Source organism: Chiloscyllium punctatum, chromosome 51, assembly GCF_047496795.1.
Source record: "Chiloscyllium punctatum isolate Juve2018m chromosome 51, sChiPun1.3, whole genome shotgun sequence".
NCBI lineage: Eukaryota > Metazoa > Chordata > Chondrichthyes > Orectolobiformes > Hemiscylliidae > Chiloscyllium > Chiloscyllium punctatum.
The window spans coordinates 21265704-21337792 of record NC_092789.1 but is presented as its reverse complement, the minus strand read 5'-3'; positions in this window follow the sequence as shown (position 1 = coordinate 21337792).

Here is a 72089-nt window from a genome sequence, read left to right as displayed (position 1 = left end):
CATAAGTCCCTTTGGATAACAGAATGTACTCTAGGATATTACAGGAAGCCATGCAAGAGTTTGCCACTGGCCATGATCTTTGCGTCATTACCGTTTACTGGTTTAGTGCGACATCTTTGGAGTGTGGCAAATGTTATTCCCGTGTTCAGAAAAGGATATTCAGATGTTTCTGAGAATTACAGACTAGCCAAACTTACGTCGGGTATGGACAACATTTTCTGGAATTTTCTGAGAGACAGGGTTTATCATTACTTGAAAATCGTAGTTTTATTATATACAGTCAATATAACTTTGTGAACGGCAGGTCATACCTCACAAACCTTATTGAATTCTTTGAGGATTTGACAACACATGTTCATAAAGTCGAGCAGTAGCTGTGGTGGATATGGAATTTCACAAGGCGTTTCATAAAGTTATCCAGTTTTAGGTTTATTCAGAAAATAAGGAGGATAGGGATAAAGAGAAGCTGGATGCCCAGATATAGAATTGGATGGCACATAGAACATGGAGAATAATACTAAATGGAAAGTTTACAGGCGGGATTTCGGTGACGAGTTGGGTTCCACGGGGAAAGTTCTAGGACCTCTGCTCTTCTTGATTTTTATCAATGACTTTAGTGAGGAATAGAAGGTGGGTTCATAAGTTTACCAATGGTGTGAAGTTTGGTGGTGTTGTGGATAGTATGGAGGGCCGTTGTAGATTCCAACGGTATTGCAAGGATGGAGACATTGGCTGATAAGTAGGAGGTGAAGTTCAACCTGCAAAAGTGTGAAGTGATTCACTGTGGAAGGTCAAATGTTAAGGCAATGTACAGAATTCCTTGCAATGCAGAGTTACAGAGGGAACCATGTCCATAGATCCACCAAAGTTGCCATCCAAGTTGATAGTTTCGTTAAGGAGGTGTACGATGTGTTCACGTTCATGAACATGGAGATTGACTTTAACAGCTGCGCGGTTATTCTGCAGCTCTATAGACCCCTGGTAAGACCACTCTTGGGACATTGCATTCAGTTTGATCACCTCATTAAAAGAAAGACTGATGGAAAATGCGGAGAGATCTTCCCAGGATATTGCCTGGACTGGAGGGCATATCTTATGAAGGAAGGTTGAGGCAAATAATGACTTTTCTCATTTGAGCGATGGCGTATGAGAAGTGACTTGATTTTCTTGCACAATATGTTGAGAATCATAGATAGAATCGATAAACAGACTTTTGTCCATAGCATTAATCTTTATCACGAGGGGGGAATATTTAAGCTCATTGGAGGAATGGTCAGAGAAGATGAGAGAGCTGGTTTGTTGACACAGGCAGTGCTGGGTGTGTGGAATATAATGTCAGTAGTCGTAATAAAATCAGATATGTTTTTAACCAACTAGTCCATCGGCACCGTTCGATAAGTGGTTAACGCTTCTGCTATGCAGCACCACTGACCCGGGTTCGATACCATCCTCACTGGAATGTCTATGTGGAGTTTGCACGTTTTCCCCTTTTCTGCGTGCTTGCGCTCCTGGTGCTCTGGTTTCCTTTCAGAGCCACAATTATGTGCAGGTTAGGTGAATTGGCCATGTTAAATTGCCATTAGTGGTCAGGGATGTGTAGGCCAGGTATATTAGGTCGGGGAAAAGTAGATTCAGAGGTGTGGGGCCATGGGTTTGAGTGAGATATTCTTTAGAGGACCAATGTGGACCTGTTGGCCAAATGGTTTGTTTCCACACAGTGGGGATTTTAATTCTATTAGTGCAATGAAAGGTATGTCAGTTTGCCTGAGCTTAGAGTAGGATAAAACACTGGCACAACACCGAAGGCCAAATGCCTTTACTGATTTGTACTGTCCTTTGTTCTTTATTTAGCCTTGAAATCTCACAGAATCTGGAAGGTTATTGGGAGATGTAATCGAAGGTTTGGATTACTAACAGGGCAAGATAAGATATATAAGAACAAACAATGTGCACAAGTTGACGTTGAAGTCAAATATGTGCTGGTATAAAATCACAGAATTCGCGCCCTCGGGTCATTGTGGGTAAACTGCAACGTATGGATTACTGCGAATCAAGAAGGCAGTTCACCACCACATCCTCACAGAGACAACTCGGGTTGGGCATTCAGTGTTAGCCCCCAACCAGAGATGTCCACATTATAGTCTGAGAACGAGGGTCAGGCAATGCAGGAAAGATGACAGAACACACTTCTACACTAAAACAGTTCTAGAGGTTTGGAACTCACACCCTCAAATGGTTAGCGATGCTAATTAAATGTTACATTTAAATGTGAGATTGATCTTTTTTTGAGACAGAGGAGCAAGGGATATGGTCCCAAGCCTTGCATATGGAGTTTTCTTACAAATTAGACATGATCTTCTTGAGGAGCTGACCAGACACAATGTGCCAAATCGCCGATTCCTGGACCAACATACTTGTGAAAAATTGACTTCAATCCTCGACAGTTCACGAATTACTCAGGCCCTTAACTCAGCTCGATTTATGATGCAAGCGTTAAGGAGATATTTCCAATTTTTCATTCCAGGTACTGTCAGTCTGGGTTAGTGATCTACACCTTATTAGAACGTAAAGTGCAGCCAGTCGCCATTGTATCAATAATTGATACCACCAGTGTAAGCTGTGAACCCATAAAGCGAGGATGATTGTTTTTTTCTCTCATTACAACAACGATGATGTGGGCGACACTGTTATTCCTACTTGGAACCCTGGTACTTATGGAAGCCACCACAATTGGTAAGTTTTACTTTTTGTCTTAGGTGCAGAGGTTTTTAATCTCCGCTTTGGCAAACATGGGAAGCATGGCTTGGAAAAGTAACTGATGTGTTCTTTCGATGTGTGCTGCCATCTGTGTGTCTCATGTGTGTCCATTCCGTCAGCACATACTGTTTTTGTCATCTTGGAAGAGAAATAAATAAATTCAGTTGAAAAAACTGAGTGGAATTCCCATTGGGTGCAGAAATTATACGCCTGATTTTTTTCTTATTATACGTATTGATGACCAAGTAGCTATTCCCTGCCATCTCAGTCGTCACATCCACATGCAGCACCTCAAAGGTAGCCAGCTGTAGTATTGCAATGGAAATGTCCCAGCTGCAAGCCGGAAGGCCTGGTTTCAGTCGGTACATACCCCAGATGCGTGTAACCACATCGCTGAACAATGTGATTCAAAAATAGCTCCCCCAGGTTTGTTCAAAAATACATTCATAGCTGTTCCATGAGATTGATATGTAAAGGTCAGGACGTTTTGCTAAGAGTGAACGAGACACTCGTTAAAGTACTGGTGGAATACTATAAGTAACGGTGGGCATCTTATCTGAGGAAAGATCATTAGATCAGAAAACCACAGGAGCAGAGATTGGGCCATATCGCCCAGCGAGTGTGCTCTGCCATTCAAACACGGCTGGTTGAGTTTTCAACCCCATTTTCACACTTTCTCCCTGTAAACTTTGATCACCTTCGCAACCAAGAATCAACTATGTCAGTCTTATATGTACTCATTGACCTGGCTCCATGAAATTCTGTGGCAATGAATCCCATATATCCAACACTCCTTATCTCTAAATGTTCCTGTTTATCTCCATGCTAAGAGTTCTTCCCTTAACTCAAAGGCTGACTACTCGATTCCTCGTTTTTATTTCTGCAAATGGAAGCACCTTCCAAATTCCACTTTGTCCTGTACTTTCAGTATTCTGAAAGTTTCAGAGATAAGTGATGGTTCTGAACTCTATCGAGTTCAGTCCCAGAGTATGCAAATCTTCCTTAAATGTTCAGTCTTTCATTCCTCGAATGACTCTTGTGAACACCTACCACACCGCTGCAGAGGTATGGAGTCCAAACCTGTGCACAATACTCCAACTGTGGAATGACTAGAATTACAGTGCCTCAGATGTACATCCGTGCGTCTTTGTTCTCGTCTTTCGAGATGCTTGACAACATTCTATTTGCGTTTCTGATTACCGACTCAACTTGTACGTTTACCTTAAGAGGATCAGAGACCAGGACTCTAAGTCCCTTTGAACTTCAGATTTCTGAATTTTCTCCCCATTTTGAAAATAGTCCATACATCTAACCGCTCTCCTAATCTCTAAACCTGTTTGAAACCCCCATGTCTCCTCAATTTTACCAGCCCCTCGACTTATCATTGTCTCATCTGCAAACTTAGCCAAAATGCTCTTAGTTGTTTCAGCTAGATCGTTAATATATGAAGTGAAAAGCTGTAGTCCCAACACTGACCTTTGTGGAAAGGCACTGGGCACGGGTTTCTTTTCTGTTTTTATCCCACATTCTGCGTTCTGCCAGACAGTCAATTTTCGATACATGCTCGTACCTGGCATTTGACAACATCCGGCCATTTCCTACTATGTTGCTTCCTTCTGAATCTCATCAAAAACCTTCTGGAAGTGGAGATACACAACATGGATTGGCTCTCCTTGGTCTAACCTTCTCTATGCCCCCTCAAAAAATTTAAAAACCCCTTGATAAAACAATACTGAGTTTGCCCTGTTTTGCGATGCATTTTTAAGTATTCAGAATTCCCACCCTTCACGAAAGATTTCAAAATCTGACCATTGACTGAAGTGAGGCTTTTCATTCTGTAATTTCCTGTCTTTCTCCCTATTCCATTCTGAAACAGGGGTTTAACATTAGTAAGCTTCCAGTATTCGAGGAGTCTCCCTGAATTTGGTGACACCACAAAGATCACTATTGAAGGCTCCACTATCTCTTCACTTATCTGCTTCAGAATTGTGGCACGTAGCCCATCTATATCAGGTAATTTCCACACTTACAGGTTTTCCATTTTTTTCAGCACCTTTTCCTTGTTGCTGGCCACCGTATAATTTCTGCTGTACACCACCCGCCCCCCAACGATGTTAGTAGCCCTTTTCTCAGCAAAGACTGATAAAAATTACTCATTCAGCTCCTTAGTCATTTCTTTGTTTCCAGTCGGAGTAGAATTTGAGGAATCCAGAGAACATCACGGAACTGACATCAGCTATGGAGAGATTGAGTAGGACAGGATAATATTAGTGGGAGTGGGGAAGAATGAGATCTCAGCTTGCTGAAACATGAAAGACTCTTAGAAAAAACTATTCAGTGGAGAACAGGAGATATTGTTTACCGTTGTGCAAGAATTGTGGACCAGAGTGCATCAGCTCTGAATAAAGTGTAGCCCATTTATGTCGGCATCGAAGAAGATTCTCTACTTTTGAAGGGCATTAAAACGGTGAAATTCTTCAGCATAGAGTGCATTTTCATTCAGTACGTTTATGGGTGAGTTTGACAGATTTTCAGTCAGGATGGGAATCGAGCAATTATCCGGGAGGTGTAGGAAAGGGAAGTGGAGATAATCAGCTCAGTCATGATACCAGATGCACAAACCGTTTTACATTCGAACATACTTATGCAGACCTTCTTGCAGATACACACTCTCTTTCAGACACACATGTGCAGATCCACAGACACACACACACACACACTTCCCCTCTCTCCCACCCACACATACATGCACACACACACACTCTCTCTCTCGACCTCTCTCCCTCACATGCACACAGAAACACACAAAAGTCGATGGTGTGACTTCTTTTTAACTACAACCTTTAATTCTCTCGGGAATACAACTTGAAAGAAGTTCTGGGATTTACATATTAAGGAATCTGAATCTCCACCCATTCTAAAAGACGAAAGATTGAACAGCAACCTCGGTTTGTTTAATATATTGCATGTTTGTATGACATACTGATATTTTGCTCTAAATGCTTCTGTGTCCTATAATCCTACTCCACGAGATATGCAACAAAAGAGCAGCGCTCTCCGGTTGCACTATAAACCTGTTGGACTATAAACTGATTTCGTGCGATTTTATAAAAGTAAATGTCCACCCCAGTCAAACATCCGCACTGACATATCATCAAATCGAAGAGCAAGTTTGACTGGCTAAACGCCCGTCTTTTGCACATCCAATTTCTTGTCCAGTGTCTGCAAATGGATGGAGGTTAAAAACGTCGTAGATTCTGAGTTTGTCCAAGTGGGAATTCAGTTCTCGAGGCTTTATTAGTGAGCTAGCATTATTGATCATGACTCAAGACGTCTGTTCTCTGAGGTCGTGTACCTACTCACAGACACTAATCTCATTTCATCCCGGTCTTGAAGCATCCTTCCTGACCGAGACCTGTTGAGTTCTGTGTCCCATAATCATCATAAAATTGAACAGTTCAAGTGGGACATTCTTATGATCGTGTATGTAAAGGTTGATAAGTCTCCGGGACCTGATGGCCTGCATCCCAGGGTACTGAAGGAGGTGGCTCGGGAAATCGTGGATGCGCTGGTGATTATTTTCCAGCGTTCAATAGAATCGGGGTCGGTTCCTGAGGTTTGGAGGGCGGCTCATGTTGTGCCACTTTTTAAGAAGGGTGGGCGGGAGAAAGCAGGAAATTATAGACCAGTTATTCTGACCTCAGTGGTGGGAAAGATGCTGGAGTCTATTATAAAGGATGAAATTACGGCACATCTGGATAATAGTAACAGGACAGGACAGAGTCAGCATGGATTTATGAAGGGGAAATCATGCTTGACTAATCTTCTTGATTTTTTTGAGGATGTAACTCGGAAGATGGACGAGGGAGATCCAGTGGATGTAGTGTACCTGGACTTTCAGAAAGCTTTTGATAAAGTCCCACACAAGAGGTTAGTGAGTAAAATTATGGCGCACGGGATTGGGGGCAAAGTACTAGATTGGATAGAGAATTGGTTGGCTCATAGGAAACAAGGGGTAGTGATTAACGGCTCCATTTCGGAATGGCAGGCAGTGACCAGTGGGGTACCGCAGGGATCCGTGCTGGGACCGCAGCTTTTTACAATATATGTAAATGATATAGAAGATGGTATCAGCAATAACATTAGCAAATTTGCTGATGACACAAAGCTAGGTGGTAGGGTGAAATGTGATGAGGATGTTAGGGGATTACAGGGTGACCTGGACAAGTTAGGTGAGTGGGCAGATGCATGGCAGATGCAGTTTAATGTGGATAAATGTCTGGTTATCCACTTTGGTGGCAAGAACAGGAAGGCAGATTACTACCTCAATGGTATCAAATTAGGTAAAGGGGCTGTTCAGAGAGATCTGGGTGTTCTTGTCCACCAGTCAATGAAGGCAAGCATGCAGGTACAGCAGGTCGTGAAGAATGCTAATAGCATGCTGGCCTTCATAACAAGAGGGATTGAGTATAGAAGCAAAGAGGTGCTTCTGCAGCTGTACAGGGCCCTGGTGAGACCACACCTGGAGTACTGTGTACAGTTCTGGTCTCCAAATTTGAGGAAAGACATTCTGGCTATTGAGGGAGTGCAGCGTGGGTTCACGAGGTCAATTCCTGGAATGTCAGGATTGCCTTACAAGGAAAGACTGAAGCGACTGGGCTTGTATACCCTTGAGTTTAGAAGACTGAGAGGGGATCTGATTGAAACGTATAGGATTATGAAAGGACTGGACACTCTGGCAGGAGGGAACATATTTCCGTTGATGGGGGAATGCCGAACCAGAGGACACAACTTAAAAATACGGGGTAGACCATTTAGGAAAGAGATGAGGAGAAACTACTTCACCCAGAGAGTGGTGGCTGTGTGGAATGCTCTGCCCCAGAGGGCAGTGGAGGCCCAGTCTCTGGATTCATTTAAGAAAGAATTGGATAGAGCTCTGAAAGATAGTGGAGTCAAGGGGTACGGAGATAAGGCTGGAACAGGATACTGATTAGGAATGATCAGCCATGATCATATTGAATGGCAGTGCAGGCTCGAAGGGCAGAATGGCCTACTCCTGCATCTATTGTCTATTGTCTATTGTCTATGTCCTGATACTGGAAAGTGCTGTCCATCGAGCTCCATTCGCCAGTATTATTTTGATTCCCCATCTAAATTCATTCCATTGAACTACACATCCAGCTCTCTTTTGAAACCTGCCGTGGAATCAGCCTCTGCCACTTTCCAAGGTAACGCATTCCAAATCCCAGCACCTCTCTGGATAAATAAGTTACAGAGTTATTGACTTTGGGATCGTTCCATTCCTACGCTCGCCAAAATTGTCGATGCATTTTCACTCCCTGGAGGCAAGCTGCTTGAGTCCCTCACAATTCCTCACCCCAATGCCTCACAGTGAGAACGCATTTCTCAGTTGTCAGTAGACTGTACCAATAGGAGGCTGGACATGGAGAACTGCATACAGTTCTGGTCTGCACGAACAATTATTGGAACACAGTTCAGGTAATATGTACCCTTACAAATCCAATAATGTCTGGTTAGAACAACAAGGGTAAAATCTGCATTGTTCTGGCATTGTGTATCTGAGTCAGGTGCCAGGTGTATGTCCTATCGCATCTGACTGTTAACATCAACGAATCTTAATTTTTCTTTTTATTCTCTCTCCTAGCGCCAATATTTTCATGTATTTTAGAAGGGAGTTACTGCAGCACCGTACCATGTGAGAAGGGTATTTCAACGAGGGTTAAAGGAGTGTGCCCCATCTTACAAGTGTGTTGCGTACGTTTGTGAAATCGAAGAAGGAAAGAACAACATGCAACACTGGAAAACATCTGCTTTTCTGATTGGAGAGTTCTGTCATCTCATCAATTCAGGCTTCATGTTATTGTTTAAACTGAACGATTCCTGGCCCACTGCTTTCTAAACTACGTGAATAAAATTGGGTGATATTGCAAACATTGATTGTCCATGTCTCACTTCACTTTCATATCAATGTCTTAACACAATGTCAGGAAGGAAAGGAGTGCTCAGAAAATGGGTATTATGCATTGATGATCTTTACACTGTCGTAGGTTGGCTGACATGTGGGTCTTTAGTGTGGCCACAACTGGAGGATCGTTTGCAGTTCAGGTCGCCACACCATAGGAAGGAAGTAAACGCTTTGGAGAAGCAGGGAAAGAGGTTTACAAAGATGTTGCTTGGATCAGAGACGACTGGTTACCAACAGCGTTTTGACAAAATGTGGATTGTTCGTGCTCGGGCTTTGGAGATGAGAGGCGATTTGAAGGAAGTATATAAAAAGATGAGGGGCTTGGATAGGTTACCTAGCCAGACTCTTTTGCCCAGTTTGGAAATTCATTGGGCAACGGTTTAAGTTAGGGTCCATATTAAAATGGTAAACATGAGACAGTTTTTGTTAACAGAGAGATTTGTAAATGTCTGGAAAGGATTGCCAAAAAAGGTGGTGGACGAGGATAGAATAGCAAAATTGTCAGGCAATTAGATAGATGGAAGAAAAGGCAATGTGTACAGCGTTATGGACCATGTGAAGGCAGATAGGATTAGTTTGGAATAATACACTTGTCTTCACAGACATATTGCAGAAGGGTGTGTTCCTATGCTATACGCTTCTCTCTTCAATTAAGCATTTTAGCTTCGGTGAGAGGCTGGATTTAAACGGATTGTTTTCGTTGGATCAGAGACAATATTGGGCAGGCCTGTTTCATGAGAAGACGTTTATGAGGAGTAAGAAAGAGTCAACAGAAAACAACTGCTCTCCTCAGTCCAATAAGGGGACACAATTGGGAATTGAAAAGCATAAGATCTGGAACGGCGTTGAAGGTAATCTCCTAGCCGTTCTGAATCTCTGATAGAACCGAAACCAACAACAGCCCGCAGACAATGAAATTGGCTCGTTTTCCACTATCCTTTTTCGGAAAGGGAAGCGTGATGTTCCATTCAGTGGGCTGTTTTCCCATCTCCAATACATTTCTGTCCCATCTCCAGGACTGGAGGGGAGTTTGGAGGCGCACTGGGAAGTAGCAGGAGAGAAAATGTGCGCTGCTTGCTAGTGTACTACCGAGAGAACACCACTCTTGTCACTTCTTCAATCATCACAAAAGCAGATTTACAGTCTCATGTCGTGGCAGCTTTAGTAGTTGATAATGATAAGGCTGTGGGTGTGGATGTACTTGTGAAGACAGTACAAGTCAGTGTTAGTCACAATACCATATGTCTGGCCGCAGATGTATAGACACAGAAGAACAGCAGTAATAACAGTGTTATGCAAATGCAGTTACTGTTGGAAATGAAACAGGCCAGTGATAACCACGGCAATGTGAGTCTGGAGTTAACTGTAGATACAGAGCAGGTCACTGGGAACCATAGTATTGAGGGTCCGTAGTCAATTGCAGGGAAAGTCCATGTCAGTGGTAACGACAGCGCCGTGACTCTGGTTAATATTAATTTACATGCTGTGTGAATGGACCCACATGCAGATACAAAGCAGGTCAATGACAACCAGAGTGTTATGAGGATCGAATCACATGTACAGATGAACAGATTAGGGTTGACCAAAATGCAGTTGTTCAGTACAATGTAGATACAGAGCAGTTCAGCGGTGTGGGCCTGGAGTTTTACAAGGAGACACTACAGATCCGGCAGAATGAGGAGAGGGAGTTAGAAAGAGGCTGAAGAGCAGGACCTCAACAATATTAATCTCTGAACAGCTGCCAGGGTCACGTATTGGTGCTGCAAGGAATAGAAAGATAGGGGAGATGAATACATGGAGAAGAAACTGATGCAAGGGGCATGGCTTTTTTGGATCTTGGATCAGTGGAAGCTATTCTGCTGCCAGGGTGAACTGTAAACGAGGCACTGATTGCTCCGAAGTGGAGAACAACCAATACCCTCGCTGCAGCTTTCGCCCTAATACATGGGAGGGCTTAACCTAGAGTGGTAGGGGATGCAATTACAGCAGCAGGACAACAAGTGGAGAGATTGACGGGAAGGCAGGTACTAAGACCAGTGAATCAGAAAGAAAGGAAAGCAGAGACGGGTGAATGAACACAACATCACTCATGGTCTAACGTGTGTTTACATCAATACAACGAGTATTACCGGTAAGACAAATGAGCGTAGAGCCTGATCAGTACATGAGACTAAGATGTTGTGCCCACTGCAGAGACTTGATTGAGAGAGGGACTGGAAAGGCTCCAGGATTTCGTTAGTTTAAACGAGATAGAGAAGAAGATAAAATGTATGGATGAGTTGTATTATTAATCAGACAGAATGTTACATCATCAGTCTGAGAGGAAATACAGAAGGGCACATCCATTGAGGCAATAGGTCGAGAGCTAAAAAGTTTGGTGGGTGCAAACAATCTGCCAGAATTCTAACGTAGGAACTCCAACCGCAAATGGGAACAAATATGTGGCCGATTATAAAAAGGTTCGATAACAAAAGAGTTTTCATAATGGGTGACTTTAACATCCCCAATATTCATTGGGACTCCCTTACAGCAAGAGAGGGAAACAGAGTGGACATCCTTAAAAGTATGTAAGTACATTTCTTGAAAGAGTATGTGGATAGCCCAACTGGCAGAGGGGCCATAGTGTAACTTGTATTGGCAAATAAGCCTGGTCACGTGACTGACCTTTCAGTGGGAGAGCATTTTGAAAACAGTCATCGCAGGTCGTTTAGTTTGAAGATAGCTATGAACAGGGAGAAGTCAGGAGCTTCGGTTAGGTAAAAAAAATGTTGGAAGGCAATTTACATCAGCATGAGACAAGAGCTAAGGAGCTTTAATTGGGAGATGCAGTTATCGGGCAAGGCAGCATTTAAACGTGGGAATTTGTGAAGATATGGTGTGGAGAGTTCCGGACCGACATGTTCCAGTGAGGTGGGCGGACAAAGGTAGCAACGTAAGCGATATATGAAAACGAAGGTGGCTGTGAATTTCTTCAAAAGAGAAAAAGATGTATGTTTAAGTTTTAGGAAGATAAAATAGTACGGGCCAGTGAATAATTTTTGCAAAGCAAATAAGTACTCAACCGGGGAATAAGAGAGCAAGAAGGGGCCATGACATGTCCTTGATAATTCAAGTTAAAGGGAATCTGAAAGCGTTCTATGCGTATATTAAGAACTGAAGTATAACTCGGGAGAGAGTAGGACCACTCAAGACTACAGGATGGCACTTATGCTTGGAGGCAGAGGATGTTTGAGTTCCAAAGTGAATAATTTGCATCACCATTGTCTCCGTAAAACGACATGGAGGAAAGGGAGATAAGTGTGAAGCATGCCTATAGGCTAGAACATTAAAGAACAAGAAAGGAGTGGAATTGGATCCCTTGAATAGTATTAATGCAGACAGCTTCCCAAGGCCTGATGTTAGCAACTTTAGTTTATTGAGGGAGGCAAGTAAGGAGATTGCTCAGGCTTTGACCAAGAAAGTGGTCCTCTCGAACCACTTAAGAGATCCCAGAGGATTGGTGAATAGGCTATGTTTTCCCCAATTCAAGAAGAAAAGTAGGGATAATCCAGGTAACTATCAGCCAATAAATCTCACATCAGTGGTGGGAAACTATTGGAGTCAAATCTTACGAATACGATTTACGCATGTATGGAAAAGCATGACATAATTTGGCGCAGTCAACATAATTTTGTGCATTGAAGGTCATGTATCACTAACTTAATTGATCTATATGACGAGGGCTCAAAGTTGATTGATAAGGGTAAACCATATGATTTGCTTACATGGATTTTAGTAAGGCTTTTGACAAGGACCCACATGGAAGTCTCATTCTGAAAATTAAAATGAATGCAATCCAGGGGTCTTGGCCGCTTGGATTGACAATTGTGTTTCTGTAGAAGGCAAAGAGTAATAATGGAATGGTGCCTTTCCGGCTGGAGGTCCGTGACTAATGGTTTTCTCAAAAGATCCGGACTAGGACCTCTACTATTTTCTGTTGTATGTAAATGAATTAGATTAAAATGTACATGAGTAGGTGAGTACGTTTGCAGACGATACAAAGATCGGTGGAGTTGTGGATAGTACAGAATTTTGTCAAAGGATACTGGGGATATATACCAGTTGCAGATATTGGCTAGTAATGGCAGACATAGTTTAATCTGGATGAGTATGAGGTGCGGCAATTTGAGAGATCAAACCTTATGGAAAAGCATGCAGTTCATAGCAGCACGCAGAACAGCATTGATGTATTGAAGGATCTTGGGATTCAAGATCTTTGCTCCCTGAAAATGGCCATAAAGTAGATAGGTGGTAAATTAGTCATACGGTGTGCTGGCCTTGATTGATCAGGGAAATGAGTTCAAAGTCCAATATGCCATGTTGCAGCTTTCTAGGAATTTGGTGAGACCACACTAAGAGTGCCACATGCAATTGCTTTCGCCACATTACACGAAGGATGTGGTTGATTTGGCGAAGGTGCAGATGAGATTTACTAAGATGCTGCTTGGATTACAGCGTTTGATCGATAAGGAGAGGTGAGAAAAATCTCAGATTGATTTCTCTTGACGAGAAGATACTGAGAAGTGACGAGATAGATATCTGTAAAAATGTGAGATGACGAGGTAGGGTTAACACACAGAATCTTTTCCCCAGAATAGAAAAGCTCTATTCTAAGAAGTAGAAGGTGAGGGTGAACGTTCACAGGAGACGTGGTGGGCATGTTTGTAAAAAGAATGTGGTAAGAATGACGTCTGCACTTCATGTGTTACGTTATCAGGAGGCCCGCATTGTCTTGAATTTAGTAGTTCAAGGGATGACCTAATTGATGTGTTCAATGGGTGATCAGTGAACGGCAGTGTATACAAAAATATTGTGATGTAGGCCCATCGAGTCGATGTCGACCCTCTGAAGGACATCCCGACCAGACGATATCTTTATCCTCCCCCGCTACACTTGGTTTCCCCATGACTAATCCAACGATGCAGCACAACTTCAAAATGTGGGAAGGAACCAGACAAATCAGAGGAAAGCAAACAATTATGAGGTGAATGTGAAAACTCCACACAGCCAGTTCTGCATTCGTGAAATCAAGTCTGTGCCCTGGTGCTGTGAGACAGTAATGCTAACTACTGAGCTATTGTGCTGCTTAATGACGAATTTAAGGTGACGTCAATATTCTTGCAGCTGACATGCTATAATATAATATAATACAATAATGATATAATATGGATGTCGGTTTGCTCGATGAGCTGATTCTTCATTCAGAGGCTCTCTGAAGATGTTACCTCGTTTGGTGAGGAAACGTCTGAAAAGAACCTTCCAGCTCAGCGAGCAAACCTACATCCAGAATGTCAACCTGAGTTACAAACGTTCTCCAGACTGGCCCTGATATGATTTAATGATATAATATAGTATAATGTAATATGACATGACATCATGTAAGACATAATGTTACCTTCTTTTTTTCTCCAGTTTTGACCTCCTCATCTGAGGGAGAATGTTCATGGAGTCAGTTCATTAAAGGTGTACCAAACTGATTCCTGAGTTGGTGGGACTGTTCTATGAAGAACGATGTGATCAGTTTGGATAATCTTCACTGTGGCTCGGACATGTGCGGCATGGAGTGTGAATTCTCAAAGAATCAGGTCATGAACTCATTGGATTGCAGAACGAGACTCGAGGGGGCTCAATGTCCTGAATCTAATAAATTCTAGTGAGACTATGTTGGTTAAAACAGAAAAGAATGTTCCCGATAACCTAAGAATACTGAACCAAATGGGGTCTCAGTCTAAGGCAAATAAGTGAGGCCATTTTCGACTGAGGCACGGGAACTTTCCTGGCCAAGTGAGTGGGGAGACTGTGGAATTATCTACTACTGAAAGCAGTGAAGGAGAAAACTCTGTTTTTTTGGTTTTAAAATAATTTGATATGGTTCTTAGAGCTCCATTGATCAAAGTGTACGGGGATAAAACAGTAACAGAGATTGCGTTTAACGATCAGCCAAGGTCACATTGAATGGTGGAGCTGTCTCTAATGATTGAATGGTTGAATGGTTTATGCCTGTTCATAGCTTCTATGTTTCTTTGTGAAACGAATAATGCTGTGATTCATTCGTGAAAAGCTGAATAACTTAGTTCCGAGCAGACAGAATGGCAACCAACAACCAATCTGTTCCATGAATCTGGTAAATATTTGACAAGATGAAATAACATACTGGCAACATAAGTTGAAAGTTTCAGAAGATAATAAAAAGTGACATAAGATGTGGACAGCTTTGTCTGGATACATAATTATTTGTCTGTTAACGGAGGAAGGAGCAATATTCTGTTTCCTCTCGTTAGTATGTCAGCAACAAGGGATCGTTTAAGATTGTCAGCAAGAGAGGTGGGAGTGAGAAGAAAAAAGCAGGGATTCACTTCTGAGGCTTTATAAGGCTCTAGACAGATTGGACCACATTTTGACTATCGTGAGCAATTTTGGTCCCGTATGAGAAGAACAATTATCTCAGGAATGAAAGGATTAACATGTGGGGAACGTGTTCAGACTGTAGGTCTGTATAGTGTAGAGTGATGCGGGGGGGGGGGGGGGTGGTGGTGTTGGGGGCGATCTCATTGAAAAGAATAGAATACTGAATGGCCGAAATTGAGTGTATTTTGGGAGATGTTTTCATTTGCAGTCGAGACCAGAGTCGAGTGCACAGGCTTAGATTGAAGTGAAGACCCTTTACCGCGAAGATAATAAAAGATTTCATTAGCCACATCATTGTGAATCTGTGGAATTCATTGCAACAGGAGCCTGCGAAGTTCAGGTCAATGAATATATTTAAGAAAGAGATTGATAGGTTCGCCATTGTTAATGGCATCAAGACTTACTGGGAGAAGGCGAGAGTTTTTTTTTGAGAACCTTACCAGCCATGATTGAATGGCAGAGCAGACTCGATGGTCTCAATTTCTGCTTATTTGTCTTCTGGTCTTATGACTTGAAATCATGACGAGAGATCAGTTCCTTATCATCCATGTCTTCCAGAAAATTGGAAAAATTACAAACATCATTATATGACAAGATACGGAGACAAATATAACACAACTCTCGTTAGCTTACATTCTGTCATTTTTAACATGTTAGATTCTATTACAAAGGAAGTAAGAGCAAATCTTTAAACATTGACAATATCATCCAGTACACTCAGCACAAATTTAAAGTAGATTTCGTGGTAATGTCATATGTATATATGTATGTTATACAGTGAAAAGTGTTGTTTTCCGTACCATAGAAAAATTTCATACCATCAAAGAACAGTACAATAAGAAAATAGAGTGCAGATTTCAAAGTTACAGCTTCAGACAAGCAGCAGAGGAAAATTATCATGAGAATTTAAGCGGCCTGCTTAGAGTTCTGTTAGTAAAGTGTAAAACGTTGTTCTTCAATCTGTTGGCACGTGAATTAAACATTGAATTCCGTCGGGATACTCTGCCCGTCGGGCGAGAATGGAACGTAAGATAACATGGACAATAGAGTCGAAATATTTGGGTATTTAGATTGCTAAGATATTACAGAATAATCGACTTAACAAGAAAACAGACTATTGCTCAGATTGGGCAGGTCAAACTCGATCTCTGCTGTGGTACTGGAGTCATGTGTGGCCCAGACTGCGTGATGACTGCAGACCTCATTCCATGACGTGAGCCAGATGGAAAGTATTTGAAAGAGACCCACTGTGAACAGGTTTGAGCAGCTATTATTCCCATATTGCTTAAAATTCAAATGTGACGCCAATCAATCGAATGGTGGAGAATACCCAGTGGGCTAATGACCTTATTCTGTACCTACTTTTTCTCCTCTGACTACGTGCCTGCCTGAGATTTGATCCGATTTCTGTACCCAAAGTGTCTGCCTGGACGGCTGGGAGATACCACGTTAACACTGTGCCACAACCTCCTGAAGGGAGTACGTATCAATGAATACTGGACACACACAAAACAGCGCCAGTAGTCGAGTACTGCTGCCGTGGTCCAAAATTTCCTCTGTGCCATAAAGAAACTGGAAGAGCTCCAATGGTCATCGTTGCTGCATGCAACGATAGCATCTTGAGAGGGTTAAAGAGCAATCAATAATATTACAGCAGAGGCCCTTTGGCACATTGTCCTTCCAAAACAAAATACGAACACCAGTAGACCCCCTTTCCCACTTGATCTCGAGCCATTAATGTTCAGACGTTTCAAGTGGCTCATCCAAGTGCACTTTCCGGTAGAGATGCTTCCCTTCTCAATTATCAATCCAGGCAGGGCATTGCAGACTCACCACCAGTGTGTGTTTGAAAACAGTTTTTTGAATTCCCCTCTGAACCCTTGCCTTTCACTTTAAAATTGTGGCCTATTGCTATTAAACGTTCGGATAAGGAGACCAGCTTTTTGCTCGTTTTGTCCATGCGGCTCATGTATCTTGCTCTTGCCTTCACTCGACCTTCTCTGCTTCTCATAAAACAAACCGAGCTTCTCCAGCACTCTGCATTGCAGAACCTGATCACGCTGGAGAATTTTCTCTACTGAGCCCACTCTCTGGTGAAACCATATCCTGCCCGTAACAAATGAAAAAGAACAAATGGCAAAGAAGATGGCACCTGAATCCAGAGTGGCTAGATTGGGGGGAGGGGAGTGTTGTAAGTAGGCTTTTAACACTTCTTTTCAGGGTACTTGAGTTCACCGCACTGAGCCTAACCATTGCACAGTGAAGCGAATTCGCCTGTTCTCTGTTTGTGAACTGTCACTTTAACAAGTCGAGAGCTCGCAGAGAAGTGCGGATCAGATTAGATTAGATTACTTACAGTGAGGAAACAGGCCTTTCGGCCCAACAAGTCCACACCGCCCCGCCGAAGCGCAACCCACCCATACCCCTACATCTACCCCTTACCTAACGCTATGGGCAATTTAGCATGGCCAATTCACCTGACCTGCACATCTTTGGAGTGTGGGAGGAAACCGGAGCACCCGGAGGAAACCCACGCAGACACGGGGAGAATGTGCAAACGCCACACAGAGAGTCGCCTGAGGCGGGAATTGAACCCGGGTCTCTGGCGCTGTGAGGCAGCAGTGCTCACCACTGTGCCACCGTAGTACTGCTCCTTGCCGAGAATTTCGGAGATTATTCACTGCAGAGTCTCCGAACCGCTGAATGTAACTCTTGTTTTTCATCGATCTCACTGGGATATTGCGGAAGTTTTGTAGGTGTTCATGAAAGCTGTGCTCTTGCTCCTCAGAACGTGGCCTTTTGAGCAGGCGAACACTGATAGCAGGAGGCTGAAAGGTAAGTAAATAAACACAGGAGGATGCATCCATTAGTTTCTGATGTGAAGGAATCTTCTCAACGTGAAGACAGGATGAATCATTTCCAGCCAGGCCTGCTGCTGATTTCGATCCTGCTGAACTTGGAGATACACACTGCATCGCAAAGCAGAACTAAAGAGAAAAGTTAAGACATCCAGAAGAAGGGGTAAAAGACAGAGTGAGTAACGAGGTAGTAAGAGAGAAGGGTAATGGAGATTGAGAAAGGAAGAGGACAGAAGGGAAGCGACAAGAAATGCAACAAATAAATGTATTACAGAAAAAAATGGAGATTGAGACAGGAATAATGGACAAAGACACAGGCAGTGAAGGTGTTAGAGAGAGAGAGAGTAATGAGGAAGGCAGAATGTAGATAAAAACGGGTTAGAAAGCGAAATAGACAAGGCAGAATTTTGAAAAGCTGAGAGAAAACAGAGCTAGGCGTTGCAGTACAATGGACAACAAAGAGAGAATTGTGGTTAAGAAAGAGAATAATGAGGTACAGAGAAAGAAGGTGAAGAGGTTTGAGAAATTTAAAAAAAACAGGCAGAGAAGAATGAGAGAGAGGGAGACCTACATGGAAAAAAAGAATTTAAAAAATGATATTGAGTAATGATTGTGAGAGTGTTTGAATAAAAGCTTCAGAAAATGACTAAAACAGGTGTTGAATGACGACAGCGCGGGAACAAAAATAGCGGCGGTCGCGATAGTAAGTGAGACTGAGAGATTGATGGGCGGGGGGAGCGAGAGAGATAAGAATAAAATGTGAACAGAAAATCAACTCACAGATAGAGAGAGAGAGAAAACCATCATGTGATCTGTTTGTTGATTTACGTTCTTCTGCCATCGTCATGATCCTTGCTTCTTACAGTCATGTCTAAATGATTGCATAAAGGTAGCGGTTTCGCAGTCAGTTCTCGAGATTGGAGCAATACAGAGTCGGGGAGGACAGAAGGACATCCAACGTACAGGTCCGTCTGAAACCGTAGCAGCATTGTATTCACTTATCCTTCATTACTTTTCATTTGCAGGATATTGGTTGCGATATTGATCGTTCTGCCCTTTTGTGCCAATCCCCAGTTGTACCCCTTGAGGAGAGTGGGGCTGAACTCCTTCTCAAACTGCCTCAGTCAGTTTACCGCAGAGAGACCAGCAATAAAATGGCAGGGAGGCAAGTACGGGATTTTGTCCGAGTGACAGCGAATGAACAATCGACATATTTCACTGACACTTCATCCGATTCATTCATGGGATTTGGAAGGCTTTGTCAGACAGCAGTAATTGCTCTCTGTAGTTGCCCCCGTGAGAAAGAGGCAGTGAGCGGCTTTTTTGAAATAATGCAGTCAATATGCTCAGGGTAGACCAGTGATTCCAGCAGGGAACCACTTCCACAATTTTAATCGAGCGGCACAGAATAAATGGTGATATATTTCAAGTCAATATGGTGAGTGGCTTGGAGGGGAAAGTGCTCAAATCCATCTGCTGCCCCTATGCTTCTCGGTGGAAATGAACGTGGGTTTTGAAGGTACTAACTAAGGAATTTTAGTAATTTTTTCGAGTGCGTCTTGAAAATGGTACACATTGTTACTGAGCATTGCTGGCCGATGAAGTGGATATGTGTAGATGTTTTGCGAATCAAGTGGGCTTTATTGTCATGGATCCAGTAAAGATTCTTGAGTGTAATTGCAGCTTCAAAAATCCAGACAAGTGGGTTTGAAACTATTCTCTTGGGCCTTGTCGATGATGAAACAATTTTGTGGGGAGTCGAGGTGGAGATGAGGAGCTGGAGGGTAAGGAGCTAAGAAAGGCGCAGCAGAATTCCTCAACTCTGAATCACTATTTAGCCAGTATATTGAGCTAGCTGCTCTAATTTAGTTTTTGGTTCAATTTGAAGGAGCTGAATGTAAAGAGATTACGGCTGGGGTTCGGGGTGTGTGGCGTGCGAGGTGTACAATAATGATGACTCGATTGAACATCAAGGGGCAATGTTTAGATTCTCTCGTAATGTTAACCTTTAGAACGTTGAAGGTTGTTCGGGAGTAATTCAATTATGGTAAGTCTATTGAAGTTCAAGAGGCGACAATTACTGAAGGAGTGAGAAGGAGGCCAACTCAGAAGATTATGAGTGGGCATAAGTGGTGAAGTCATGAAAGGATAACCTGAAAGGTAATTGGGTTGATGAAAATCTCTATATGAATGAGAGAGGGTGGGGGATTTGAGCTGCTGGGCATCGTCAGCAGTGCCTCAGCATCACCTCCTACTTTTGATACCAAGGAAAGAAAATAAAGCTGCATGTTTCCACTTTATTCTGAATCTACAAAGCATTTGTGCACGACCTGGTTGTGTCCCTGACTGTCTGTGTGTGTGAACGTCCTTGTGTGTCCGAGTGTCCGAGTGTGTGTGTGTGTGTGTGTGTGTGCGTGTGTGTGTGTGTGTGTGTGTGTGTGTGTGTGTGTCTGTGTTTGGAATTCCTGAGGTGTTATTTGTTATTGTAAATGTTGATATGTATGCCTATCTTTCCCTATGTGCTTGTGTTGTGTAAGTTTGCAAATGTGTCTGTTTCCGTGAACCTTCCATTTCACGTGCGTGTCTGGGGCATGTCGTGTGTTTTTTTGTGTGTGTGGATGTGTTTCAGCCTCTGTGTTTATCTTTCTGTATGCATTTATGATTCTATGCATGTGTCTTTGTCTGTGTTCCTGTGTGCCTCTATGTCTGTGATTCAGTCTCTGTGTCTGAGTGCATTCCTGTGTGTATCGATGATTTTGTTTTATTGTGCACCTCTATTCAATGGGTCTTCTGTAATCGAGTCATAGAGTCCCAAAGCATGTAGACATGACCTTTGATCCAAACGGATCTATGCCGAACAAAATGCCCATCCACGCTAACCCCATTTCCTTTAAAACTGGCCCATTTCCTCCCAATCCATTTCCATGCATGTATTTGTACAAATGACTTTTAAACGTTGTTAATGTACCCAATCACGTCCACTGGAAGCTCATTCCATATGCAACCAATTCTATGTCTAAGAACGGTTAACCATTTTATCATTTCCCTTCTAACATTAAATTTGAGTCTTCCTTTCCTCGATTCTCAAACACTGAGAAAAGTATTGTTTGCATTCACACTATCTATGCCTCACATGACCTATTGGACACCCACTCAGTCTCCTAAGCGCGAATGAAAAAAAAGACCTAGCTTGTCCAACCTCTCCCGATAACACAGAGCACTGAGACCTGGCAGCATCTTTGTAAAATTTTGATGCAGTCTTTCCAGATTAATACCATCCTTCCTGCAGCAAGGTGACCAAAACCGAACACAATACTCCAAGTGCATCTTCACCAATGTCCTATAAAACATAACTTCTCAACTTCAATAATCAATGTCCTGGATTAGTGATGCTGGAAGAGCCACTGGCTGTGTCATTGAATTTTAAGATTGTCAAAGGACTCAATTCAAATTAATTTGGAGTTTGATATTTTTGGGTACAACATAAACTGATTGGACTAATTCAAATCTGCTTCTTTGTCTCCAGCCAACCAGCTACCCTGTCTAACCGAATGTCTGGATCACATGTTACATTGTACATTATTTAGAACTCTTTGTGCTACCATTGCTTGTTTCAACTCTCTTAAAGGTACAGTATACCCAAATGTTCATTACATAGTTTACTTTTTGGTCTTGCTCGTTATAAGGTAAATCAGTTTGCTCGTAATTCACTTTGAAAACGTGTGCGCTAAAGGCTTTGGTCAATAGGACAGTTGATCACTTTGTTGCCCTATGCTGACATTATAAAAAAACTTGTGAATGTTGGCTGTTGGAAATCTCTGCTCTGCTTTCCCTTTTTCAATTTTCTGCCATGAATTTAACCTAATCTCATGCAGTGATTTATGCCCAAATATATTTTCTCATAATTCCCTAAAGTGAAAGCACATCCCGATTTCTGCAAGCTGACCATTTCTTTGCTTTTGGCTTGTGTGCGCAATATTCTCGGTTCTGAGGAAGTGTCACAGGCCAGAAACATTAGCTCTGAATTGTCTTCATTGATGTTCCCAAACCTACTGATCTATTCCTTCTTTTTCGTTTTTTATTCACAATATGTTGCATTATTATCAAAATGGCGAATAATTTTCGTGTCTTCTGTCAAATTGCCAATCCTGCATCATACATTGAGACTAATACTTCTATGTCCCAAATGAACAGTGTATGATCAAATTTTCTGTACTTTAGAACCCTACTGTAGGATAATGTACAGTGACAAAACAAAACTTCCCTTTGGGATGATGCTTCACCTTTAACAAGGTGATGTTGTCCTGGTTTTCTTTTAGAGAGGTCGTGCAAGGTACAGGTTACGAAAGGTATGCGTTTCGATAGTTTTTATGACGAGTTGGATTATAGCTAACAGCTACTGCCTCATTGAAAAGGCTTTCAAGTTTAAAAACAGACCTGTAACATTAAAGAGAAGTGGTCCATTCTCCCGGCCCAGCCTTACTCTGGTTGGATTGGGTTTTTGGCAGTTTGACTATTCACTAAAAGCAGTCAGGAAATCGGAAACAGTTTGAACCAACAGAAGCAAGTCCATGCTGACAACGCCCCACGCCAGAAACGACTTCTCTCCTGTCACACCCTGTGTTTTATTTTAACTGTGGTGCCAAGGGGTATTTACGGGTTTTGTGGTAAGTATTGGGGGCAACATTATTAAATTGGCATGATGTGTTGGGTTTTAAATGAATTGCTATTCTGTATTCTGTTCTCTTTTGTTTGTGTTTTATTCGGAAATCTTGTTAATAAATTCTGTTTTGTTTCAAGCTGCATCGCTCCTTAACTATCAGCGACACATCTCCTTAAAACAACTAGCAACGGTGGGTTCTGGGATACGCCCTTAAAAAGTTTTGAGAGAATCTGGCCTGGCCCACAACACCTTACTGGGTCTATCTTCCATTAAACAAAAATTTGTTACAGCATGATTTATTTCTCTTCAATTCTTTGAATATTACACACATCATGGAATCTTTATATGCCCATTCTTTAATTCCATAAAATATTGTTTTCCTGATCAAACACAGTTTTTCTAGTTTTATCACAGCGATGCATACTTACTCTTTATTATGTCTGTTTTTGCACCTCTCGGATAACCCAGGATTAATTCTTTACTCGTGACTCATATTCTCAATAATGCTAGCGATTGTGTTGAGGTAGAAGTAAATATCTTCTGAGAACATTATGATCGAGACTCAACAATCCACAATTTGGGAAATGATTTCAAAGTTAGAATGTTGCTGAAATAGTCATATATTAAATGCTACCTGAATGATTCTATTATTACCATTAATTAAATTCTGTTCTCCTGTAGGAATTTTGCAAATATATTTTAAGATTATTGTGCTCATTTCTCTTCATGTTAATTTATTGATCCCTTTGTTTGTTTGCGATGCATTCGATATAGGATTGCAAAGATTGCACTTAATATTCGAAACTATTAATAGGTAATATCATTGTATGTGCTCTTTGAAGATTACTAATTGCCTGATCATGCATTACAAATTAAAACCGATAAGACCTTATTTTATCAGATGAGGACATTTCGGAAAGCACCAGAGCAATTGAATGATACTAAGATATTTGAATGTGGGCATTGTTAAGAGGATGGTCAGAGGCTGAACAGTGACGTGAACAAACTGGCTGAATGGGAAAATAATTGGCAAATGTACCATAATGTAGATAAATGTGAGGTTATCCACTTTGGATATTGGAAGGCAGAATATTATCAGAATGGTAACTATTTAGGGAAAGGGTGACGTGCAACGAGACCTGAGTATCATGGTGGAATGGTCGCTGAAGGTTAGTATGGAGGTAAGCAGGCTGTCATGAAACCTCATGGAATGCTGGCCTTATCGCAAGCCTGAAAATGTGTTGCTGGAAAAGTGCAACAGGTCAGGCAGCATTCAAGGAGCAGGAGAATCGACGTTAGGGTTCATGCCCGAAACGTCGATTCTCCTGCTCCTTGGATGCTGCCTGACCTGCTGCGCTTTTCCAGCAACACACTTTCAGCTCTGATCTCCAGCATCTGCAGTCTTCACTTTCCCCTTATCGCAAGCCTGGTGTGTATGAGAGTAAGGATGTCATACTGCATTTATACTAGGCCTTGGCGAGGCCAACGTGCAGTTTTAATCTCGTTGTCTGAGGAAGAACGTTCTTGCTATTGAGGGTGTCCACCAATGGTTCACCAGACTGATTCTGAAGATGGCAAGACTGACATGTGAAAAAAGTCAAAATGTGCGCTGCTAGAAATACGTACAACAAATCAGACAACGTCCGATGAGCGGGAGAGTCCACGTTTCATAAGTCGTTCTTCAGGAATGTTTCGGAGGTAGTGTCTGAGACATAAATGGAGACGTGGCGTTCGGCTGGGTGGACGTTTGGTGGCATGGCGTTAGATGGATGCAAGTGTGAAGTGATTCGAAACGTTGGTGGTAAGAATGGTCGTGATGTCTGAGAAGGAGAATGGGCAGCTTGGTAAGGTGAAAAAGGCTTTGCTGACTTGAAAGGTTCGATCTGGTATGAAGTGGAGGGAAGGGGAAATGAGGAAACTGGTGAAATCGACATTGCTTCCATGTGTTTGCCAGGCCCAGGGCGGAGGATGATTTGTTGTTCTTCCAGTTGGCTTTGATTTGTCAGAGAATGAAGGTGAGGAAAGCTTGGTTGCATTGAGCTTGTATTCAATGGATCTTAAAAGGATGGCGGGCCGTGTGCAAAGGAACATTTAACATGCTCATGGGGCTAGACACGCGAGTTGACGGGAAAATGCTCCTGATGTTGGCGAAGTGCAGAACCAGGGGTCCGAGCCTAATAAAGCATCTACTAGAAAGGTTTGAGATAAAGAAGAATTTCTTCATTCACAGAGTTGTGAACCAATGGAATTCTCTCACATAAGATTCTTTTTCAGGCCAGTTCATCAGATATATTCAAGGGCATTTGGGGAGAGGGTTGGAATGAGTTAGTGAGTCTTGTTGAGTGGTGGCGCGTGCTCGAAAGGCCGAATGCTCTATTCCTCGATTCACTGTCCGTGTTTCTATGTTTCTAATATTGTGAATATGGTACTCCAATAGTAAGGACAGTAGTACCCTTCATTTGTGTGTGAGAAATAGCTGTATTCATTCCAAAAATGATCTGTTAACAACGTGTCTACAATACTATTTTCATCATGCATGTGGCAGGATGTATTTCCTCACCCGCTCTGCTGGAATTGAATCATTGTATCTCAGTCATGTTCAGAACATTTAAGCATACGAAGCTGCTTAAATTGGACATCCTGACCAACCCAAACTTTATGAACGTGCATGTTTTACAGAAAAAAAGAATAAGAATATCAATGCGAATTTTCCTTTGCTATCTGGATTGTCATGTACGTAAACATAACCCGTCAGTCTGTACTCGGTAAAACAGTGTAACAAATGCTAATTATGAATAAACTAATTATCTCCTTGGTGGATTGATTCGTGCATAAATAAGCTAGTCGTCTATTAGCTATGATATCCACCAGCTAGCGCCTTCCTGTTCATACAGAATTCACAGAAAAAAATGGAAAAACCTGCAATAATGCTGGTAAAAGAGATTTACTGCCCGATTATTGCAACCATCAGTATAACTGGTAAGTTCTAATTTTCTGTTTCTTGATAATTGCGATGATGTGGAGGTATTGGTGTTGGACTGGGATGGACAAACCCAGAGGTCAAACGGCATCAGGTTATTTTCAGGTGACTTCACCTGTATAAAGAGCACTGGTCCTAAAAGCTTATGATTTCAAATAAACCGGTTGGACTCTAAAATGGTGTCGTGTGACCTATGTGTAAGTAATTAATATTGATTATTTCATTTTCCCTACTACAATGCAGAAAAGTCATGTTCTCCTCAGAATAAGCGTTCTAAATCCACTTGTCAGGTGAAAAAACATTCTATTCGATCATGTTCCATCGACCATAATAAAATACAATTACTCCTGTTGCAATATTTTTTATTGAAATTACTGCACAAATGTTTTAGTAGATTTCTGTATTACCCTTTGCAGTTCAGACTGCGGTGATAATGATATTTCAGATACCTATGGCATTTATAAAATAGTAACGGGATATATAAAATATATCACTTCCCATGCAATATCCCAATAATAAGGTCCATCGTGTAGCTTTGTTTTCATACTGATGCTTAGGACATGCAATCAATCATTCACAGCAAGTGCTTCTTAATAAATGGCAACCAGTTGTAAAAACGTGTCGAATCTGTTCTCTTCTCTTTGCAGCAAATGTGATGGCACTCATAATTCTGCCTCGAAGGAACTGTGGTGTTACGAAGTGTACGTCGGTCTACATGATAGCCATGGCCTCAGCGGACAAAACGAGCAATTGCTACCAACGCATAAACTCTAATAGAGAACAGCAGCTTGGGAAGGGGTTGAGAAAAGTCATAAATCACAGTCTTTATACCAGTAGCGACAGAGGCAATTGTAGTTTTACATATCAGCAGACAGCTTTCTATGCCTGTAAATTTGCCGAATAGATTTGTGCACCAAGACATCAAAGGAAAGATGACAAAGATAAATTATAAGATAAAAGTTGGAGCGAATTCATGTTCTGCTGTACAATCAGAATCCAAATAACGTTGTCTTAATGACTTAGTGAAACAATGAAACTGATTGAACGTCGTCCCCACAAATGGAACTACAATAGATATTATCTTATTCAGTAAAGCTTTGTTTAGCTCAGAGGCGGAAAAGTTTGTCCAAGAAACAAAATTCTGTTTAAACGCAACATAAAGCACGTCCAGAGGCAGCGATGCTCCAATGAGATTATCGGAGGATTGGTAATGCAAAGTCCCCGGTTAAGTTCCAAGGGATCCCGTTTTGAGTCCTGTCACGACAGATGGTCGAACTTGAGTTCCACAAAGATCTCGGATTCTGAGTCAGCTGTTGGAAAATCGCATCCGGTTCACAGATGTCATCAGAACAGGAAGAAGTCAACCTTAGCGGCTATGGCCTGCAGGTGATTTCTGACCCACAGCAAGGAATTTGACTATTAACTGCCCTTTGGGCTATGAGGGATGGGGAATAAATGCTGGCCTAACCAGCGATACCCTTATCCCCTGAATTAACCAAACAAAACTGCAGAAGTCGTTAACTGTAGCTTCAAGACAGACAGACTGTGGGTGTTTGCCCTCTCAGGGCCACGTGAATAAGAATCTGTCCCTAGTTCATCAACCTTGCCACAGACTAAGGTCACTTTTTGTTCAAGTTAATCTTAACAAAAATCTTTATTAACTTAGTTGCGATTACCAATCATTGAAATCTACTGAATTAAATTTAATGCGGAATATAAATGACAAAACGGTGTTCAGAGGAGTCCTTAGGAGTAAGCAGACATCGAGGTTACTGGCAAATATATGAGAAGACAGAGAATTACCGAATCATGAATTCCTACCTCTTGCTGACAGGTTTCAACTGAACCATGGCGAATGAAACATCGGTCAACGCTAACCCCCTGTCCCTGCATTTAGCCCATATTATTCTAAATATTTCATGTTCATGTCATGGTCCAAATGAATTTTAAATATGGTTAATATATCTGACTCAACCACTTCTACTGGCAGCTAATTCTTAATGCATTGCATATTTAATGAATTGGAGTAAATGAGATCCCTTGCAATACCCAAAAGACAAATCATAACTGAAAAGTTCATTGGAGGACCGAGGGGTGCCCGTCTTGTTTTCCAGCTTTGATTGCATGTTCACAGGTTTAAATGTGCAAATTAAGAAAATGTGGCTGGCAATGACATCAATGCTGCATGTAAATACTTACAAAGCGAAATGCATAAAATGCATTGGCTTGGAGAAGGCAGACTATCCTTCAGAGAGACGTTTCCCACCCTGCATTGGGAAGGAGCTGCGAATGAATGTTTATTGTACTGCTAAGCACAGGACTCAGGACCCAGGACTCCTGTTTTATATCTTTCCCTTGAAAACGCACCAATATGCCTACAATGCTTACCTTAGGACATATAACATTACAGCACAGAACAGGCCCTTCAGCCCACGATGTTGTGCCGACCATTGATCCTCATGTATGCACCCTCAAATGTCTGTGACCACATGCATGTCCAGCAGTCTCTTAAATGTCCCCATTGACCTTGCTTCCACAACTGCTGCTGGCAACGCATTCCATGCTCTCACAACTCTCTGTGTAAAGAACCCGCCTCTGACATCCCCTCTATACTTTCCTCCAACCAGCTTAAATCTATGATCCGCATGTTAGCCATTTCTGCCCTGGTAAATAGTCTCTGGGTATCAACTCTATCTATGCCTCTCAATATCTTGCATACATCAATTAGGTCCCCTCTCCTCCTTCTTTTCTCCAATGAAAAACGTCCGAGCTCAGTCAGCCTCTCTTCATAAGATAAGCCCTCCAGTCCAGGTAGCATCCTGGTGAACCTCCTGTGAACTGTCTCCAAAGCATCCACATATTTCCTGTAATAGGGCGACCAGAACTGGACTAACCAAAGTTTTATCGAGCTGCAACAAGATCTCACGACTCTTAAACTCAATCCCCCTGTTACTGAAAGATAAAACACCATATGCTTTCTTAACAACCCTGTCCACTTGGGTGGTCACTTTAAGGTATCTATGTACCTGCACACCAAGATCCCTCATTTTCTCCACGCTGCCAAGAATCCTATCCTTAATACTGTACTCAGCTTTCAAATTCGATCTTCCAAAATGCATCACATCGCATTTATCCAGGTTGTACTCCATCTGCCACCTCTCAGCCATCTCTGCATCCTATCAATGACTGGCTGCAGCCTACAACATCCCTCTGTACTGTCAACGACACCTCCAACCTTTGTGTCGTCTGCAAACTTGCTGACCCATCCTTCAATCTCCTCATCCAAGTCATAAAAATTACGAACAGTGGAGGACCAAGGACAGAGCCCTGTGGAACGCCACTCACCACTGAGTGGCAGAATATTTTCCTTCTCCTGCAACTCGCTGTCTTCGGTTGGCCAGCCAATTCTGTATCCAGACAGCTAAGTTCCCCTGTATCCCATTCATTCATGACCTTCTGAATGAGCCTACCATGGGGAACCTTATGCCTTGCTGAAGTTCATATACACCACATCCACAGCTCGACCCTCATCAACCTTTCTAGCCACATCTTCAAAGAACTCGATAAGGTTTGTGAGGCACGACCTGCCTCTCACAAAGCCGTGTTGACTGCATTTAATCAAGCCATGCTCTTCCAGATGGTCATAAATCCTATGACTCAGAATCATTTCTAACACCTTGCAGACGACAGACATGAGAGTTACTGGTCTGTAATTGCTGGAGATTTCCCTATTTCCTTTCCTGAAGAGAGGAATTACATTTGCCTCTCTCCAGTCGTCAGGTACGACTCCAATAGAGAGCGAGGATTCAAGGATCTTCGCAAGTGCCGAAGCAATCGCATTTATCATTTCTGAAAGCAGCCGAGGACAAATCTGGTTCGGGCCTGGCGACTTGTCAATCTTAATGTTTGACAAAATGTTCAACACATTAGCTTCCTCTATCTCTATCCATTCCAGCATGCACATCTGCTCTTCAAAGGTTTCATTCACTATAAAGTTCTTTTCTTTCGTAAAGACAGAAGTAAAAACTCAGTTGGAGCTTCCCCTACCTCCTCAGACTCCACACATAAGTTCCCTATGCTATCCCTGATCGGCCCTACTCTCTCTTTGACCATTCCTTTATTCCTTACATAAGTGTGAAATTCCTTTGTGTTCTCCCTAATCCGTTATGCCAAGCCTTTCTCGTGCCCCCTCCTGGCTCTCCTCAGACCATTTGTGAGCTCCTTCCTCGCATTCCTGTAATCGTGTCGAGCTGAGCTTGACCCTAGCTTCCTCCATCTAACGTAAGCTTCCGTTTTCCTTTTGACGAGAAGCTCCACCGCTCTCGTTATCCAAGATTCCTTTATCTTACCACTTCTTGCCTGTCTCAGAGGGACATATGTATTCATCACTTGCAACAACTGTTCCTAAAACAGTCTCCACATGTCTAAAGTGCCTTTACCATGGAACAATGGCTCCCAGTCCATGCTTCCTAACTCTAATCGCATCACAGTTTCCTCATCCCCAATTTAAAAAGTGAGGCAGTTGTGGTCACGATCGCCAAAGTTGTGTCCCACCACAAGATCCGATACCTGCCCTGGCTCGTTTCCAAGCACCAAGTCCAAAATGGCCTCTCCGCTCGTCGGCCTATCAACGTACTGAGTTATGAAACCCTCCTGAACACACCTTTCAAAAACATCTCCATTTAAATCTTCTGCTCGAAGGAGGTTTCAGTCAATTTTGTGAAAGTTAAAGTCACCCACTACAACAACCCCACGACGTCCATACTTTGGGGGGCCTGTAGTAAACCTCTAACGTGGTGACTGCTCCCTCTCTGTTCCTAACTTCCACCCTTACTGATTCGGTAGGCAGATCTTCCTTGACAATGGAAGCTTCTGTAGCTGTGATCCCCTCTCTGAATAGTAGTGCGACACCCCCTCCTCTTTTCCCCCTCCCTATTCTTTTTAAATGCTCTAAACCCTGGAACATCCAGCAACCATTCCTGCTCCTGAGAAACCCACGTCTCTATTATGGCCACAAAATCAGAGCACCAGTTACTGATCCATGCAAAGGTTCATCACTTTTTTTTCTAAATACTCCTTGCGTTAAAGCAAACACACTTTAACTGATCCCTTGGTTCCTTCCCAGGAAAATCCTTCCCACTAGCTGGTCTACCTCTTGCTTTTGCCTCATCTGAATCAACTCTCACCACCGGTATACCGCTCAGGTTCCCAACCCCCTGCCATACTAGTTGAAACCCTCTCGAACTACTCGAGAGAACCTTCTACCCAGGACATTGGTCCCCTTCCAGTTCAGATGCAACGCATCCTTCTTGTACAGGTCCCAACTTCCCCAGAAGGCATCCCAATTAAATACATAACTGAAGCTCTCCCTCTTACACCAGCTGCGCAGCCACGTGTTCGGTGCACCCGGTCCCTCTTCCTCACCTCACTCTCTCCTGGCACCAGTCGTAAACGAGAGAACACTACTCTGTTCGTCCTGCTTTGCAGTTTCCATGCTCACTCCCTGAAATCACTTTTTATATCCTCAATCCTTTTTCTGACTATATCATTAGTGCCAATATGTAACACAATTTCTGGCTGTTCGCACTCCCCTTTTAGAGCCGTATACACCCGCTCGGAGACGTCCTGGACTCTGGCACCAGGGAGGCAATATACCTTCCGGGAATCCCGATCCTGACCACAAAATCTCCTGTCGATTACCCTAACAGTCGAGTCCCCTACCACGAGTACTTTTCTATTCTGCCCCCTTCCCTTCTTTGCCACAGTGTCAGGCTCAGAACCAGTGAACTGACTGCTATGCCTTTCCTCTGGTAGGCCATTGCCCCCAGCAGTATCCAAAACGGTATACGTATTGCTGAGGGGAATGTCCACAGGGGATCTCTGCACTGTCTGTCTGTCCCCTTTCCTCTCCCTAACTGTAACCCATCTATCCTTCTCCTGAGCCTTAGGAGTGATCAACTCCCGGTAACTCCTCTCAATTACCTCCTCAGTTTCCCGGATGATACGCAGTTCATCCAGCTCCAGCTGCAATTCCCTAACACGGTTTTGAAGGAGCTGGAGTTGGGTGCACTACCCGCAGATGTAGCCAGTGGAGACCTGTGTCATGTCTCCTGCCTGCCACATTCTGCAGGAGGAGCAAGCCACTGCCCTAGCATCCATACCCCACTTATCTGAACACCCACTCTGTACTGAAATACAAAACGTAGTTCAAGTTGCTATAAAATTAATAACAAACTAATATTCAATAGAGGAAGTTTAGAATGAAATTTACCTTACAAACTAGGTTAGAGGAGAAGGGCGGGTAGGAGACACTAGCCGCCTTGCTGATATACGTGGTCACTGCTTTCCTTCCCGGCTGCCCCTTTGGTCCTCGTCACTTTCTCCGCTGCTCCCGCTCCTCCTGTGAAAGAGAAAACACCGCTGCTCGCTACCGGTAAATAATTTTAAAAATCTGCTTTACCTTAGCTGCAGTCTTCCGGGTTCATCGTACCTCCGCTGCCTCTCGCACTGAAAATGGCCGTTGGCGACGTTGAACTATAATCTACACCCTGAAAACTTCAACCTGGTTCAGTCCCGTTGAAATGAGTCGCAAATTTGAAAAGTAAATTTCAAACTAACTGTAGGATTGAAAATGCACTCATTGTGTTTTCTCTCAGAAATAGATAGTAGAGTGGAATGAGAGAGTGCGAGGCTCCTCTGGGGTAAACTATTTAACTACTGTACTCTCTAGCCAATGAGAATGATTCAAAGAATACTTCTGCTTTGATGCATACCTGAGGGACGTGGGGTCCAGATGGAAAAATCTTGGAGTTTCATGAAGAATCCGAAATTCGAGGGTGGGGAATGCTGCATTGAAATACAGCCCTCAGGTATTTAAAGGAATGCCTGACAAAGATGCAATCATTAACCACGGAAAAAAGTTGTGTGTGTGTATGTGTGTGTGTGTGTGTGTGTGTGTGTGTGTGTGTGTGTGTGTGTGTGTGTGTCACTCGCCAAACACCCTTGCAAGAGCGCACGAGCATGGTTTTAGACTTGATATGAGAGACGGATTGAGAAATTCATGGAGAGATGGCTGGAATAATACATTTTCTTTCATTTATATTTCAGTTTGCTTTCTTTCGTGAAATTGGTCTCTCATCTCCTGTCTCAAATCTGCTTTCTTGTTTGTTTTTGACATCGTCTCAGTTTCCCTGCATTGACGTTCTCTCACACATCCCCTTGCTGTTATTTCTTACTTTCTGTGTCTGGCAGACATTGTACCATTTCCCCTGAATCCATCTGGCAGCCTCTTTCTCTTTTTCGTAAAAATGATCTCAATCTGTCCTTTCAGAGAGAAAGAGAGTTGGGTTTTGGGGGAGCAGAGACAGAGAAATAACATTGAGCTAGATACAGTGAACAGTAGATTGAAAGAGAAGAGAGAGGAGACTGCGAGAGAGATTCGAAGAAACGAAGATCGTTCGAGAGAGAACTGACTGTGGTGCAGACAACGAACATCAGAGCAGAAGGGCAAGTGCCTGCAATCCTGAGAGACGACGTTTTTGAGTGAGATTCATAGGAAATTTGAGTTTTTAACGTTTCAGCAATTAACTGTTTCTGAACACATTGCGATGAAAAGGAGGCAGAAAATTGGAAAAAATTAAATACATGGGATGTTTGGAAATATAATGGGCGACAGAAGTGAATCATGTGTAAAAAATGTGAATTTGGAGAAAGAGTGGTGGAAGCATGTGGATATGAGCGACGGAAGTATGTAAGAACACATTGGACTCGTTGCAGCAGCCTTTTCAACATTTTAGGTGCTTTGCCCACATCGTGCTCACTACTCCAAACTTGTTGCAAAACAAACCACAGACCGTCTGAACTATGTGATTGTTTTTACCGAATATACAAATGAGTAAAAAGGTTCTCTCTGGTTTGTGTTTTTGTCCGAAGATTTCACAAGGGCAAAAAATGTTTAGTGTGCGTGTGTGCGCGCGCCTGTGTCTGTGTGTGAGTGTGTGTGTGTGCCTGTGTGTGCGTGTGTGTGTATGTGTGTGTGAGTGTGTGTGTGAGTGTGTGTGCGTGTGTGTATATGTTTGTGTGAGTGTGTGTGTATGTGTGTGTGAGTGTGTGTATGTGTGTGTGCGTGTGTGTGTATGTGTGTGTGCGTGTGAGAGTATGTATGTGTGTGTGTATGTGTGTGTGTGTATTTTTGCATGTTCAAAGGTGAGTTTACAAACAGTTATCAGTTTCAGCTGTACATTTTCAGAGTACTAACACCAAAATTTCAACACTAATTAGTGTATTTGAAACTTTTTTCCATACTGGTGTCATATTTAATTAAGTTATCGATGATTATTATCGATGTAAGTCAACGTCTTAATGGCAGATTTGAGCTCTCGAATGTCATTTCAGCTCAGGACGCAATTCTATGCTTGTCTGTTTCATTCTTTTTCCAATACCACGTTTTTCTTTCTTTTGCAATTGCAAGCAAGATGACGTTAAACTCATGAGTACATTAGTCACTGAAAACTTACATATTGTCAATTTCCAAATCACAAAGGAGAGCTTTGATCCAATGCAATTTAAACCTCTGGCTTGCCTTGGATTGGTTCATTAATTTTTGTTTTAACGGATCCCATGCTCAATAACCATTGCAAACAAAGCCAGAAATTGCAGCAGAAAATCAGGATGTCTCAACACATCTTGGGGAAAAAAAAGCGGAGTTCACGATTCGAATCCAAGCACTTTTCACTAGGACTGTTAGCATCTATTCAATCTGAAGAAAAGCTACATGATTCAAAATATAAATAAAAAAGAAATCTAGAGCACAGGAACAGGCCCTTCAGCCCTCCAAACCTGCACCAATCCAATTCCTCTACCTCAACCTGTGGCATATTTTCTGAGGATATGTATTCCTCTGCTCACTGCCCCGTCCATACATTTGTGTAAATGCATCATGTATGACTCTATCGTTCCCTCCTATTGAAATATTAAATGCAATTTATTGAGAGAGCAGACGAAACGATTTGGAGAGAAAGAAATTGATAGAGTTGAGAGCAATTGGAAAAAGTTATCAGTCAGAAGGGGACAACGGAAAGTTTCAAATATGGATATGTGTTCGCCACATTGAAGGGAAACAAGGACAAAATTATATTTGGATAACAAGTGAAAGTTCACTGTAAAATTGAAAGGCCAGAGTGCAATGAAACCTGGATAAGTGCTGACCTCGGAACATTGAATAAACCAGATAGGAACACAGTCGCAGCTTTCTCTCAAGCAAAATAAAATAAAACAGTTTCCACATCATCTTCTCCAATTCCAATGGCTGGATTCACAACTGTTCACATCGAGAAATGTCAGAAGATTTCGGTTCATCCAGACACAAGGCACTGTAGATGCTGGAAATTATTTTTCCGCCGAAGGCAATGACACTGTTTAAAATAATTAAGGTTCTCATTCCGATAATGCTCGATAACCTTCACACGCAACGGCGAAGTGTTTACAGGAAACAAACCGGTATCCGTTGCAAGGAACGTGTGTATATCCATATACCATCCACTCCTGAAACTTTCTCCAGGTGTTCCCAAGCAGATATTATTATTTGAGACAGAGAAGAGTTTCGTCCGAAATCAATCCGAAGACTCACGGCTCCAGCCAAACCTTCAAGTCACTTAAAGCCAATATTATTTTGTTCTGCCCTCTCTACGAAAGCTTTCAACACACAATTGGTTTATCTTCCATTGTCTAACTTATGACAATTATGATTGCTGGGTGAATGGCATTGTTTCTCTCCTCACCTTGATTTTAAAGTGCTGCTACATGTATAAGCATTCTCCATGATTTCGACATTTCTTGTAACGGAACCCTTATTCAGCTGTCACAACTTTCTGCATTCCAAAGCATTATCTGACAGATACAGCATTCTCTAAATCGATACCGTCCTATTGTAGCGTAATGCTCCTTAATTCACAAATTCTGAAAGTCAGAACTACCTTCTCCATCCTTGTGAAGCGTCAGAATCCAAGCAACAGTAACTACATCTTAAGAATCACCGGGAAAAAAAATAGTCCTCAATACTTCTGTTCCCTGCTTTGGAACCTACAATACTTTCAATCTCGGAAACATTCTTCAACATCTTGGTTCTTCCTACATTTATTAGCCTGTGGCATTTCTGCATCTCTCACGTAAAACGGAAATGTCATATGATGGTTGATGGAATTTATTGACACAAAAATCAAGATGTATGTTCAGTCATTTTTCTAATATAATAAGAAAAGTAATGCAGATCTTTGAAGTCTGAAACCATGTGACGCTTCCTCATTTCATTTGACAGAGAAGTGCAACATGGAATTGCAAATTTGATCACGACATTACATGATGATTGGGTCCATAATCATAAGTTGGAGAGAGGTACATTTGGTATTCAAGTCAGACTTCCATGTTTGATTGGAACAGATATACTATAGTATTCGTTTGGTTTCCCGTGTCAAGAAATACATCCTTCAGCTGCCCCCTTGCACTGGTATATTCGAGATACAGAAATTGTCTAAACGTAAGCTCTGAAAGAATAATTTTTATTTATATTTGTTTCATCTGGACTGTAATGCAATTTATAGAGGTCCATAAAGCTGTATTGTTTGGTTTTTCGGGTGCATAGAACCTGTTTGCAAGTATTCAGTGGGGAGACATGGTGGCACAGTGGTTGGAACTGCTGCCTCACAGTGCGAGAGAGCCGGGTTCAATTTCCACCTCAGGCAACTGTCTGTGGGAGTTTTCCCATTCTCCCCGTGAGTGTGTGGGTTTCCTCTGGGTTCTCCGGTTTCCTTCCACAGTGCAGGTTAGGTGAATTGGCTATGCTAAATTGCCCGTCGTGTTAGGTGAAGGTGTAAATGTAGGGGAGTAGTCCTGGGAGGACTACTCTTCAGAGGGTTGGTTTGGACTTGTTGGACTACAGTTTCCACACTGTAAGTAATCTAATCAGTTCGTCAGGAAAAAAAAAACTAATGACATGTAAGATTATGATTTGATTAACTCCGCCAATTAAATAAGGATTGAGATATGAGGCCAAGCATATCAATGTTCAGCGTTTTTTTCTGCACAAGTCTCCTTTTTTGTCTTAGGAAATTGACAATAACAAAACCTAATGAAGAGTATGGAACAATGGATAAAAGACAACTGAAGAAACAGTCAGACGGTATCTGGAGGTGAGATTCAATAATGCCCTCCCTCGTACTATAATTCCCACTCGACGAAATCCTCCATGTTTATATAACCCTTTCTATACCCCAGCTCCCTCTATCTCCTTGCTCCCATGACCAACTCCAGGCTCATGTCGTCAAACCCTCCCTACACGGAATTTGTTCTCTCATATTATACCCTTTCAACAACGGTAAAAACTTCCAGGCTGTAAAACCATTGATCAAGAACGGAAGTATATTTGATATGCTAAGTTTATTGTTTTATGTTTCTGCTATTATGTAAACAGACTGTAATACTGAACGGTTTAACTTGCTTCTTTTTTATTCTATTTCTGTGACTGGGTAATTTGGATTGAGATGGCGCCGTGTATGGTGACATGACACACTTTTCACTGTTCTCCGTACGTGTTTATACGTGGCAATAAAATCTAAATCAAACGTAAATCTAAATATAAACATTATTACCTCTGTATCCTTTCCGTGGAACCCACCTTCCTTTATTTTAAACACCTACAGATTGAAAACATTCTCTATCACTATTCATTTCATCAGCTGTATGTTCTTCTTGTTACTGCATGGGCCTCCAGTCTCACAAGCAACGTTCACGTTACTCCATTAGTCTTAATACTTAACACACAATCCACCAGGTCAGTTGCATTGTTCACTATGAATGCAAACTTTTCCAATGGGTTCAATTACCACAATCTCTGTAATCCCATGCAGCAGGTATACCAATCTGTGATTTTTGACGCATGTATTTCTGGGCTAGTACCAATTTATGTTTCCAACGTTGATGTTTGTCTTTCTAGCTACGAGCAGTCTTAGACTAGTTCATTCCTTTCTCTTTTTATGAAACTTACTTTGTCGCAATCTCGTTTTCCTAGCTTGCCCACAGTCGATCAAATGTCTTTATATACTTATTTCATCTGTTTCCTCCCTCAGAATATTTTGAGCATGTCGCCCAGTCCATAAAATTGGTATTGGTTTTAACTAAGTTTATCGTGGATCTTCCTGCAATGAATTATTTGATTCGGCTGTCAAGTTCGAAATAAACAAAATTCATTTGCAAATTTATCGAATTAATCACAAGGAACAGAAAATAACCTATCCACTACAAATCCAACTTAAAGGTGATGTGGCAAAACTTCTTGCAACGGTCCCCCCAAAAAAAATACCCCTTAGCTAAAAATGACATGACACAAATGGCTTACTGGTTCCAATGACCGAAGGATGGAAGGAAAGAGAGAAAGTTTCCAGTTTCAACCGTGACTTTTACTTTTATTTTGTTGTCTGTGCCGTTACAGGTTTAACTGACACATATGTAGAATGTTGCTGCCACAATAATTAATTCGAATGTGCCACAACTGGAAACCATGGATGAACCGGGAACGCCATTGTGTACCAAAGTTCAGGTGATTCAAAGTTCAGATGTTCATATCAGATGATCCTGACGATTCCAGGAACGCCAGGTACGACCTCCGTAAAGACATTACAGACGTCATGATGCAAAACCAGTCTAAGCGAAAGGCCCAAACTAATCACACGGACATGCAATTATGGGAAGGCTGAAGTGGCATAATGGGCTACAAAGCGAAACAGAGCAAAATCGTGCTCAGATTCCATCCCTCTTCGAAGCGCTGAATGCATTTTACTCACGTTTTGAGCTAGTCAGGGGAAATAGTCAGTCCAATGCCCAATCTTGCCTCTCTCGTACATTCTTCAATAAGTAAAAACGTTCACAATCTTTTTTAATATTGTTAGCTTGCATACATTCATATTTCATGATTTACCCACTTACTAAATACATTTTTGGGATGTTTGACATTGTTTGAGATGTTTGAGATGTTCCAAGGGTGGGTATTATTGAGCCACGTTAGTTGATTCCGAACTTAAATGCATATGAGTGAAGTAAAAGAGAGCAGAGTTACCTCGCTGAAATACGTGGATAACGAAAAAGATTTATGGTGCAGTTGACGATTGTTCCTTGGTCATTATTAATGAAATGAGCTTTGCATTCCAGATTTATTAATTGAATTTATGTCTTATCTTCAACATGAGGTGATGACAGGTTGTTCCTTGCTATCTCCTGAATTATTCGATTTGATCAATTGCCTCTCACCAAAAGCCTTAGCCCTCATGACCAGATTTGTCAGAGAAGTAGAAACCACCGGTCCCTATTAAGACCACATAATGAATACTGATTAGGGACTAATCAGAATACATTATTCTATCCATAAAATGCATCCCTGTTACACTATCTGCAGTTACGTGAGCTGCTGTGTTTATCCTCCTATCTATGTGTTGCTTTCATCAATCATAACATCATGGTTTATTCACGACCATGAACTCTTATATCGTTAAGTAATTAGTAAAATATCGTTAGAAAACATTTCATTACTTTTGCCTTGACAGAGGTGCGTATTGTCACAAACGAATAAGTCAAATTAGCCATACTAACTTTTAAATGCACTTACTATGATAATACACCATACAGTATAACAACAGGAGGTCATTCAGTCTCTCGAATGTGTTGTATACGAAAAACAGCGGCCCATTTTGACTCTCAAACATGTGATAGGCCATAGGAGGAGACCATTGGGATTTTCTAATCTGTTCAACAGGCAGAGAACGACGTCATCAGACTCTCGAGTCTGTTCAGGCAGTTCAGTAATAGGTCATTCAGAACCTTTAGAAACATTATGACATCATTCCACATCTCGTGTCTTTTCTTGACCCGCTCAAGACATATTGCTGCTGAGGGCGCGATTTCATTTACTATATGGAGCCTGCAAAACCTCAGAGAAGGATACCATTTACCCTTTGGAGCCTGTCACACAGTCTAGCCAGTCAGCCTTTCGAGTCTGCTGAAGGAGGCAGAAACCTCTCTAGACTGTCACTCAGGAAGAGGAAGCATTCATTCGACGTCTCAATCCTGTTACATGAGAACAGGAGGAGGGCATTCAGCTTCCGAGTCTGGTCCACTGGAAATGTGGAGTTCACTTAACCTCTTGAACCTGTTACACAGGGAATAGAAGAAAGAAATTCAGCCTGTCGATCCTGTTCATTGAAACATGGGTAACTCATTCAATTCTGTGCCGGTTGCAAATGTGCTGGAGGAGATCCTTCAGTGTCTCGAGCCTGGTACATGGAACGGGAAGTGGTCATTCATCCTTTCGAGTCTGGTACATGGAACAGGATGTTGTTATTCACCCTCTCGAGCATGATACAGGGAACAGTAGGTGGTCATTCGGCCTATCGAATCTGCTACAGGGGAACAGGAGAATTTAGCTCTGCCACTCGAACGATTTATACAGAAATAGTTGGATTGTATTCAGCCTCTTAAGCCGGTAACAGGTGCACAAGCTTCATTCATCCAACCTCATAATCTGTTACAGCATAACAGGAATAGGCCTCTTGTGCCTGCCATGTCCTCCCCTTTATCATGTATTCCCTTCGCGGCATTTTCTTGCCCAAGAATATCAACTCATATTTTTCCAGAATGAATTTAATTTGCCATAGATCAACCCATCTGACCATCCAATCTGTAACCTCATGTAGTCTATGATTAACCTCCTCACCATTTACCATCCTGCCATTTGTGTATCATCAGTGAACTTACTGATCAGCTTTCGTACATTCACGAGTAAATCGTTCATATAAATCACAAATAGCAAATGTTCCAACATTGAGCAGTGTCGAAACCCACTGGTCAGAGACATCCAGTTGGAAAACCGCCTCTCAACCATAACCACCTGTCTCCTTCCACTCGGCCAATTGTGTTTTCACGTGCATACAACTAGAAGTTCTTGTTTCAGTTTTAGGTCTCTGAATTGTGCAATAACTTTAAATGGTTCATTGCGGGCAGAGAGAAGCCGAATAATAAAGATTTTCTGCCCTTGGCTGGGTGATTTGTGAACTGGCAGGCAAAAGTTTAAGGTGAGATGAGTAACGTTTAAAAGGAACTCGCAAGGCAACTTTGTCACACGGACAGATATTCACATATGGAATGAACTGCCACATAAAGAGTTAGTTGCAGAACAGTTACAACATTGAAACGGATTTGGTCGGGGACATGAATAGGAAATGTTCAAGTGTAATGGGCGAAATGCAGGCAAATTGGACTAGTTTAGATTGGGAAATATTTTCGGCACAGATAAGTTGAGCCGAAGAGACCGTTTCCACGCTGTAAGATGCTATGAATTTGTATTATGGTGAGTTGTTTAGTTAGTTGATAATTCTTCACTTTGTCGTCTGTATGTGATAGACTGGAAGTATATATCATCGAAATGCGATAGATTGATCTGATGCACTGGAGTGGTGAGAAGAGCTGAGTTATGTTTATGTGCCCGAACTTATGAGTTGCTCTATAAGTTGAGGTGATGCAGCTGTCTGTGGAGAATTTTGTTTTGATATGCTGTTGACAATTAAGAAGCCGTTACTCGACGTGCAATATTGTGCACAGATTCTGAATTTGGTTTATGTGCACTATACATTTTGGGTTTCATTTCTTGTACTGTGTTGTACTAATTTTAATAGCTAGGAAACTGAGAGGACTCCCAGTTTTTCTTTTAATATTTAGTTGCATGGTTATTGTTAACGAAACTATACTGATCTACTTGTGCAGTAGATCAGCCAGGGAAGTGCAGCAGTTACTTTTTCAATTCAAGTTTGTAATGGACACAGCGGAGTGAATTCCAAGAAGAAAAGTGAACCAATCTATCGATGGAATAATTACTGCTTAAATGTTACGATGTTGTCAAAAAATAACATCATTCGATTTAAGAAGAGCGTATCAATGTGATCGTATTTGTTCAGAATCTCGTGTTTACCGATTCAGCTGCGGTGTTTCTGTCACAACACAGACTCATTTGATATACCTTTTGTAATATGTTCATCAAATGTGTGAAATGATGTTATAATCAGAGGTAACATATGGAGATTTCAATGGTATCTAAATGAATGGCTCAGTGAATTTACCATATCACAATTTACTTCCAGGAAATTTCTTGCAGCGCAAAGTGATATTTTATTACTTTGATAAGATGGGAGAAATATTTGCTTTGATTGACAAAACGTTTGACACATTTATTTTTGTCATTGGAGTTCATGGTAAGTAAAAATAACCATTGAGGTTGTGTGCTTCTCCTTCTGAGATGATCATTTCTTTTTTTTTGTGCTGAAGAAGAACTTACCTTTATTGTAATGGGTGCCATTACACATATACGGGGTTCTCGTTGCAGTTCACTTCAGTTAAATGTCGGAAAGAAACGCCTCAGAATTATTCTGTTTAATTTATTTTAAAACGGTCTGTATATCCTTTTCACAGGCTGTCTGACAAAATTATATTTATGCTTGTGCAAAATTTACGTACGATTGAATTAAATCTTAGCGCACTTACATCATTTTAAGACATCATTTTCAGTATCTATTGTTACTGTTGTAATCAATTCATGTCACTCATTAGAATAGAATACCTCATACAAAACGGTACACTCACACTGTATGTAAACTCTGTATGTTAACAGTTGAGTGCTGCAGCAATGTGTGACTGGGAGTGTAATACAATGCAGAATTATACTGAGTGTGACTACCCTCCTCTGATGAATGACATATATCAATGTGCTATATAACACTAAAAGCCGTCGGCTCTGGAGATTTTCAATGCCTGTAGCTTACAAATGGGAGCAAAATATGTGTTTAATATTTATCGTTATTGTCAGTAACCCATTCAATATTGAACTGTACAAGCAGAACCATGAATCCATTTTTTTGCCATAAGCAATGAGGAACAAGTCTTTAGTCAATTGTTTCCTGGTCAGGATTCGAATTGCAATCTCTCTCGATACCTGACTAAACTCATTAGCAAGGTCATGAGAATCTGTGGGCAACTGAGACCACCATAAAAGACTGTTCGACCGTTTGGATCGAGTTTTGTCATACTCTATCCGATGGCGCTTTTCTGAACGAGTTGCCATCAATTATCTGAATAATTTCAAATCCCTTCTCCCAGTGAGCTTTGAAGAATTAATTTCGTCCTCCACAATTAGGTTGACCATTACAAAGTGAAACAGGAGGATATGGCAGGGAGGATGGTTCTCATCCTTCTGGGCACAACATTGCATCATTCAATTCGAATTTGTAGAATATCTTGCAGAATTAATACACATGTAGTTCGAAATGCTTTTCGAGTTTTGCGATGCTCCTTATGTTGACATGCTGCAGGTATTGTTGTTGCCATTTCACTGACATTTACCAGTGTGACAAAGACTGAACTGTTCACGTAGAATAAGTGCATGGTGGCAAAAGCTTCTCTGCAAACTGGAATTCTACTGATTTACAGCCGCCTTTGCAGACAATCACTCACATTCAGATATTGTAAAAAAGCTGCACTGAACAGGTAAAGTAAATAGTGGGGCTATTGAGCTTTGTGAATTACTTCATTTCTCTCCGAATGCTCATTTCGACATATGTACACACGCAGTGATGATGTTGGTCAGGAAACGTTGGTTTGTTACAGAAGGTTTTGTACCAGTAAAATTGAAGAGCAGGTAAAATATATTCATGCGTTTGTTAAAATCATTATTAGCTAGAATTTTGAGTTTGTAGCGTGTGGCATTGGTTATCTATCTGGTTTGTTTGATATTAAAAATCTAGTTTGCGAGACTATCCAAAAGATTACCTCAGTCCACCACGCGTTAGAGAGCAATGACCACATTGAGGTTTCATGAAAGCTTTGTTTATGTTATTCTAAAGAACAATCATATCGGGCACGAATCATTAATTCTATTTCTCTATACCCAGATATTGTATGACCTGAGAGTTTCTGCTTAAATTTCACTCAGTATTTTAAATTTCAGTATTTTGTTTTTGTCAACATTCATTCTAGTGTTGTATATATAAGGTTGGTTTTCCCTGAAAAGAAAAAGCTGCAGAAATTAAAAACGAGGTAGTTTGCAGGAGCTCTTCAGGAGAAGAAAATATGCATTTCTTTTTTTGCCTGGAAAAGCATAAATGAAAGCTCAGAGAAGGCATGCTTAACAAAATGGGGAAATGTTGAAGCATATGTGACTTTTTTCTGCCACGATTATCACTTTATATCTGCCAATAACAACAAAATATATGCTTAAATCGGATTTCATTCTGGGATCAGCATTGTCCAATATTATTATTAGCTGGAATCATAACACAATGCAGTTGTTCTGTCATAGAGATCAAAATCACACAGAAAGACCGTTCAGTCCACCCCTGACAAGCCAGGCAAATCCAACCGTCTATCTTAATCCATTTTCCATGACAAGGAAGTGACATTGGAAGTGCACTTTTGAATGCTTCTGAAATGTGATGAGGGTTTCGAAGTTTATTAGCCTGATAGGCAATGGGTTCTCATTTGCCACGACACTCTGGCAACATAGAATAGATTTCCATACATCTGGTGTGAATCTTCTGCTGCTTTTCCTTGTCCCTTTTTCATCAAGTGGAAATATATCTTCCACTTTGTTGTGGATGATGCTTATGCGTATATGCATCGGTTCATAGTCTATCCAATGCATTTACATATATGATTTTTAGTTTTGTTAATTTTGACTGTCGTAATCATGCAACACCAATTAGACCAACTTCCATCTGTATAAGAGTTGTACTGCTGAGGCTGCAGAAGGCTCAGGCGTGACCACATTTCAAATATGGCAAGCAGTTGTGAATCCCACATCAAAGGCAAGATGTGTTAGCATTGGAAGGATTTCCACAAAGAATAATAGAATTCCTATTGTTTGAAAGCTGACCGCTCGGCCCATCGAGGTGACATCGACTCTCAAAAGAGCACTGCGCCCAGACCCAGCCCTGTACTCTCTCCCTGAAAAGTTGCATCAAGCATGGATAATACAGCTAAGGTTTACAAAAATGATCCTGGTGATGAAGATATTGTTATATAAGGAGCAGTTGAGGACTACAGATCTGTCCTTCCTATCCTTCCGAGGGATGGGCGTGAGGTCTGTTTGAAACTTAGAGAACACTGAGAAGCCTGGGTGCGCAGACGTGCAGAAGATGTTTCCACAAGCCAGAGAGATTACAAGCTGTGAGTAATGACTCAAGGCAAACAGATGATAATTTACACCTGAGAAATGGAAGTCCTTCTTCAGCAAGATGGTGGTTAATCTGTGGAAATCATTGTCACAGAAGGATGTGAATGGCAACTCATTACGTGTATCTAAAATCGTGTCTCACAAACGTCATTGATTTTTTTGAAAATTTGAACAAGAACGTGAGTGAGGTTTCGGTAGTTGACGTGGTGTACGTATACATCAGTACAGCCTTCAATAAGATTCCACACGGTCGGCTTTTGGAAAACATGCAGAGGCATGCGATTGAGGGTGATTTAGCAATTTTGATTCGAAAATACCTTTCTGTAAGAAGGCAGCGAGTGGTGGTTGATGGAAAATATTCAGTCTGGATTGCTATCACTAGTGGTGTGCCACAAGGATCTGTTTTATGACCATTACTGTTTGTCATTATAATAAATGACTCGGAGCAGGCATAGGTGGATGGGTTAGTAAGTGTTCAGATGACAATGAAGTCGGTGGATTGATGCACAGTGTGGTCGACCGTTACAGGAGGATTTGTATAAACTGCAGAATTGGGCAGAGAGATGGCAAACGGAGCTCATCGCAGATAAATGTGAGGTGAGTCACTTTGGGAACAATAACAGGAAGGCAGAATACTAGGCCAATGGAAATATTGTTGGTAGCGTGTACGTGCAGAGGGATCTTGGTGTCCATGTACATAGATCTCTCCAAGTTGCCACTCAGGTTGATAATACGGTTGAGATCCAGTGTGTTCGGTATTACTGGTAGAGGGATTAACTTCTTGAGTTGTGATATCATGCTGCAACTGTAGAAAACAGCATGCCAGCCGCACTTGGAATACAGTGTACAGTTATGGTAGATCCATTACAAGAAGCATAAGGAAAGGCTGAAAAAGATATAGAGGTGATTGACCAGGGCGTGGCCTGATCTGCAGGGAAGGTCTTATGTGGAACGGCTGAGGGACTTGGTTCAACACTTATTGGAGAGAAGGAGGCTATGAGGGGACTTAATAGAGACATAAAAGATGGTCAGAGAGTTAGATAGGGTAGAAAGTGAGAGTCATTTTCCTCAGATGATGACTTCGTCTTGTACGAGGGGGCATACCTGCAAATTGAAGGTTGTGAGATTTAAGACAGATGTTCAGAAGCAGTGGTAAGGGCATGCAATGCACTGCCAGCCAATGTAGTTAAGTCATCCACATTAGGGGCAATTATGCAATCCTTGGATAAGGAAATGGGTGATGACGGAATAGTGTCGGGGGATGGGCATGGATTTTGGCCAACATCGAGGGCCGAATGGCCTGTTCTGTGCTTTATTGTTCCAGGTTTTATGTTCTAAAAGGGAATTGATTCGTTCTTGATGAGCATGGAGATCAAGGGTTTGTTGGCATAAAGCAGGAGAATGGGGATAGGAAACATTACATCTAAAGTCGAAGCACGGTTAAAACTTAATGGAACAAATAGTCTCATACTTCTACTATTACATATCATGCCATTTGGTCTGGCCAACATGTTACTCTGCGTCCACAGCAATATCGTTGACTCTGAACTGCCCATTGAAATGGCACAGCAAATCAATCAGTAAAACCAATCGCAAACAAGTCTGGAAAAGGAAAGTGGACCAAATGCAGACAACATAAGTACCAGAGATGAGACTACAAAAACATAGTTATGTTGGCCATGAAAACCGCCCTTACTAAAATCTGGGGCCTCGTGCAAAAAAGGACAGAACTGAAAGGTTGGTCAACCAACAGTCTAACGTAATGGTACTCATGGAATCTTATCGTACAATGTCCCATACACTAACATGACCATTCCTGGATATGCCTTTTCGCACCAGCAGGAAAGAGCCAACAGAAATTGTGGCATGGTCAAGGATCCTCCTACTGATTATCACACCCCATCCTCCCTCAGCTAATTAATCAACACTGCTCTATGTTGAACAACACTTCGACGAAGCACAAATGACCTCAAAGGCGCAGAATACATCTGTCAGTGGAACATTTAAGTTTTCAAGCAGCACTGCAGCAGCACGTTTGTTTGAACACTAAAGGATATTCCTGCTGGATTTTAGCAGGTGCTGAGCCCACCGACAGTGAGGGAAATTTAAACTTGACGTCATCCTCGCCAATCTATCTGGCATAGATGCATCTGTCAAAAACATAAACACAGACTGTCCACACAACAGTCAAGCAGGAGAAGAAGTTATGCCTTCAGGTTGAAGATACATTACAATAATTTGTGTGATGATACTACCGTGCTAGATAGAGAAGATTCTGAAAAGATCTAGCCACTCAAACTGAGCATTCAAGAGGCAATCTACAGCTGTAGAATCCTGTTTCAAACGCAAATACCAAACTCAAGCTGCAGCATGTCTCACCATACAGCTCTTGCATTTAAGCAAAGGTATCAAACCTGTTTTGATCATGTCTGATGGACGCCATGAAAAAAAAACACTGTTTGCAACTATGAATGAGATATTCATCTGGTGAATCTACGCAGCAAGTCCATTTGCGTGCCAAGCACAACATAACTCAACAGAACTCAAGACTTCAAGTGCCATCGGATTAATTCTAAACTTTGCCGGTCCCATGCAGTTGTGAATGGCGGCGAAACATCACCAAAATAACTGAAGAGGACATTCAACGATTATTCCTGCCCTCAATGATGAGGGAGCCTAGCACATCAGTGCAAAGTTATTTGCAATATCACAGCCCTCAGGACCATGAAATGAAAGGGAGGATTGCAGATGCAGGGGATCAGCGTCTAGATTAGAGAGGTGCTGGAAAAGCACAGCAGATCAGACAGCATCCGATGAGCGGGAAAATCGACGTTTAGTGCAAAAGCCATTTATCAGCAATGAGGCAGGGAGCCTCCGTGTTGGAGAGATAAATGGAAGGGGTGGCCGGGGAGAAGGTGGCCAAGAGTAGAATAGATGGATGGAGATGGGGATGAACCTGACAGATAAGAGAAATGGTGGAGCGGACAGGTGAGACGGAAAATTGGCAGGTAGGACAGAGCATGAGGACGGTGCTGAGCTGACAGTTTGGAACTCGGTTAAGGTGAGGGGAGGGGAAATAAGGAAAAATGGTGACGTCCACATTGATGCCCTGGGGTTGAAGTGTTCTGAGGTGGAAGATGAGGTGTTTATCCTCGAGGCGTCGGGTGGTGAGGATTTGGCGGTGGAGGAGGTCCAGCACCTACATGTCCTCGGCAGAGTGGGAAGGGGAGTTGAAATGTTCAGCCATGGCGCAATGGAGTTGATCGGTTTGGGTGTCCTCGAGATGTTCCACAAAGTGCTCTGCGACATGGCGTCTTGTCTCTAAAATGCAAAGGAGACCGCATCGGGAGCAATGGATACAATAAATGACAATGCTGGATGTGCAGGTAATACTTTGATGGATGTGGAAGGCTCCGTTGGGGCCTTGGATGGAGGTGAGGAGGCAGGTGTGGGGGTGCAGGTTTGGCATTTCTTGCTATGGCAGGGGAAGGTGCCGTGGGTAGGGTGGGTTGTTGGGGACGTGAACCAGACCAGGTAGTCATGGAGGGAACGGTCTTTTCCGAAAGCAGAAAGGGGTGGGGAGGGAAATATTTCCCTCGTGGTGGGGTCCGTTTGGAGTTGGCCGAAATGTCGGTAGATGATGCGGTTTATGCGGGGGATGGTCGGGTGGAAGATCAGGACCGGGGGTTCCTGTCTAGTTGTGGGTGGAAGGATCGGGATTGAAGGTGGAGGTGCGGGGCGTGGATATGATGCGTTGGTCCACATGAATTTAAGGTCAGGGTGGAATGTGTTGGTGAAGTTAATGAGCTGCTCAACCCTCTCTCAGAAGCAAGAGGTGGCGCCAATGCACTCATCATATTAACGGAGGAAGACATTGGGAGTGGTACCGGTGTAGGTAAGCAAGATGGACTGCTCTACGTTGCAAACAAAGGGACGGGCATAGCTGGGGTCCATGCATGTGCCCATAACTACCCCTTTCATCTCGAGTAAGTGGGAGGATTCAAAGGAGTAATTGTTAAGGCTGACGACCAGTTCACACGATCAAATGAGAGTGCCAGTGGAAGGGTACCGGTGGGCACATCGGGAGAGGAAGAAATGGAGGACTTCGAGGCCCTGGACATGGCGGATGGAAGTGTAGAGCGATTAGATGTCCATGGTGAAGCTGAGGCATTGGGGGCCGGGGAAATTGGAGGAGATGGAGGACGTAGGTGCTGTCTTGTACGTATGTGAGGAGTACCTGGACTAGGCGGGATAGGACAGCATCGACGTAGGTGGAGATGAGTTCGGTGGGGCAGGAGCAGGCTGAGACAATGGGTCGCCCAGTGTGGTCAGTAATGTAGATTTTGAGAAGGAGGCAAAATTAGCCAGTATGGGGTTCCAGGACTATGAGGTTGTAAGTTCTGGGTGGGAGGTCTCCTGGGGCGATGAGATTGCGTATGGTTTGGGGGATGATGTTTTAGTGATGGGGTGGTCATGGTCGATTGGGCGGTAGGAGGAGGTATCTTCGAGTTGGCGCCTGGCTTCAGTGGTGGAGAGGTCATTGCGCCAAACTACCACTGCACCCCCTTTATCTGCTGGTTTGTTGATGAGGTTGGGATTGGAACAGAGAAAGTGAAGGGCTGCGTGTTGTGAGGGTGAGACATTGGAGTGCGGCAGGGGGTAGAGAGTTTGAGGCAAATAATGTCTATGCAGCAGTTGGTAATGAAGAGATCGAGGTGGGTAATATGCCTGCACGGGGTGTCCAGGTGGATGGAGTGTGTTGAAGGCGGGTGATATATATTCTATGTGCTGGGAGAAGAAATTGAGGATTGCATCTGCTGGAGAACAGAGTCAAGAGTCCGCTGCATGAAAAGCACAGAATTTCAGGCAGTATCAGAGGATCAGGATTACTGGCAGTGTTTGCTAAAACTCAGAAAAGCATTTTCTGTTTACAGACTCTGTAACGTTTCAAAGTCTATAAATCAGTTTTCAAATTCGAATTCTCACATGTAGAGTAGTTACTCATTAATGCCAGCTCACAAATTCATCTTTGCTTTTACTGTTAATTTAGTGGCGATCGTAATTCTGCAAGAAGGAAAATGTGGACGATTCAAATACACTTTCTGGATCAGTGGTGCTGGAAGAGCACAGCAGTTCAGGCAGCATCCAAAGTGCAGTGTAATCGACGATTTCGCTGCACTTTGAATGCTGCCTGAACTGCTGTGCTCTTACAGCACCACTAATCCAGAATCTGGTTTCCAGCATCTGCAGTCATTGTTTTTACCAGATTCAAATACACTGCTCACCGTAAGGTGGCCATGGCTTTGGCGGATCTGATGGTCATCATCACAGAATTCATACTTCTTCCAGATTAATTACTATTACTTTCCGTTGTGTTTCCTGTACATCACTCTTGTCTGTAGCTTGCACAGTGTCCAGAAGTTTGCAGTCAGAGAATGCTCAGTGTGGTTCACTGTTGCATTTATCTTTGATAGATTTGTAATGAATTGTTGCGAGAATCTGAAAACTAAACAGTGTATCGTAAGAACTGCAGGTGTTCTTCTGGCTACAATAGATATTCTGTTCTGCTTAAAATAAAAATTCCTTTCTATTTTCCATAAGATCCTTCTGAAATAATTGACGAAGTGCCGTGGTTCTGTTCTCAGAAGAATACCTATGATATAGAGATTGGATGGGCTGTATTTGTTTGGTTTGATACACTTTTAATACCGTTTCTCCCATTCCCTTTTGATTCTAATCTTCAATGCCCTAAAAATGAAAAACATTACAGTAGCTCATCATACCTGTTACGTACTGAAGCTTCAAAGCAAAAGAGTGAATCAATCTGACCCAGAAATTGAGAGCAGGAAGAGGTCTGTGATATTGCTCATCACCATATCCAGGCGTTTCATAATTCTATGGTTGACATATGTTTATTTTATCGTAACGTCGAAAATTACTTTGATTATGATTCTTTATATATGTTTCAAGAAATGGATTCATGCTGTCTCATGCAAATTGTTTAACAAACACTTTTACATATGTTATAACTTAGTCTAAATTCAGAGATCGAATCAAAACTGCCGTGAAGAATCTCATTTCAGCTATTATTAAATTAGTCGAGACAATTCAACTGAAAAGGACAAAAAATCACTTGAGATAAGCGAACACGTTCCCAATGTGACGTATGGAAGGACAGGCCTTTGAGGAACTGTGACATAAACAAGAATTAGGTTTCACATCTTCTGAAAAGTTATCAGTCACCTGGTGCTTCAATTCATAATTATGAAATATACAAAAGAAATTGAAGGGCCTATTGCAGACAACTAATTAGAAATGACCATTTTTGGAGCAGCCATTTTGTGATGGACTGTTTTGCAGGTGAAATGTGCTGGAGTTTTAAGGGTGGGGTTTGGTGAATATGAGGCTTCAGTGAGGAGGGGCAATCAGTAACAAGGTAAGGGCACGCTAAGATTCTGTTTTCATCTTATTGTAAACGGGTAGATATGGCAGCTGGGTTGTAGTGTGCTCTTGAGAGTCATGGGACATCAGAGAGCAGTCTTGCGTCCCTCTGGCTATTTCTGCAGCACCTTACAGAGCGCATTGATCAGTTGGAGAGTCAGTGAAACACAGCGAGGGACATACAGTGGGCAGAAAGTGAGATTGACACGAAGACCAGGGAGGTGATCACACGGTAAGTTCAGTCAGCTAGACAGGTAACCGCCAGGAATGAAAAGGCAGATGTCTCTTGTGGCTTTTCCAATCTCGAACGGGTATACCGTTTTTGATAGTTGGCGGGAATAACATTTCAATGAGTACCACAAGAGCAGCTTAAATGTGATATCACTATTCGCTCTGTTGTACACCAGGGTTAGGCAAAGTCCAAGTGAGAATAAGTAGTCGGGGCCTCGCTAGAGAGGGACACAACCGGACGTTTCTGTGGCGGTAATTGAGATTCCAGGATGCAGTGTTGCCTCCTTGGTGCCATGGTCAAGAATGTATCTGAGGAATTGCACAGAAATCTTAAGGGGGAGGCTGAAAAAAGGGATGAGGTTATGAAGAATGATCATCGGGAGTTAGGCACAAGGTTGAAATGCACCTCAAGTGTAATATTTGCTGGTCTACGTCCGGTTCGGAGAGGGACAAACATCCTCGCAGAATGTTTGTTTGAGCCACTCGGGAGCGTATAAATATGTCAGGCAGGGAGTTGGAATCGATACCATTGGAGCAACAAAAGATAAAGTTAGGATTGTACCATGGTCAATGACAGTAAGTTACATATTCACGTCAGTGCTGGTAATCCGAGTATTATACAGGGCAGGCAAGTGCATGGCAGGAATCAGGGGACGTCGGGTTCGTTTCATTACCAGAGAGCTGATAGGTAAAGCAAATGGACTCGGGGCATGGACCGATATGTGCGACTGGGACATTATACCCTACACAGAAACATGGCTGACTGAGAGACAGGACTGGGTACTCAATATTCAGATGAACCAATGCTATTGGAAGTACAAAAAGGGAGACACAATGGATTTGTGTGTTCCATTGGCAGAACATGATGGCTCTCGTGAGAGAATAATTTTTTGACATTTCATTCTCTGAGTCTGTATAGATGGCAGTGAAAAGTAAATTTGAGGAGAGATTACTTTGAACGCATTGCACTTGGAACACCCCCCAACCAAAAGTCAGCGGGAGGTTGAAGACAAAATAGGTAAGGAGATCGCAGGGAGCTGGAAATGATAAGGTTGTAATTGTCATGGATTTTAACTTTCTTAACATCGACTGGGACTGCCATGGTACTAAGGACTTGGATGGAGAGAAATGTGCTAAATGCGCTCAGGAAGCATTTTTCATGCAGTTTGTAGAAAATTCTGCAAGAGGAGGGACAAAACATCTTAGGAATGGACGAGGGACAGACCAGTGAGCATAATTCCATGAGTTTTAAAATACCAATCCAAAATAACAGGCCAGTTCCACAAGTTTACGTTCTAAATTAGGGCAAAGTGAATTTTGGTGGTCTTAGACATGAACTTACAAAGGTCTGATAAGTGGGAGACATTCGGAAGTGAAGCGACAGGGTCAACATATTCCTATTAGAATGAAGGTGTACGTTAGCAGGAGTCAGCACGGTTCAATAACGAGAGTTATTGTGACTTTGGTCTTTCAAAAGAAGCAAGGATATTACATAATTAGCCAGCTGGGATCAAGTCAATTCCTTGAGGAGGACAGAGGTGGAGTATACTTAACAGAGATTAGCAAGGTTAGATCTCATGGAATACAGGGAGAACCAGCGATTTGGATACAGAAATGGCTCAAAGGTAGAAGACAGAGGGTGGTGATGAAGGGTTGTTTCTCAGAATGGAGGCCTGTGACCAGTAGAGTGCCACAAGGAACGGCGTTGCGTCCTCTACCTTTTGTCATTCAGATAAATGATTTGGATGCGAGCATAAGAGGTACAGTTAGTAAGGTTGGAGATGAAACCAAAATTGTAGGTGAAGTGGACAGCGAGGAGGGTTACCTCAGATTGCATCAGGATCTGGACCAGGTGGGCCAATTGGCTGAGGAGTGGCAGATGGAGTTTAAGTCAGATAAATGCGAGGCGCTGCATTTTGGGAAAGCGAATCTCAGTAGGACTTTACACTTAATGGTAAGGTCCTTGGGAGTGTTGCTCAATAAAGAGACCTTGGAGTGCAGGCTCATAGCTCCTTGAAAGTGGAGTCGCAGGTAGATAGGATAGTGAAGAAGGCGTTCGGTATGCTTTACTTTAATTGTCAGGAGTTAGGAGATCATATTGTGGTTGTTCAGGACATTGGTTAGGCCACTGTTGGAATATTGCGTGCAATTTTGGTCTCCTTCCTATCGGAAAGATTTTGTGAAACCTAAAAGGGATCAGAAAATATTTACAAGGATGTTGCCAGTTTTGGAGGATTAAAGAGAGGCTAAACAGGCCAAGGCTATTTTCCCTGGAGCGTCAGAGGCTGAAGGGTGACATTATAGAGGTTTACAAAATTATGAGGAGTATGGATAGGATAAATAGACAAAGTCTTTTCCCTTTGGGTGGGGGAGTCCAGAACTAGAGGGCATAGATTTAGTGTGAGTGGGAAAACATACAAAAGAGACCTAAGGGGCAACCTTTTCACGCAAAGGGTGGTACGTGTATGGAATGAGCTGCCAGAGGATGTGGTGGAAGCTGTTACAATTGCAACATTTAAGAGGCATTGGGCCTTTAGGGTGTAGGTTTGCTCGCTGAGTTGTCGGTTTGATATCCGTACGTTTCATTACCTGGCTCAGTAACATCATCAGTGTCGACCTCCAAGTGAAGCAAAGCTGTTGTTTCCTGTCTTCTATTTATACGTTTGTCGTGGATGGAGCTCCTGGGGTTTGTGGTAATCTCATTTCCTGTTCGTTTTGGGAGGGGTTGACAGATAGTATTTAGACCTATGTGTTTGTTTATGGCGTTGTGGTTGGAGTGCCAGGCCTCGAGGAATTCTATGGCATGTCTTTGCTTTTCCTGTCCCAGGATAGATGTGTTGTCCCAGTCGAAATGGTGATTATTTTGCCTCCATGTGTAGGGCTACGAGGGAGAGAGGGTGTCGCTTTTTGTGGCTCGCTGATGTTCGTGTATCCTGTTGGCTAAGTTTCTTCCTGTTTGTCCTACGTAGTGTTTGTGGCAGTCCTTGCATGGAATTTTGTAGACGACGTTAGTTTCGTCCATGGGATGTTCTGGGTGTTTTAAGTTTGTTAGTTTGTGTTTGACAGTGTTGGTGGGTTTGTGTGCTCTTAGGATTCCGAGGGGTCTTAGTTGTCTGGCTGTCATTTCTGAAACCTCTTTGATGTATGGTAAGGTGGTTACGCTTTCTGGCTGTGTTTGGTCTTCTTGTCGTGGTTTGTCCTTGAGGAATGTGCGGACTGTATTTTTTTGAGTATCCGTTCTTCTTGAATATGGTGTGTAGGTAGTTCTCCTCGTGCAGTTAAGTATTTGGTCAGTGTTCATCAGTTTTCTGTATGCGCAGGTTTGTAGCTCTCCGTTGTCCATTCTTTCAACTGTGACGTTCAGCTCAGGATATTGACACGCATCCAGTTCAATTTTCATTCAGGATATATGCTTTCATTAGTCAGAGCACAGTTTGGAGGTCTTATTACAGCTGTACAACATGTTGGTGAGGCCACATTTGTAATACTGCGTGCAGTTCTGGCCGCCATGCAATGGGAAGGACATTATCAAAATGGAAAGCGTGTAGAAAAGTTTCAGGATGCTACCTGGATTGCAAGATTTGCATTGGAACGAGAGGCTGCGACTTTTTTTTCACAAGCGGCCAGGAGACTGACTGGTGACCTTGGAAAGATACGAAAAATGATGAATTGCTCAGATAAGGTAAATAGGGGCAGCTGTCCGCCATGGTGGTTAACTTTAAAACAAAATGGCATAGGTTTAAGATGACTGAGGCGAGATACCAAAGTGTTTAGAGAGGCAATTGTTTTACACGGTGTGTGTGGAGTGTCTGGAACGGGCTGCCAGAGGTAGTGATATAAGCACTTGTCATTGAAGAAACGTTTAGAAAGGTACATGGATGGAATAATTATCGAGGGATATCGATCACATGCTGTCAAATGGAACCGGGTTAAAGTGTAAAACATTGGTGACATGGGCAAGTTCAGCGAAAGGGACTGCTCCTCCCTGCAGACCTCTATGAATCCATTGCTCAGCTATCCCTAAATGTCTTACATTTTTGGCTGTCACGGAGACAATATTGAATCAATGTTACCAATTTGCTCTGAATATCACGTGTTTATACTTTCATGATCATTCCAGCACCTGAAACCTCACCCGAAGTCTCAGTAAACTCCAGAATAAAAGACGCCTCTTGGGAAACAGTGGTAATTTCCCACACCCTGAACCAGGATGCCCCAGTTAAAGTATCTCTGGATCAAGTGTGTGACAACATTTCCGAATAGCGTGATTATTAAGCACAAAGAGAAATGATGAACTAAAATAATTTTCAGGCACATTCGGAGTGTTGCTCCAATCGAACTGAGAGACATTTTGGGAATGCATTAAAGAATTTGAAGCCTGTTGGGAGGAATAGGAACAACTTGGAGGAGAGGAGTGGAGCTGAGCCTCGCTTGCCGTTATTTGGAGAGCATAAAGACCTGCAGTGAGGAGCTAGTGTGGTCGTGCTGCTCCCGAGAAAAGGTTCGTGCTGCTGCATAGGCTAGGCCTTGACCAAAATTATTGTGTTGCTGCGTTCTTGTGCTCTGCTGCTAATAACTGGTCTATCACCAACTAGCCACGAAACGACAGGACCAGCTATCCTTAGTAGCCACACACGCAGATGACAAGCAACATGAATTCGACTGGGACAACACGACTATTATCGGACAAGCCAAACAGAGAACAGCAAGGGAATTCCTAGAGGCATAGCACTCATCCACAGATTCAGTCAATAAGCACATCGACCTGGACCTAATATACCGACCACTGCAATGGACAGTTGGAAATGACAACCGGAAGCGGGAGATTCAAACCACTACAAATGGCAGAGGAAAGATCACAGAAACTCTTCACAGGAGGCTCCTAAGCACTGTGGATGTCACCTAGACAGGGGACGAAACGTCGGCAACACAAATTCCTAGCTTGGCGAACAGAACCACAACAACATTCTCAAAAAATTTTAAAATACAAAAGCGAATAAGTCTCTGGGATCAGAACTGGTGCATCAGAGGACGTTGTGTGAATTTGGGGAAGAAATTGCGCGATGTCTACAAAGGTTTAAAGTTTACTGTATCGTTTGGCAAATACCATAAGAAACACACCAATTTATTCGAGTTAATGTATAAAGTTGAAACTTTGAATTCTATTACTTCTGTTCACTTACTTTTCCTCTTCCATGTCCTCTGTTAGTTATCCCCTGCACCCATTGTGATGCACTACTTTGCTAGTTTCTCTATCACTCACCATAAAATCTTTCCGTGCTGATTTTCTTTTCATGATGCTCACTCCTTGTCAGTCCATTGAGTACAGAAGTTGGGAGGTCGTGTTTTGGCTGGCCAGAGCATTGCTTAGTCAATTATATGAATACTACGGGCAATTATTTTCTCCGTCCAACTGGAAGATATTTTGAAACTTGAAAGTTTTATCCAGTTCAAGTGATCTTGAGAGGCTTAAGAGACTGTAATCTGTCTTCACTGGAGCTTCCCCGGTTCAGGTCTGACATCATGAAGATTTATAAAATCATGAGAAGCATGGATATGGTAAAACACAATGTCCTTTCCCTGGACTGAGAAAGTCCAGAATTCGATGGCATAGGTTGAGGTTGAGTCTGGAATGATTAAAAAGAAGCATAAAGGACAATATTTTCACGCAGAAAATGTTGCGAGTGTGGACTGAGCTGCCAGAGGAAGAACTGGAGGTGGTACAGATATAACATTTAAAAGACATCTGAATCAAGTTTTGAATAGGAAGGTTTTAAAGGGATATGGGTCAAGTGCTGACAAATTTGACTCGATTGATTTTGGATATCGGATCGGCATTGACAATTGGACCAAAGGGTCTGTTTCTATACTGAACATCTCGATGACTCTCAGATTCTTTGATGCAAGATGGATTGTAGCACGCAAAATGGTATCCAGACCTTTACTCCTACAATGGAGAGATATGAATCCCTAGGAAGTTCAGTCACAATCTTAACAAGAACTCTCTTTTTTCTCTAATTCTGACATTTAACGTAAGAACCATTCTTAGTGTGTGAAGGCCCATTTATGCGAATTTAAAAAGAAAATCACCTCATTGTTTGTCACTGATTTTCACAGAGATATAATCAAATCCATTTCAAATGGAAATCGCCTTATGGTAACCCTTTGCATCTGGCAGAAGAGGCGAAACCTGAGAAATAATCGATAGAACACAGAACATTGAACATTACAGCGCAGTGCAGGCATTTCGGTTCTCAATGTTTTGCCAACGTATGGATCTTATCTGAGGTTCATCCATCTTACACTATTCCACAATCATCCCAATGGCCATCTAATGACCATTAAATTTTCCTTAAAGTTGGCGAGTCCACTACCTTTGCATGTGATGCCTTCCACGCCACGTGTGCATGCTGAGTAAAGAAAATACCTCTGGCATCTGCCTTTTTTTCTCTCACCCCTCAATTTAAAACTATATCGCCTCTTGTAAGCCATCACCATCCGAGGAAAAAAAAAGGCTCTCTCTCTCGAACCTATCTTACCCTCTGATTATGTTAAATGTCTCAATTAAGTCATCCCTCAATCTTCTTTTCTCTAATGAAAACAGACTGGAATTTCTCAGCATTTCCCTCCACATCAGGCAACATTCCAGTCAATCTCAGCTGAAACCTTTCTGAAGTTTCCACATACTTCAGCTCATGTGGTGACCAGAACTGTACATAATGGTCCAAGTGCAAATGCACCAGTTATTTTGTAAGCTGCAGCACGACCACGTGGCTCCGAATCTCAATACCTCGATCAATACAAACTAACGCTCCATATGCCTTCGAGCAACCCTGTCACACTAGAAAGCAACTTTCAGTTATCTACGTACATACTCATCGAGATCTCTCGGCTCAACTACACTTACACGAATATTACAATTAGCCCAGTCCTCTTTATTCATGTTTCTTCATCGAACGTTGATCACCTCACACTTTTCTGCATTCAACTCCATTTTCTACCTCCCAGTGCAGCTCTGCAGCTTATCTATGTCTCTCTGCATACTTCAAAATTCTTTAGCATTACCCACAACTTGACCGACTATAGTGTCATCAGCAAATGTACTAATCCATCCTTCGACGCCAACATCCATGTGCGTTATTAAAATGACAAACAATAGTGGACCCAAAACTGATCCCTGCTGTATACTACCAGTAACTGAACTCCAGGATGAACATTTCCCTTCAACTGCCACCCTCTGTCTTCTTTCTGTTAGCCAACTTCTGATCCAGATCGGTAAATCACACTCAATTCTATGCCTCCAAATTTGTGAAATAGCCGAGCAAACCTTATCAAAGGTCATGCTGAAATCCATATATTCTTCAACCGCTTTACCATCATCCCCCATGTTTGACCAACTTCTCAAAGAACTTAATAACGTTTGTCAAACAGGGCTTACACTTAAAAAAAAACCTAATTGACTATCCCCAACAACTTGTTCCTCTCGAGATGAATATAAATCTTATCTCATATAAACTTTTCAAAAACTTTACCCAAAACTGATATAGGGCTCATTGCTTTATAATCGCCAGGGTTATCTCTACTCTTCTTCTTGAATAAGTGGAGAACATTTGTTATCCTGTAGTCTTCTGGCACTATTCCTGTAGACAATGTCGAGTTAAAGATTAAACCCAAAGTGTCTGCAATCTCCTCTTTGCTTTCCCAGAGAAAGCACGGTACAATCCCATTCGGCCATCGGGACTTATCGATTTTCACACTTTTCAGAAAAATGAATACTTCCTGTTTGTGAATGTCAATCCCACCACGGCTAGTAGCCTGTATCTCAGTGTTCTTCTCGACAACAGTATCGTTTTCCAGTGCGAATACTTAAGACAAATATTCATTTCGAAATTACCCTATCTCCTCGTACGACACGCAAAACGTCCCACTACTGTTCTTGGTTGGCCTAATCTTTCTCTGGTCGTTCTTTTATTCCAGATATACGGATGGAAAGCTTTTGCGTTTTCCTTGATCCAACATGCCAATGTCCTTTTGTGTCCCCTCCTGACTCTTCTGTACTCTCTCTTTCAGTCTTGCCTTCCTAACCTGTACCTCTCAAGACCCCTACGTGAGCCTTCGCGTCTTGTCCAAACATAAGCCTTCTTCTTCCTCTTGCCAAGGGATTCAGCTTCTTTTGTGTACCAGGGCCCATTCGCTCGCGCGCGTCCTCCCTGCCTGTTATGTAAATACCTATCAAGGTCACGCAGGAGCTGTAGCCTCTATAAACTCCAAATTTCAATTGTGGCCAATTCCTTCAGGTTCCTTCCCCTTCCTATGTATTTTAGATCTTGTCTAATCACATCAGAATTCCCTTGCGTTGTAGACATATCCTTTTGCATTCCTGAAGTAAACATAAGCAAATTCTGGTCACCATCGCCACACTGCTCACCTACATCCAAATCTAACACTTCGCCTGGTTCATTACTCAGTACCAAATCGAATGTGGGCTCGCCACTTGTTGGCTTGTCAAAATTTTACGTCAGGAATATCTCCTGCACACAATTGGACAAGAACAAGTCCATCTAAAGTACTGGAACTATCGTATTTCCAGTCAATATTTGGATAGATAAAGTCTGCTATAATAACTACACTGTATATTTTACACCTATCTAGATTTATGTTTGCCATCCTTTCCTGTACATCTCTCAAATGATTCCGGCGCCTATGGAAAACTCTCAACAGGGTTATCTCTCATTCCCTTTTTCTGACCTCAGCCCATATTACTTCAGAAGATAAGTCCACAACGTACTTTGTGCAAATGTAGTACTGCCTTTCATTACCAATGCCACACCTCGCCCCCCAACAAAGTTTGACCATTTTCGCTGTTCTAAGGGAAGCTTCAAATTCCCTGCTCTATCTATGTCTCCGAAATGGCCACAACATCGAAATCACAGGTAGCAACACATACAGCAAGTTCACCCAAAGTATTCCGGATGCTCCTGGTGTTGAAGTTAGCACAATGCAAACCACCTTCCTGCTTGTCGGTAATCTCCTGCGAACTGCAAATCTTATTTCTGACCCCACTACTCTCAATCTCCTGGACACTGGAACTACAAATTAGTGCCCCCCCCCCCCAATACCCGCGTTGAATAACTTTAAAGCCACCTGAATAGAATTAGTAAACTTCCCCTTCTCCAGGATTTGGTACTGCTCTGGTTCAGGTGCACACTTTCCTGTTTGTAAGGCTTCCAACTCCCTCACAACGATCCATGATTATGCAGATATCCGAAACCCTGCATCCTGTTCCAATCTTGCAGCCATGTGTTGAACTCCTCTCTCTTGCTCTTTCTATTCCTCCCCTTTCTAGTTTGTGGCACGGTCAAGAAAATAGAGATAACAATTATGTTTATTCTCGCACTAAGATTCCACTCGAGCTTCATGATTTTCTGCTATAAATCCTACTTCCTGTCCCTACCTATGCCGTTAGTCCCTGTGTGGGCCACGAATTGGGCTGCTAACCCTCCAACTCAAGGATCCAGAAAACTCAATCCACCACATCACGAACCCTGGCACATGGGAGGCAGCACACCAAACATGAGTAGCTTTCGTTCCCGCAGAACCTTCTGTCTGTTCTCCTAACTATGGATTCCTCAAAGACTAATGCTCTGCTCATCGCTTCCTTCCCTTCTGAGCAACAGGGGCACACTCTGTGCCAGAGACCTGTACCCATTGGCTTCATCCTGATAAGTCCCCCCACCACAGTATGCAAAACCGTACACTTGTTATGGAGGGGAAAGCCCAAAGAGGTTCCCTGCACTGCCTGCTTGTTCCCTTTCCGTCCCCTGACAGTAAGTTACTTGCCTATTTATTGCACCTGAGGTGTGACTACCTCCCTGTAGTCGTCTCAATAACCCTCTCTGCTACCGCGAATGATCCTAAGTTCATTTAGCTCCAGCTCCAGTTCCATTCCCCAAAGCGATTATTCAATAAAATGGTGTTGGTTTCTTTTTCCGTAGATTAAGTCAGCAAGGACGATAATGGTGACCTTACCTCCCCCATTCTGCTGCCCTAATGACGATCACCACTGTTCTAAATTCCCTCAAGTCTGTAGAAACATAAATAATGAAAAAAAAGACAAGTTACCTTATCTATCTGGCGCACATTCGTGAGAGGAGAAGGATGAGTATGCGACACTTTCTATGTACTCTTTCGGGAAATTCTGTACTGAAGTCGCGAAACGGTTTAAATTTTGAGCAAGCTAACGAGCTGTTTGGATTAAAAAAAACCCTTCAGGAACAGACAAGTGAGTTTACATTTGCTTGTTTTAATGTGTCTGTGCAAAAGAGATCAGCTAAAGATCGACAGAAGTATTTGAAGTTTCGTCAGCGTGGGTTCGGCAAGATGAAAAGATGGTACTTCGTTGTCATAGAATTATAGAGATCAACCACACAGAGAAAATAGCTATAGAGCGCACTGTGTTTGCACTTGTCAGAAGCAATTACATTTACCACCACATCTCCCATTGTCTTATATGTCTTAAAGTAGCAATTGCAAAACTAAATGACTCTTAAATGTTATAAGCGTTTCTATCTTTCGCGCCATTAAGTTTGTAACTTTCGTATCCCGACACAGGTCTGGTTTAAAAACGATTTGTTCGCAAGCCCTCTTAAATTCGGTTCAGTGAGGTGACACTGGCAGTCCATTGAGTGTGGGAGAAAACATTTGATAAGTTCCCAATTGGCCAGTTTTTTTTTAGCAAATTTGAACAAACTTGATTGGTCGTTGGCGAAAAGGACCAGAGGTTGACAAAAATCTCGGAATCACAGAATGATCTCCTTCTGTTTCTCAGATTGGATTCGAAGGAAAAGTGCTACATCTGCTGATCAGTTCAGGATGCTTTTTGTCGATTACATAAATGATTTAGAGAATGGTGCTGAGTGCAAAATTTCCAGATTTTCATACTGTACTAATCTAAAAAGAATAGTCAAGTATTAAGATAATGCTAAATGACTTCAGAGGGAAATTGGCGTGTAAGCCAAAAAGTCAGATAATTGGCTGAACAACGGACACGGAGAGGAATGTGTGGTCATGCGTTTCTCACAAACAAATATTGAGAAAGAGCACTTTATTAATAGTGCAACGTTTAAGTAAGTACAGGAAAGGAAGGATCTTGGGGTTGAAGTGCACGTATATGTAAAGGACTCTAATCAAGTTGGAACAGCTCTTAAGAACACTTGTAGGATCGTTGAATTTAGAAACAAATTCACAGAGTATAAAATCAAAGATGTAATGCCTCACCTCTGTGAAACTTCGAATCGACCACATTCGAAACGCATTGTGTTCAGTCTGGGTATGTTATTAACTGTAAAGTGAAAAAGTGTGTTCAGAGTGCAAAAGAAATCTAGGAGAATGACATGAGGAGTTAGACACAGGAAAATATGAGACAAATTGTATACATTCTCCTTGAAACAGATACCGATTAACTGGTGACCGAACTGTGGGCTGCAAAATTATGCACATTTATTTCAGGATAAATAAGATGCCCTACTTCCACGAGTTGTAATGTTGTTAAGTAAGGATCATTATTTCACGGTTTTCAGCAAGCGAGATAGTGAAATGAGAGCGATAAATAAAAAAAAATTACTTTCCTCAGAGAGTTATTAGAAGTTCGATTGTATCAGTTGGAAACTCTTGAAGGTGGATGCCAAATGAAGTTACAAAGTTAGAAGAAACAAAACTTGTAATTGGATTGTTTAGAATGCCACGGAGACCAGGATAGGTCATGGAATGAGCTGGGTTGCTCTTTCTTGGCATGGCACGGAAACGATGTGTCAAATGATCTCCTTCTGTCCTACAAAATTCAATGATACTTTCACAGACCTGCAACATTGAGAGAAAACATCAGTGTGACCTTCTGGATCGGTGATTGGTCGATGACTACTTGTCAGTTGTACTTGTTCTGAATTGCTTTCAAGCTCAAAATATTCAGGGACTTGAAAAAAATCCGAGAGCACTCACGGCAGCAGAGCTAGCACTCGTGAAAATCCCTTCCTATGTTGTGTTGCAATTCATTGACATTGGGGTTGATAATGTGTAAAGTACATGCATGATGCAACAGTTACTGGCTAACGGCGTTTTCAATTTGGAGTAATCGTAAAATTTACTGCAGAACATCTGTGATCCTGAGTGTGATGTGAACAGTACGAGCAACGAGCTGGCCATAACACAGATGAGAATTGAATAGGCAGAAAAGATATGGCCGCCGGATGGGCAGATGGCTCTGAAAACGCAATAGTCCTATGTTTCTCAACACTAAAGATCCTTGTTCAGCGTTTTAGTATCATACATGTAGGAAAGGCTGGTGACCTCTCCAAGTGAGGCTTTCTCATGAGACATATTTGCCCTCTTAAATACAGCTAGGATCAGAGATCAATTCTGTCTGAGTTCCCTAGCGAAATGCTGCATTTTACAATAATTACATGCAGATTGATGTCATCGTGAGTCACGTCCCGTTAATCTATGCGTCCATCCAGTAAAACACGATACATTATGGACAACTCCATGGACGTCTATAGGTCCTACTGTCATCTCATGATATCTACGAGATATCTCCATCATCTATCTTTGGGATTTCACAATTTTTTCTTTCAGTTTTACTCCTTCCCAGAAATTTACCAGCTGCACGACATTAATTGCCAAAACCTGAAGAGTTGTTTTATCTCATCATTTTTCCAAATTATGTACTTACTTTTCAATGGAAGATTAGTCAGGATATTATTTTCTACTAGTTGTAACACAGACATTAAACGAAAATCCAATATATAGTTACCATAACACAGCTGACAGATTGAGAACAGCACCTTATGAGTTCAACCTGAGAGATCAAACCACGGTCTTTCTCACTTCCAACCAAGCTTACTTGCTTAATGGGCTACTTACATTCTGTTAATTTGATTATAAACTAAAGATTCATCTTTAAATAAATCTTTACTTTTTCTACTCTGAACACTTTTCCTAACTAATTATCTTTTGTTCATAAGGAACTTCTCTTTGAATTTTACCGATGAATGTGGAATTCAATGATTTATAAAATTATCATGCCATTAGTGAAGTTCAGATTCCAAAAACAACCACAATCATCATTCTGTATTTGGTAATCTTTCTTTTCAACTCTTGCCATAATTCAAGAGCTCAAGGAGTTAGGCTGGAAGCTAAAAGCTAGGACAGACAGAGTCGTCATCTCTGGGTTGTTGCCGGTGCCACGTGACAGAGAGGCAAAGAATAGGGAGAGAGTGCAGTTGAACACGTGGCTGCAAGGATGGTGTAGGAGGGAGGGCTTCAGATATTTGGACAATTGGACTGCATTCTGGGGAAGGTGGGACCTGTATAAACAGGACGGGTTGCACCTGAACCAGAAGGGCACCAATATCCTGGGGGGTAGGTTTGCTAGCACTCTTCGGGGGGGTTTAAACTAATTTGGCAGGGGGATGGGATCCGGACTTGTAGTCCAGCAAGTAAGCTAGCTGTGTGTCAGGATGTCCAAGACTGTAGGGAGGCTGTGGAGAAGGTAGCACTGACAGGGACTACTTGCGGACACAGAGATGGGCTCAAGTGCGTATACTTCAATGCAAGGAGTATCAGAAATAAGGTGGGTGAACTTAAGGCGTGGATCGGTACCTGGGACTACGATGTTGTGGCCATCACGGAAACATGGATAGATGAGGGACAGGAATGGCTGTTGGAGGTTCCTGGTTACAGATGTTTCAGTAAGATTAGGGAGGGTGGTAAAAAAGGAGGGGGGGTGGCATTGCTAATTAGAAATGGTATAACGGCTGCAGAAAGGAAGTTTGAGGGGGATCTGCCTCTGGAGGTAGTATGGGCTGAAGTCAGAAATAGGAAAGGTGCAGTCACCTTGTTGGGTGTTTATTATAGGCCCCCCAATAGCAGCAGAGATGTGGAGAAACAGATTAGGAAACAGATTTTGGAAAGGTGCAGAAGCCACAGGGTCGTAGTCATGGGCGACTTCAACTTCCCAAATATTGATTGGAAGCTCTTTCGATCAAGTAGATTGGATGGGGCGGTGTTTGTGCAGTGTGTCCAGGAAGCTTTTCTAACGCAGTATGTAGATTGTCCAACCAGAGGGGAGGCCATATTGGATTTGGTACTCGGTAACGAACCGGGACAAGTGGTGGGCTTGTTGGTGGGTGAACATTTTGGTGATGGCGACCACAATTCTGTGACTTTCACCTTGGTTATGGAGAGAGATAGGTGCGCACAACAAGGTAGATTTTACAATTGGGGGAAGGGAAATTACGATGCTGTAAGACAGGATTTGAGGAGCATACGTTGGGAGCATAGGCTGTTAGGGAAGGATGTGGTGGAAATGTGGGACTTTTTCAAGGAGCAGATACGACGTGTCCTAGATATGTATGTACCGATCAGGCAGGAAAGAAATGGTCGTGTGAGGGAGCCTTGGTTGACGAGGGAGGTTGAATGTCTAGTAAAGAGGAAGAAGGAGGCTTACATAAGGTTGAGGAAACAAGGTTCAGACAGAGCAGTGGAGGGATACAGGATAGCCAGAAGGGACCTGAAGAAAGGGATTAGGAGAGCTAAGAGAGGGCATGAAAAATCCCTGGCGGATAGGATCAAGGATAACCCCAAGGCATTCTATGCATATGTGAGAAACCTGAGAATGACGAGAACGAGGGTACGTCCGATCAAGGACAGTGGTGGGAGACTGTGTATTGAGTCGGAAGAGATAGGAGAGGTCTTGAACAAGTACTTCTCTTCAGTATTTACGAACGAGAGGGACCGTATTGTTGAAGAGGAGAGTGTGAAACGGACTGATAAGCTAGAAGAGATACCTGTTAGGAAGGAAGATGTGTTGGACATTTTGAACAACTTGAGGATAGACAAGTCCCCCGGGCCTGACGGGATATATCCTAGGATTATGTGGGAAGCAAGAGAGGAAATTGCAGTACCGTTGGCAATGATCTTCTCGTCTTCACTGGCAGCTGGGGTGGTACCAGGGGACTGGAGAGTAGCGAATGTTGTGCCCCTGTTCAAAAAAGGGAATAGGGATAACCCCGGGAATTACAGGCCAGTTAGTCTTACTTCTGTGGCAGGCAAAGTAATGGAAAGGGTACTGAGGGATAGGATTTACGAGTATCTGGAAAGACACTGCTTGATTAGGGACAGCCAGCACGGATTTGTGAAGGGTAGGTCTTGCCTTACAAGTCTTATTGAATTCTTCGAGGAGGTGACCAAGCATGTGGATGAGGGTAGAGCAGTGGATGTAGTGTACATGGATTTTAGTAAGGCATTTGATAAGGTTCCCCATAGTAGGCTTATGCGGAAAGTCAGGAGGCATGGGATAGAGGGAAATTTGGCCAATTGGATAGAAAACTGGCTAACCGGTAGAAGTCAGAGAGTGGTGGTAGATGGTAAATATTCAGCATGGAGTCCAGTTACAAGTGGAGTTCCGCAGGGATCAGTTCTGGGTCCTCTGCTGTTTGTAATTTTTATTAATGACTTAGAGGAGGGAGTCGAAGGGTGGGTCAGTAAATTTGCAGATGATACAAAGATAGGTGGAGTTGTGGACAGTGAGGAGGGCTGTTGTCGGCTGCAGAGGGACTTAGATAGGATGCAGAGCTGGGCTGAGAAGTGGCAGATGGAGTTCAACCCTGCCAAGTGTGAGGTTGTCCATTTTGGAAGAACAAATAAGAATGCGGAATACAGGGTTAATGGTAGGGTTCTTGGTCAGGTGGAGGAACAGAGGGATCTTGGGGTCTATGTACATAGATCTTTGAAGGTTGCCACTCAGGTGGATAGAGTTTGTAAGAAGGCCTATGGAGTATTATCGTTCATTAGCAGAGGGATTGAATTCAAGAGTCGTGAGGTGATGTTGCAGCTGTACAGGACTTTGGTTAGGCCACATTTGGAGTACTGTGTGCAGTTCTGGTCGCCTCACTTTAGGAAAGATGTGGAAGCTTTGGAGAGGGTGCAGAGAAGATTTACCAGGATGTTGCCTGGAATGGAGAGTAGGTCGTACGAGGATAGGTTGAGAGTTCTCGGCCTTTTCTCGTTGGAACGGCGAAGGATGAGGGGTGACTTGATAGAGGTTTATAAGATGATCAGCGGAATAGATAGAGTAGACAGTCAGAAACTTTTTCCCCGGGTACAACAGAGTGTTACAAGGGGACATAAATTTAAGGTGAAGGGTGGAAGGTATAGGGGAGATGTCAGGGGTGGGTTCTTTACCCAGAGAGTGGTGGGGGCATGGAATGCGCTGCCCGAGGGAGTGGTAGAGTCAGATTCATTGGCGACCTTTAAGCGGCATTTGGATAGGTACATGGATGGGTGCTTAATCTAGGATAGAAGTTCGGCACAACATCGTGGGCCGAAGGGCCTGTTCTGTGCTGTATTGTTCTATAATCTTTGCACGTAAGTACTTGTTAAATTATTTACATCTGCACTTGAGATTTAACACTTTATCTGTCTCATTTGTGACCTATTTTAAAACAAACTGGCCAATGACTCTGTTTACAGTCGTGTTTACAATATTTATTACTTTATCTTTCCAAATAACACATTGAGATTTTCTTTATTGCCTGTAAGCATTTACTCAATGAATGCAGCTAACCTTTTCGCAATAATTTGTTGCTTGCCTTTCCAGGATCAGCATACTCCTTACAATTTTTACTAAATGACAAACGTGAGACAGTAGTGAGTCTAAGCCTTACAAAAGTGTTCCTTATAAGAATGCTTGCATATTTTGAAATGTCTACTTACAGAAAGCAGATGAACTTTTCTCACTTTTATTTCTGGCGTAATCAATCCTTATCCAGAATATCAACATGGAGACGACAATCTGACTGTGAATATCGTCTGCAAGTACCTGTCAAACCATATAGGACATTTGTGTTAACTAAAATTAACTTAGCGACCATCCTTTCAACTTACTTATAGGCCCTTACAAAGTAGGCCATTCGGCTCATCACGAACACTAACCCTCTGAAAACCTCCCGACCAGACCCAGTCCAAAACATTTTCGCTCTGACCTCACATTTACCATGGCTAACTCACCTAAACTTCAGATCTTTGAACTTTCGGAGAAAAACAGATCACTAGGCAGAAACCCTCAGAGACACTGGTAGAGTATGAAAACTACATAGTCACTAAATACTATAATCTTACTCAGTTCCATGGCGCTGTAAGGCAGCAGTGCTGACAAATAAACCAATATGCCACCGTGTAAAAAAATCCTTTACAGCAAAAACTCCACAGATGTCATTTAAACTGTTCATAAAGTTGGACAATGTGCAATACCACTGTGGTTTAATGGGTGTTGGCGTGCAATTGGTTAACTGAACCTGTTTACTAAGTAACAGTAAGAATTTACAGACTCTAATGATAGTAAAATTCTCTCTGGAGGCTTTTGCGTCAACTTCAAAGAATGTTAATTGTCACACTGGATCTTCAGAAAATTCTATTAATAAAGAATCATTTGCACTGTATGGTCGTTTGGAGCAAGCAGGGATCTTTGAATGTGCAGACAGGGAGAGTGCCGAATCTGTCTGTAATAAGTTGGAACATTACATCATTTCACAAATTTGATACCATATTCTGAAGTTTCGATCAAAAGATCAGAATCTGCACTGGAACATGGCAACAGTAGAACACATTCCAAGAAAAGTCAATTGGAATCTGCCAACAGTGGACATGACTGCGATAAATAGAAACCGGAACGTGACAGCAATCAACAGGAGCTTGCAGTTTGCGCTTTCCATTCTTTCCACACATTATGACAAACTACCGATAAGATGGCACATCTATCACAGACTTCGGATTATCCAAGCAGGATATTATCCACTACTGGCTCTTATTGGTGTCCCTGGTGAGTAACTCTATCCAACTACTTACTTTAATTAAACGGTGATATGAGTTTAATAGCAAAAATAAAAATAAAAAAATAAATTTGATCTATCCCAATCCAGTGATTTCTGTTCTTGCTTAAAATGTTCATCACTATTTGCAGACTCAACATTGCTCGTGAATGTATATCCAAGAGTGAACCCTCAAACCATTAGATTGTTTCTGAATACTTATCCAGATATTCCTAATCAACCGCTTGTAGATATTGTTATGTTCCATTGCAAGAAGTGGGGCTGGAATCCAGTTGTCCTGCCTTAGATGGTGGGATACTAGCAAAACACCATACCCATTCTATTAACAATCCGGTCCATGATCTCCCCCATAATATCATTCTTATTAAAATCTCATTCAGGCGCTGTGCTTCAATGGAAAAAAATTCTATGCAAGCCAATGTTTACCCAAATTGTCGACATTCTGAGACTCAAATTAAAACCTGTTTTTTGCGTCTCTTTAGTCTAATGTCAAAAAAGAGACATGACTTCACATCACGCAGTATTGCAAATACCTTATGCTACTTCAAATCATGTTACCAGTTTGGCAGTCGCATCGTAAAATCCGCTCGTGCCTTCTCTTTTTAATATATTTGGAAACTGACCTGATTATGTTTATTTTAAAATAGGAAGCTCCTTAAAGCATTGGAACCAATATACGGAATGAGACATCTGCAGAGGTCCATAATGGCTCAGTGATTGCAATTTTGAGATACACACACACACACAAGCCTGCCTGATGAGTTGAAAACCTTGTGCATTTTTAAATCATTTGAAAGTTTTGCCTGTTCCTAGCGCATGACAGATCCTTCTGACTAATCATCACCATGCTCAACGACTTGCATGGTGTCTTACACTGCCAATATTTCAAATTTATTAACGTTATTCTGGCTGCAAACGCGTTCAACAATCTCAGACCTCCAATAATCCGTATCATCGTTCTGATGTTCAACATCCAAATCATTTCTTCCACTTCAACTATTTTTAAACTTTCCATTTTCTTCCGAGTGGACAATGACATTCGTCTCTGTTGCACTGCTGAATGCAACACTATTACGTTCAGACACTACGAGACGTTTCATGGTGCACTTTCAGCAGCTGTTGAACATGTTCAAGATTGTCCAGCGCCTTTCAATCGATTCCAGACAGTGTGGAAGCAGGCCATTCAGCACATCGAGTCCGCACTGACCCTCCAAAGAGCAGCCCACTTAGACCCATGGAGAATCTGTACACTGACCAGTGTCGATGAGTCCTCTCTCTCTCTCACTCACACACACACATACACACACAGAGGTATCTACAAAGAGACTGGCGTCTGGCCATCATCCCTCGCACTCTCTCTCGCTCTCCCTGAGGGATAATTTTGTGCATTGACTGTTGTTTGTCAGCCTTGATATTTATCTCTCTCCCTCTGCCAAAGATATCTGCACACAGAACAGCGTCTCACAGTCCACCTCTCTTTTTCAGCGAATATCTGCACAAAGGCTTGGAGCTTTCAGCCTCCTCCTCCCTATCTCTCAGTCTGTCTGTCTGTCTGCCTCTCTCTCTCTTTATCTATCTATCTCACCCCCTCACCCCGTCTCCCTCTGGGAAACATGTGCATATTGTTTGTTGTCTGTCACTCGTCTGTCTCTTAGGGATATATCTGTACAATAATTGGTGTTTCAGAGTTCTCACTCTCTTGGAAATGTTTTTGCATTGACTGGTTTCTCCAAGTCACCCCTCTATCGGAAATATCTGTACAGTGACAGCTGTTTTCCTCTTTTCCTTCTCTCTTTGTCTCCCCTCACACACCCCAACACCACCCTTGAAATTTCTGTGCTGTCATTGTTGTCTCACACTTCTCTCTTTCTCTGTCTCGCTCAAAGAAATCCGTGATCTGACTGGTTTCCCTTGGTCCCATCTCTCCAGTGCTAACCTTCTTTTGAAACGCTGCACATGAATGCACAAATGCTTGTGGAAGCCAGTCTCAGCTGCACATGTACTCAGGTTGATGGGAAAGTGATCAGTTTCAGTGGAAATCTCGTTTCCAAAATTCATTAAACCTTTATTCCCGCAAGGGAACCCGTCGTCCCTGGCTTGACCAGCATTTATTGTGCACAGTGCACTTTAAAAACAACAAAATTGCTGTGAGTCATGAGTCACATGTGGACTTCAGTACATGACTGCACGAGCTGTTTATATTTTATTATTTTCAACAGACGGCAATAGATGTATGTTTAGGAACTAGCTGTGAATTCCAGTTCTTTTATTCTATAAGTAAGACAGTAGTAGATGATTTTTCACGTAGAGATTCGAACCCCTTTGTTCTGTTCTTTGCTCAGTTGAATACATCGTGAAATTATCAAATCACTTCTTTTATTTAAAAACATCCCTTCATATCACAGCTATTACCAGAGTCACTGCACACAATTCCAAACTCAAGCTTTCTATTTATCGTTTCTACGTGTACTCAATTAACGTCTTTTTTTTAGAAGAGAGAGAGAGAGAGTCAGAGAGTACAGCATTAGAACAGATCCCTCAGTCCAACTCGTCCATGATGACCAGATATCACAACCCAAT